Source organism: Chionomys nivalis, chromosome 7, assembly GCF_950005125.1.
Source record: "Chionomys nivalis chromosome 7, mChiNiv1.1, whole genome shotgun sequence".
Taxonomy (NCBI): Eukaryota; Metazoa; Chordata; class Mammalia; order Rodentia; family Cricetidae; genus Chionomys; species Chionomys nivalis.
The window spans coordinates 54,755,553-54,827,641 of NC_080092.1; the positions used below are offsets into that span (position 1 = coordinate 54,755,553).

At 38.1% G+C, this 72,089-nt stretch overlaps 6 protein-coding genes across 6 annotated transcripts in view; all 6 read right to left on the minus strand.

The window, feature by feature from the left end:
- The window catches only part of LOC130877253 (olfactory receptor 1468-like), a 939-nt gene extending 772 nt beyond the window's left edge, over positions 1-167 (minus strand). The window contains exon 1 of the mRNA XM_057774356.1: positions 1-167. This exon is cut by the window's left edge and continues 772 nt beyond it. Coding sequence (XP_057630339.1) covers positions 1-167 — 167 coding nt within the window.
- An 11,416-nt stretch (positions 168-11,583) lies between these two features.
- On the minus strand, positions 11,584-12,522 carry LOC130877247 (olfactory receptor 1468-like). The gene has a single exon (XM_057774348.1). The coding sequence runs from the start codon at positions 12,520-12,522 to the stop codon at positions 11,584-11,586; it is 939 nt and encodes a 312-aa protein (XP_057630331.1).
- A 13,357-nt stretch (positions 12,523-25,879) lies between these two features.
- LOC130877024 (olfactory receptor 1468-like) lies at positions 25,880-26,827 on the minus strand. The gene has a single exon (XM_057773941.1). The coding sequence runs from the start codon at positions 26,825-26,827 to the stop codon at positions 25,880-25,882; it is 948 nt and encodes a 315-aa protein (XP_057629924.1).
- Positions 26,828-36,750: 9,923 nt separating this feature from the next.
- Positions 36,751-38,973, minus strand: LOC130877283 (olfactory receptor 1468-like). The gene is made up of 2 exons (XM_057774424.1): positions 38,948-38,973; positions 36,751-37,681 (listed from the first exon to the last, which is right to left on the minus strand). Exons 1-2 carry the CDS (start codon positions 38,971-38,973, stop codon positions 36,751-36,753), a joined length of 957 nt encoding a protein of 318 aa, XP_057630407.1.
- Positions 38,974-49,204: 10,231 nt separating this feature from the next.
- LOC130877290 (olfactory receptor 1468-like) lies at positions 49,205-50,152 on the minus strand. The gene has a single exon (XM_057774431.1). It carries the CDS (start codon positions 50,150-50,152, stop codon positions 49,205-49,207), a length of 948 nt encoding a protein of 315 aa, XP_057630414.1.
- Positions 50,153-70,778: 20,626 nt separating this feature from the next.
- On the minus strand, positions 70,779-71,717 carry LOC130877209 (olfactory receptor 1468-like). Its single transcript, XM_057774268.1, has one exon. The coding sequence runs from the start codon at positions 71,715-71,717 to the stop codon at positions 70,779-70,781; it is 939 nt and encodes a 312-aa protein (XP_057630251.1).
- Positions 71,718-72,089: the final 372 nt, after the last annotated feature.

Consider the following 72,089-nt stretch of genomic DNA (forward strand, 5'->3'; position numbering starts at 1 on the left):
TGCAGATGGGAGTCCAGGTGAATGAGGATGATGATGATGAGGTTCCCCAGGACAGTGGTGAGGTACATGGCCAGAAACAGAACATAGAATGGGTGCTGATATTCTGTGGGGATGAGCAGGCCTTGGAGGAAGAACTGGGAGATGACAGTTTGGTTGTTCATTGTCATCATTCTTCATCTCCAATATCCGAATGAGAAATATCAGGAGCCCTTAAAATTCTAAGTAAAAATAAACATATATTTAGGCTATATATTCTACCACAATGACTATGACAGTCATCATAGTATCTATAATCTCAAACTCCAAATGTCTAAAATAATTAAACCATCGATGATTTTTCTCAACTTTTCTAAACAGGTTTCTATCTCCCATTCTTTCCTAGACAACTGATGCTATTTGTACTGAGATACAAACTAGGTTAATGATTCTCTCTTCTGCTGCCTGCTCAACTCTAGTTTGTTCATTGGTAATTGGCTCTATATTATTTTGTATATTGTTGTTCTTGAACAGTACATAAATTTTTTTATTTTATTCTTTTTTAATTAAAATTTTCGCCTCCTCCCCGTTTCCCACATATTGCTCCCTCCCCCCACTTCCCTCCCCCTATCCCCACTCCTCTTCTCCTCCCCTCACTCCATTCCCCCTCCCTCTCAATATTGAAGAGCAGTCCAAATTCCCTGCCCTGCGGGAAGACCAAGGTCCTCCCACTTCTATCTAGGTCCAGGAAGGTGAGCATCCAAACAGGCTAAGCTCCCACAAAGCCAGTTCATGTATTAGGATCGAAACCTAGTGCCATTGTCCTTGGCTCTCATCAGCCTTCATTGTCCGCCATGTTCAGAGAGTTCGGTTTCAACCCATGCTTATTCAGTCCCAGTCCAGCTGGCCTTGGTGGTTGAACAGTATATAAATTTTAAGAAAAATGCACATACTCCTATACCTTTGATTATTATTACAAACACAGACATTCATGTCCCTGTAACATATAGATTTCTGCTTCAGGGTTCACTAATCATCTTCCCTTCATTGGACATGTGATAGGTATCTGAAGCTCAAAATCCCCAAGTAAAATTTTTGTCTTCCCTCTGTTGTCTCTCAAAGAGTTCCTCAATCTCCTATCACCCAATGTCCCATAGAATTACAAAAGATGCTAAGTCAAGAGACAGAACTCTATGAATTTTGATCCATTCATTTTTACTTACCTTGATCTTCTTTCATACATTATACAGAGTCTCCCCTTTATACTCTTCCTATTCCAGCAATTCTTTCCTATTAGATTATATCTATATATGAGGATCACATCTTTACTGGGATACAAAAGCTGACTTGGTTCATTTCTATGTTCTCATGTCTCCTGACCCCTCTTTTCTCCCTTAACCTACTTCATGGCATTCTCACAGAGGATTTCTATCATCTGTTGCCAGATTTATTCTTCATATTATCACTGTTTCTGTGAGGATAGTGACACAGATCCTATCAGGCACACAAATGCTGTTTCATTATCTCACAGTGGCCAATAGTATACCCCCATAAGGTCTTATGCTTTTATCTCTTCATCAGTGTTGGGGTTAAAGCTCTTCTTCCTCATTTCAGAGTTTCTCCTCTACTTCCCTATCACTTCCTCCCATTGCTTCTCTTTCACCTGCCTCATCCTCACTCAGACGTAAGGGATATTATTTATCACATACACAGCTAAATTTACTCTATCTCTCCAAATGTAAACCTTCAGCCATGTTCCATGGTTTCCTATATGTGTCCCATGTACTTTATACTTTGATCACTGCTTTAAGAGAACTCACCATCAATTGTAAGCTATATGCATGAAAGGTATCATATGTCTTCTTTCTGTTTTAATATTTATAATCATCCATTTATTTATTTATTTTTACTTAAAAATTTCCACCTCCTCCCCTCCTCCCATTTCCCTTCCCCTCCCGCCATTCCCCTCCTCCTTCCTCTCCAGTCCAAAGAGCAGTCAGGGTTTCCTGCCCTGTGGGAAGTTCAAGGTCCTCCTTCCTCCATCCAGGTCTAGGAAGGTGAGCATCCCTCAAAGACTAGGCTCCCATAAAGCCAGTAAATGCAGTAGGATCAAAACCCAGTGCCATTGTCCTTGGCTTCTCAGTCAGCCCTCCTTGTCTGATACGTTCAGAGAGTCTTTATAATCATTCTTAATCTCCAACTAGTACTAGTACCTGTTATGTTGCATGAATTTGACCAGTGAAGTTTTGTTACCTGCTGCTCTAACTAATGCAAATTTATTGAGGTTCAACTGTAGAAAAATCCCCATTTAAACAGGAAAACTTGACCAATTAGCACTAATTTTTACATTTCATAATGAGTGTCAAAGATCTAATATTGCATTTCTGCGGTGTTATGTTAGTAATACTGATGACTATAAATTATATCCATATGCTTTAATCCACAAAATGCCATTGATACTGTTGCGGAAATCAGGATATTTTTTTTTTTAAATAAGAAGCAACAATTTAGTTTGGAATCTTCACTTGAGTTATTCCACAGATGTCTATATTATGTGTATTGGCTAATTTATATATCAAGTATTTGAAGCCTGATACCAGTTTTGGACAAATACTGCTTGCTATAAGGTATTTATTTTTTCAAAACTGGGTTTTTCCAGTGTAATTATGAAGATATTCTATAAAAGTCATTTAATTTATAGACTTTGAGTAATATAACTAACATTTTATGACATGCAATCACATGAATTAGAGGAAATGGACAGTTCACAAAAGAAAAATTTTGCATTATTTTGCCAAAGATACAACCTTGTAACCTACACTCTTTTCATTTTTGTCAATATTCCTAAAAGTTCTTCAAATGTTATCCTTATCAGTCTTGCACACTGGGTACTCCATATCTTAAGTCACAAGCATAGATGCCCATGCCACATATGTCATTTTTTAAAATTCTGTACAAAACTGGTGAATGAATCTATCACATAACTCAAAGCTGACAACAGAGTAAAAACATTAATAGATTTATCTAACTTTCTCTGATTTGTACACCGATGTTCAACTGATTGTATCTTCTCAGACTAAAAGTGTTCAAAGCAGCTCATTTGAGAGTTTTGTATGTAGACCCGGAGGTTAGTATTACAGAGGGAAAACCACATAGGAAAAAGAAATCATGCACCATTTCAAAATATGTTCTCCTACTGTATTCAAGATTGGCCTCAATTATACAGTGCTACTGCCTCTGCTTCCCAAGCACTGGCATTATAGGCGTGTGCCACCATTCACAGTTTCTTCTTCTCCTCAAAATGTACAATATCTTTGTGTTAGGTAGGCATGTATGAAAAGATTAGAAGCCAGAGAAATCACCATCAACTGTTTTCACTGATGGGCCAATGTACTATATACTGTTTTTAGATATTCAGCCCACTAATCTCAAATTAAACAACACATAAAAATCTCAAGTGACATGTTTCTCACATTTGGTACAACTTCCTATATCATCTTGTACTCTGTAGACGCAGTGAGTTTAAATGAGTAGCTCTTGTACTTTTACATGAACACCTGCATGATATTAATGTCCTCTTTGATGGACTTCACTTTGGAGCAGTCACAGATGTTACCACTAAAATACAGATTTGTGAACTTGTACAGACAAAATTAATCATCATCTTTGGCAGAACCCACAGGGCAAAGCATAGTAAAGACCCATTCAGCACTACAGCAGTGAACTCCATCTCACAGCATTGCTCTCATGTGAAATGGTGTGATGCTGAGAGAAAATTACTTAATGAGTAATTGTAATGAGACCATCCATATGAACTTAGTTATCTAATGATGATGGAACAAACACTTTTCCAGTGTGGTGAAGACTTAGACAGAGAAAAGAAGAATGATATTATACCTGGAATACTGTACTGCATCACACTGGAATTTCATGTGGCTTGTTATCAAGATGTGAGCTATTTTCCTGACTGTAACCAACTCTGCTAAAGCTGATTTAAATGTCTGGTTCAAGATCATTCTCACCTTTATTTTATTTGCAGGCAATATTTATTATTGGCCTCTGAACTCACCTATCTGTTCCATCCCTACGCTCATCCCTCTGTGGCCATCCCAAGGCCTTAGGGACTCTGCATCCCATAGGAATCCAGATCCTGTATAACTCATTAAAGACATAGTAAATACCCAGTACCTTTCTAGGACAAATTCACCCCAGGGATCTCTAGGGATACCAATTATTATCATCTATCACTCATTCCAACACTTAGGGGAAGTTAAAATTATACAACAGCAATAAAAAAAAATCACCTAAACAAATAGCAGCAACAAGAAAGCCCCAAAAGCTTAGAGTGATGTAAACTTCTTGACTCTTTTTTTTTTTTTTTTTTTTTTTTTTTAGTTTTTTCGAGACAGGGTTTCTCTGTGACTTTGGAGCCTGTCCTGGAACTAGCTCTTGTAGACCAGGCTGTTCTCGAACTCACAGAGATCCGCCTGCCTCTGCCTCCCGAGTGCTGGGATTAAAGGCGTGCACCACCACTGCCCGGCTAACTTCTTGACTCTTAAAGAAATGTACAGTGGTTTTGCTTGACTGGAGCTCACTTTCTTAGGGGGAAAAGTGAAGAAGGGTGAATTGAAAATCACTCCAAATCATCAGGCATTGTTCTGGTTGATAATGATTTAAAGAATCTTACATAACAAAATTTACATAAGAAACTATCTGTAGTTTTGTTTGTTTTTTTTTTTTTCATAGGTGCAGTTGGTTGTAAGCCTCGCCTTTAATGGCTGAGACTTCTCTCCAGCCTACCTAACAGTAGCTTTTAAGCTGAGAGAGAAAGTAGAAAACCACACACATGAGAAGGCTCTCTAGGACAACATCCAAACAAATATACAACCTTATGAAAAATTTTAAACTTTATTAACCAACTTTCTATGTGTACCAATATGTGGAAAGTCAGAAATATTGCAAGCAGATGGCATGTTTAATGATTCCTTAAGTCAATAGAAAAGCAGTTCACATTCCTATGCATGTTCACTTATTTTGTCTTCTTATCTCTCTATGGAAACCTTAATTGTACCTGTTATGACCAGTGCCCTGTCCCCCCTCTTTATACGATGGAGGTGGGTCTTGTATTTATCTGTTGCTTTCATTGGTTAATTAATAAAGAAAACTGCTAGGCCCATTTGATAGGCCAACCCTTAGGTGGGTGGAGTAAAGAGAACAGAATGCTGGAAGAAAGAAGCCAAGTCAGTGAGTCGCCATGATTCTCTCACTCCAGACAGACGCAGGTTAAGATCTTTCCTGGTAAGCCAGCTCGTGGTGCTAAACAGAATATTAGAAATGGGTTAGATCAATATGTAAGAGCTAGCCAATAAGAGGCTGGAACTAATGGGCCAGGCAGTGCTTAAAGAATACAGTTTCCATGTAATTATTTCGGGTATAAAGCTAGCCGGGTGGCAGGACGCAGCCCACAGCTCAATACAACAGAATGGCGCCCAAGCTAGCTGGGTGGCAGGAAGCAGCCCGCTGCTCATAATACAACATTTATATGTGAGATTACTTTCTATTTTCATGTTCTACGAGTTCAACTATTGAGCATGAGTCTATAGGTAATATTAATAATTCCTTTCTTCATGATAATTTTTGAATGAACTGACAGTCATCAGTTGGATGAAGTTCCATCTGTGATAATAAAATATAAAAATTTAATCCCAGGGAATCCTGATCCTTATAGGTTTAACCTTTACTGCAGTCTTAGAGATGATTAATGATTGTGTTTGAATGTGGAAATAGAAATTGAAATCTAAGGATTTATTCAGGGTTTTAGACATTGTTCTGCAAGTTCTGGTTGCATGGAACAACCACATTCTACTTGCTAACTAATTGGTTTCAATTACTGCAAGAATTATGATTCATCTACTTTCTGTGCTTTGGTTGACCCAAGAAGCAATAGAGTTTGTATGGTAGGCTCCAATACCAGTTCAATCTTCCCTAAGTACTGTGATGTTCACTTACATAAATATAACTAAACAGCCTTAGCAATTGTAGTGTCATTCAAAGCAATTTATGATGCATTTTAGAACCCATAATCCCCCAAAGATGTCCTGTGCCAATTCACACTTACACTCATCTCTAACCAACCATGTGCAATTCAATTTACTTTATGTTTGTACAGACTTTGTATTCTTTATATTTCATGTGAATATAACTCTTCATTGCTAACTTCTTTCTATCAGCATGGTTTCTAGGTATGTTTGTGTAGTTCTATGTGCTAATAGCTGATTTTCTTATTGCCAAATAATATGTCATTGCATAAATATGCATTGGCTATTCATTTAATCATTGGTTAATTTATTTTTCCACTGAGGGATAATTATTAGTACAACTTCTGTGAATGTTGATGTACAGTCATTTATTTGAAATAATTATTGTAGGTTATGTGTCTAGTCATATGATAATTCTACATTAAAACATTATTTCCCTTTTAAAATTTTAATGTTATAAATTAAATATTGTCATATTTAAAATATCCTGCAAAGTAGTTTTCTACCTTATGGCATTTTCATTATGCTTAATTTTGTTCATCATCTGCTCAAAATGTGTTTTCTACCCAATTTATCTATTCACATCTCTGCCCTAATCCTGTTGTTCTCTTCCACTTTCATATTACATGTATTTGGTATATGTATGATTGGTTATTTACTTAATCATTGGTTGATTTTTTTTCTTCTTAGGGAACATGATAAGGACAACTGTGAATGTTAATGTACAGTCATTTGTTTGACTCAATCATTATAGGTATCTAACAAGTCATCTCATAATTCTACATTAAAAGGTTATTTTTTAATATATTGTAAATTAAAAACTATCCTTATTTAAAGTAGAATACAAGGTAGTTAGTTTACTCATGGCATTTTTATTATACTTAATTTCATTCATCATCTTCTCAATGATTTTTTTATCCCTTATTTTTTATCCTCAACTCTGCCTTAATCCTGATGAAATTCAGTATTCTCTCTTCTACTTTGATATTACATGTATTCTGTTGTCCTTCTACATAAAGGCCTCTATTTACCCCTATCATAAGTAATTTTAGCAGTCTGCTCTCTAGACATAATCCCACATAAATATATATAACAATTTTTAATGTTTCTGGAGTAATAGCTCAGCAGTTAAGAGTACTTCCTGCTCCAGTAATGGATATATTCCATTCCCAGAAACAATGGGGCAGCTCACAATCATTTGTAATTCCAAAGAAATGTTAAAAACTGAATATTGCTCTTTCCAGATTATTTCTAACATTTTAGGTACATAAATTTTAAGTGGCTGCTGGCTAATAATTTCAGGAAAAGAAAAATGGCACAAAAATAATACCAATATTCAAGGGGATCACAAGCATTTTTTATTGTCAAGACATGTCAGAAAAGACAACACAGAAATAAAAGAAGCTGGGTAGTCATGGAACACACCATTAATCTCAGCAACAACATTGTGAGTTCAAGGATAGCTTAGACTACAAAAGTCATCCAGGTCTACATTGAGAAATCCTGCCTCAAAAAGTTAGAAAATGAAGAGAAAAAAAGAAGAGTTAAGAGGAGGTTATGAGAAAAATGTATAATAAATTATTATAAGAAGAATAGGTGAAGACATTAGAAAAAGTTTGTGCTTGGAATATTTGGATGATATGGAGCATCATAGGATCATGATACATCATTTATTTATATTTAAAAGTTAAAGTGCAGTCAACATAGAAATTTGTATAATATAATAAAATCTTGGGAAAATTGGGAATCAATCTATTTCAAGGATCCAGCAGGCTTTGGAAAGTGAAGCCTGGACATAAACCCAACTACTGAACACTCCATCTGTCCTGCCTGTAAGGTGTGCTGTCAGTGGTGGTCCAGAACTTGTGGGAGTTAAGCCAATCAAACTTTGGTTTAACTTGAGGCCCACTCCACAACACAAAACTCATGCCCTGCACTGCCCAGATGGCAAGAAACCAGGGACTAAATAGCCCAGAACACTAAGATCGAACCAAGCACCACTAGCTAAACATTATTTATGTTTAGTATGATTCCTAATGATACTTCACTATACCTATAGATCAATACCATGTCTAATTGTCATTAGAGAGGGTTTATTGGAAAGCAGATTGGAACACTTGCAGAAACTGAAAGCCAGACATTCTGTAGAGAGAGCCTAAATTGGAGGTCTCAATCAATTTTCTCTCCTTGGGCATGAAGGAACCTTATGTGGGGGTGAGTGGAGGAAAGATCGGAGGAGTCAAAAGGATAGGCAATGCCAGAAGACCTTGACTCACTGAATCAACTAAGCAGGGCTCACAGAGATTGAAATGGCAAACACAGAGCTTGCATGGGTTTGTACTTCCCCAGCACAAATATTAGGACTGTTGCTTTGGTGGTTTTGTGGTACTCCAAACAGAAACAAGTAGGTTTATCTCTGACTCTTTTCCTACTCATGGATATCTTTCCTTCTATTGGGATTGCCATGTTCAGCCTTGATCTGAGGGTTCTCACCTTCTCTTACTGTACCTGTTTTTGTCACATTTTAGTGTTGTCTCTTGGAGACCCGCATCCTTCTGAGTAAAAAATGAGGAAGTGAATCTGTGGAGGAATGGGTAAAGTAAGAGTAGTGAAGGAAAGGAATCTGTGGTTGGGATGTGTCTTATGAGAAAGTCTATTTATTAATTTAATTTATTCTTTCACATATTAAATCCTAAGCATAGTTTCTCCTCCCTCTTCTCCACCCAGTCCCTTCCCCCTCTCCACTCCCCACTCTCTCTTATTTTCCCTTCAGAAAATGGTAGGCCTCCCACAGATGTCAACCAAATATGACATATGAAGTCTCAATAAGATTAGGCAACTCCCTTCAAATTAAGGCTGGATGAGACAACCCAGTAGAGGATGAGGGTTCCAAAGCAGTCAAAAACATCAGAAACAACAGCCTCCACTTCCTCTGCTAGAGGTTCCATAGAACACGAAGTTATACCATTATCGCATATATGCAGAGGGCCTAGGTTAGATCCATGTAGACTCCCTGCTTGTCATTCAGCTGCACTATGGCCCAGGTTAGTTGATTCTGTGGGTTTTCTTCTTGTGTCTTTGACCCTTATGGCTCCCCCAATTCCTCCTTCCCTTCTTCCACTGGATTCACACCTCAGACAAAGAGTGTTTAAGAAAAATGGGACATTTACACAATGGAGTATTACTTAGCAGTAATAAAATAACATGAAATTTGTAGGCAACTATTGCACAAATTCTAATTGGTCTTAATATTAAAAGCCATGAGTCAGATATCAGGGTAAATCCTGAAAGATCAGAGAAGTAAAGAAACCAGCAACTTGAGAGACTTTTTACCTCTATGGAATCTTCAGACCAAAATAGGCAAGATCCTGTCTCCATAAATCCTCAGAGTGTATGCAGTTCACTCCTTTCTCCTGCCTATTATTTCTTTCTCTGTCCAGCCATATCCTTTCCTGTCTCCACCTCCTAGTGCTGGAATTAAAGGCCTGTGACTCCGACATACTGGCTTTAAAGGAGTGAGTTACCACCACCTGAATCTGTTTCTCTTTGAGATTGGATCAATCAATTGAAGCTCATGGTGACCTTGATCTCACAGAGATCTATCTGCCTCTGCCTCCCAAGTGCTGGCACTAAGTATGCTAGATACCACTGCTTGGTATTTATGGCTAACTATTGGCTTAGCTCAGCACTCTGATATTCTGTCACGCTTTTGTTTTTGTTGTTAGATCACAAGCAAAATATCACCACAGCAAATGAATGAAACTAGAAAAGACTAATTTGGGCAAGGTAACTCAGGCCCAGAAAGACAAACATGGTATGTACTCATTTTTAAGTGGATATTAATTTGCCCTAGTTAGTTTTTCTATTGCTGTGAATAAACAGCATGACCGCAGAAACTCTTATAAAGGAAAACACTTAATTGAGGTAGCTCACACTTTCAGAGATTTAGTCCATTATCCTCATGTTGGGACATGGTAGCTTGCAGGCAGATATCTCAAGAGGTGAGATATCTACATCTTGATCAGCTGGCACCAGGATGTGAACTGTAACTGGGCATAGCCTGAGAACAGGAGACCCAAGAGTAACACATTTCCCCCAACAAGGCCGCAACTATTCTAACAAGTTCATACAGTCTAATAGTGCCACTCCCTCTGGGGGCCATTTTCTTTCAAACCTGTGCAAACTGTCAAATAAAGGACAATCATGCTTCAATCCACAGATAGAGAGGGTCCAAATTAGAAGGACGCCTTTAGGGGGAGATGCAAGTATCTTTCTTGAATAAAGAAATAAAATAGATATTGAGGATGGACTGGGTACAAATAGGGGTGGAAACAGGAAGGATTAGGTGGGGGGAGTAAAAAGGGAAAGAGAACTGGGAGAAACAACTGGAACCAGGGGTAATTTAGTGGCAGGCAAGAAACATAGTGTAATGGAAACTCCCTGGAATCAATTATGGTGATGTTAGCCGAGACCCTAGAAATAGAGGATATGGAAACTGAACATGCCGTGTCCTAGAACCAGACAAGTTTTCTAGTGGAGGGATTGGGACATTAAAACAACTACAAAATATCTGATCTACACTTTGTCCTGACAGCAAGATTTGCCATGGTAAAAGTGGCACAGAAAATATGGGAGTGAGCAAACAATAACTGATTCAGCTTGAGACCCATGTTGCGAGTGAGAGTATACACCCCTGACATTGCCTGGAGGAAGAGAAACCAGAAGATAGATGGGCTAGAGATTCATGATAGACCCAAACAGGTCAGAAAGAAGTAAATGCAATGATCCCCTATATATCAGTTACGCTCCATAAAATCACCCATGAAAATAGAGGCAGAGACCCACCACCAAATATTAGGCAGAATTAAGTGACAAACGTAGTTTCAATAAAAAAGGAATATAAAGATTGAAAATCTGATACAACAGAAGATCTTATCTAATGCTTTTCTAGAATCACACTTGCAAAGCAGTGGATGACATCAGTAAGTGAGAAAGTTCTACTTCCTAACTGAACTACTTTACAAAACTCCCTTTTTTCAAATAAAATTATTATGGAGTATGTTCTGTGGTGTGGGTCCAATTTTGGGGATACATCCTGTAATATTAGTATCAATGTATTAATTATACATTAATATATTAATTAATAGATGAATTTAATTAAAAATCACAGTTTTGCCATTATAAACTGATTATCTCCTTGCAATAGACTCTTAGCAGGGACTCTTTTAGATCTCTGTTCCTTGAACTCTACATGAAAGGGTTCAGCATGGGACTTAATAGTGTGATTAACATAGAAATTTGTGTAATATCATAATATTTTAAGAAGGAATAAAAATCAGCCAAAACAGTAACTTGTAAGTAAACTTTTTGAGAGTCACACATGCAAGGCAGAGGAAGGCATCACTAAGTCAACAAAGTCTGGTTCCATACCTAAACTACTTTGCAAAACTGCCTTTTGCAAATGGAAATGTAAATTCTTGAATGCTGATTCCATTGTAGGACTACATTTTGTAATATTAGCATCAATATATTTATTAGGTAAATTTAAGTAAAAGTCTCAGTGCTGCAATTATAGGCAGATTTTCTTCTTGCAAAGGACTCTTAGCAGGGCCTCTTTTATGTCTCTGTTCCTCAGGCTGTAGATGAAAGGGTTCAGCATGGGAGTCACTACAGTGTACATCATGGCTATCACAGTCTCTTTTACAGTAGAGTTGTTAGCTGAAGGACATAGGTAGACACCAATAATTGTCCCATAGAACAGTGAGACCACAGACAGGTGGGAGCCACAGGTAGAGAAGACCTTGTGGATAACCCGAGCAGATGAAACCTTTAGGGTGGAGCAGACAATTTGCACATAGGACACAAGGATGAGTAAGAATGGGATGACAATAATGGGCCCTCCCAAGACAAATATCATTAGTTCATTAATAAAAATGTCAGAGCAGGACAACTTGATCAGGGCAGATAAGTCACAGAAAAACTGGGGGATCATGTTGTCCTCACAGAAAGACAATCTAGCCAAGAGAAGGGTGTGCAGCATGGCATACAATATATTAAATACCCAGGACATTGTTACCACACACATACAGAGCTTTAGGCTCATGATGCTGGTGTAATGAAGGGGAAAGCAGATGGCCACATAGCGGTCATAGGCCATGACCATAAGAAGGAAGTTTTCCATGTTTCCAAAAACTATGTAAAAGTACATTTGTGTCAGACAACCTACATACGGGATGGATGGAACTTTGATCTGCATGTTCTTCAATAACTTTGGCGTTGTGACAGAGGCAAAACAGAAGTCAGAAAAGGACAAATTACTGAGGAAGAAGTACATGGGTGTGTGGAGATGGGAGTCCAGTATAATGAGGATGATGATGATGAGGTTCCCCATGATGGTGGTGAGGTACATGGCCAGGAGCAGGGCATAGAACAGCGGCTGATGCTCTGGGAGGATGGGCAGACCCCGGAGGATGAAGGAAGAGATGACAGTTTGGTTTGTCATTATCATACGTATCCAGTATCCTAAGGAGAAAATATTAGGATCCTTTCAAATTAAAAAAAAATAAACATATATTTTGGAAATATTTGTGTAAGAAGAAATCTGACAATGATCACAGTGACTATATTCTCAAACTCCAAATTGTAATCATTACAATCAACAATAATTTTTTCCCAACTTTTTCCTAACCTGATTCTATCTCCCATCCTTTCAACGGAGATATGCATTTTCTACTGGATGTCAGATGTATTAATTCTTCTCTCTTACGCAGCTTGCTCAACTGTTGTTTATCCATTTGTAATTTGTTCACTTATTTTGTATGCTGATGTTATTTATAAATTTGATAAACTATGTCCTTATAATTTTATGCAAGTTTCTAGAAAAACACACATACTCTAGTGCCTTAGATTACCGTTTCAAACTCAGATTGTAACACACAGATGTCTGCTTTGCTATACACTAACAATCTTCTTGCCAGTGCATGTATAACAGATAAGGGGCCCAAAAGCCACAAGAGAAATTCATGTCTTCACTCTGTTGTTTTCCAAAGCATTCCTCAATCTCCTACCTCTCCAGGCACTCATTGGATAGCAAAAGAAATTCATGTTTGTGTCAGAAATCTCTGAGTTGGACCCAGTTTTCCCTTACCTTGAACTACTGTCACATATTATACCGAGTTCCCTTTCCAGCTTTCTCCTATTTATTCCATTCTCTTCTGTGTGATTATATCAATATATCAGAATCACCTTTTTTCTTTACTGGAACACAGAAGTAGATTCAGTTCATATCCATGTTCTTAATTCTCTTGAGCCTGTTCTTCTCCTTCAACGTGCTTCATTTACACATTCTAACAGAGGAGTTCAGTCCTTTGTTGTCGTATTAATTCTGCACATTTCCACGGTTGCTCTGAGGATAAGGACAAAGCTCCTATCAGGGACACAAACACTGTTTAATTTTCTCACCTATGCCCGTGGTGTACCCCACTATGGTCACAGCGATACTTGTATTTCTTTCTTCATCAATGCTGGGCCTAAAAATTTTTCCCTCTCAGTCAGACTGCTGTGGTGCATGCCTTTAGTCCCAGAACTTGCGAGGCAGAGGCAGGTGTTTCTCTGTGAGTTTGAGGCCTGTCTTGTCTACAAGAGCTAGTTTCAGGACAGGCTCCAAAGTTATAGAGAAATCCTGTGTCGGGGGAAAACAAGGAAAAAAGTCTTATCTCTACCATTTGAGAGTGGCTCATATACTTCACTATCACTCCCTTCATTCATTTGGGAGAGCCCTTCATTTGGTTCATACTCCTTCATATGTAAATGTATTGTTTATCATGTACACAGTTAAATTTACCAGTGCCCCATACTAAGTAAGATTTTATCCATGTCTCATAGAATTCTATATGTATCCATTGCATTTATATTTTTTAATCACTGCAGTAATCTACCTTCACATGAATTGTAATCTACATGCATTTTAGGTCTTAAATGACTCCATTCTGTTTGGTTATTTACAAATTTTCTTTTTTTTTATTTTTTTAATTTTATTTTTATTCTTTTTTAATTAAAATTTCCACCTGCTCCCCGTTTCCCATTTCCCTCCTCTCCTCCCAAATATTGCCCCCTCCCCCCACTCCCCTCCCCCTATCCCCACTCTTCTTCTCCTCCCCCCACACCATTCCCCCTCCCTCTCGATACTGAAGAGCAGTCCAAATTCCCTGCCCTGCGGGAAGACGAAGGTCTTCTATCTACATCCAGGAAGGTGAGCGTCTAAAGAAGCTAAGCTCCCACAAAGCCAGTTCATGTATTAGGATCAAAACCTAGTGCCATTGTCCTTGGCTTCTCATCAGCCTTCATTGTCCGCCATGCTTAGAGAGTCCAGTTTCAACCCATGCTTATTCAGTCCCAGACCAGCTGGCCTTGGTGGGCTCCCAATAAATCAGTTCCACTGTCACAGTGGGTGGGTGCACCCCTCGTGGTCCTGATTTCCTTGCTTATGTTCTCCCTCCTTCTGCTCCTCATTTGGACCTTAATCTCTAACTAGCATTAGTACCTGTCATGATATATAACTTTGTCCAGTGAAATATTTTTGCCTGGTGATTAAACTGATATTACAACATCAATGGTAGAAAATTCCCCCATTTCAATTAAAAAACTTGATGAGTTAGCATTAAATTTTACACTCTATGATGAGCACCAGAGATCTAATGTGATATATGTGCAGTGGTAGAGCTCATCATTTGCATCACTGTTCCATAATACTGATAACTCCAAGTCATAAACATATGCTTTAATCCACAAAATGTGATTTGCTGAAAAAATAGGATGAAAAAATGTATAATTATAAAATAGAAGGAACAAAGCTATTTTGGAATTTTCACTTAACTTATTCCTCAATTGACAATACTCTCTGTGATGGTTGATTTATACATCAAAAGGGTTAAGCCCAATGCCAAGTTTGGACATATTATAGTTGGTAATACTATATTCTATAAATGTCATTAAAATCAGCAGATTTTGCGTAAAACAACTAACACTTCATGACATGATCTTTATTCGCACAGATGAAAGAAACAAGGGAAGAACACAATACACTATAGAAAAAATTTACATTTTTGCTTTAGATAAAAGTCTATAACCTCTACTCCCAGAGGCCCCAATATTCTAATAGCTTTCAAATGATCACCTTTTCAGTTGCTAATCTATACAATCGGTATCCTAAGTCACATGCATGTACACACACACACACACACACACACACACAAGACTGGCCTCAAACACGCAACACCACTACACTTTCCTAAACTCTAGGATTACGGTATGTGCTAACATCACGATCCAGAGAAATCACCATCATCGCTTGCCAATGATGGGCTAAGGGAGTAAATGCCTTATTTAGATGTTAAGTCCACCATTCTCAAATTAAACAGCACCTAGAAATACCAAGGGATATATTTCTAACAGTTGGTACACCTGCATATCATCTTTGACTATGTAGAAAAACTGGTTTTGATTATAGGGATATCATTTTATATGAGCACCTAGATGATATTATGTCTTCCTCGATGGGCTGCTCTTAGGAGTAACTACAGATGCAACCTCTAAAGTGCAAATTTGTGAACTTGTACAGATAAAATGGATCATCATCTTTGGAAGGACACTCTTCAGACATTGCTAAGACCCCACAGTGGAAAGCATAATAAATCATAGAGCACTGGGGCAGTGAACTCCATTTCACAGCACTGCTCTTGGATCGAAATGGTTTGTTATTGAGAAAATTACATAATGAGTAATTGTAATGAAGCCATAAATATGAAAGTTGTTATATGATGATCATGAAAGATTCACTGTGATAAATTCTTGGAAGACAGTAAAAAGAAGAATCCTACTGTACCTGGAAAACTGTTCTGCATGGCACTTGAAATCTATGTAGATTGACAGCAAGACAGTAGCTTATTTTTCTGAATGAACCCAGATCTGCTGATGCTGAGACAAAGTTTCATGTTCAGGATCCTGCCTGCCTTTAGTTTATTTACACACACAGGGACTAGTAGCCCCTGTACTCATTACCTATCTGCCCATCCCTACTCACATCCTCCTGTGGACAGTTCTGGGCCTTAGGCACCCTGCATCTCTCAGGAGTCCACATGCTGTGTAACTCATTAAAGACATAGTCATTATCCAGTTCCTTCCTAGGACCAATTTACCTCAGGGATCTCTAGTGGAGACTAATTATAGTCACTGATCACTCTTTCCTACACTAACAGGAAAGTAGATTTAAAGAATAACAACATACAAACAAAAATAAACACATGTGTGATGCAGTTTTCCCATTTGTATGCTGTGAATATGTCCTATTACTATTTGTTAGTAAAGAATCTGCTTTGGTTTATGACAGGACACAATATACGTAGGTTAGAAAACTAAAAAGGAGAAAGAAGGTAGGGTCAGGCAGATGCCATATAGCTGCTGAAGGAGAAAGATACCTTACCAGGAAGCCAAAGCCTCGTGCTGAAACACAGGTTAATAGTAATAGGTTAATTTTTAATGTAAGAGCTAGCTAGAAACATGCCTGAGCCATTGGTGAAACAGTGTTGCAATTAATATAGTTATGTGTGATTATTTGGGTCTGGGCAGCCAAGAAACAACAGTACAGTCTCCATTCACATGTGCAGTTCCAAGAAAACTAAAAAATAAAAGTGGAAAGATGCATACTCATTGACTGGTCAAGTAATGAGCATGCTTCTGCTTGATGGAGCCCATATTTTATTTATTTATTTATTTATTTATTTATTTATTTATTTATTTATTTATTTGATTTTCGAGACAGGGTTTCTCTGTAGCTTTTTGGTTCCTGGAACTAGCTCTTGTAGACCAGGCTGGCCTCAAACTCACAGAGATCCGCCTGCCTCTGCCTCCCGAGTGCTGGGATTAAAGGCATGCGCCACCACTGCCCGGCTGGAGCCCACATTTTAGAGGGAGAAATGAAGCAGTTGACTAGAAAACCAGCCCATGTTATTTTCATTGGTAATGACTTAAAGTGTCTAACACAACAAAAATTTACACAAGAAGCCACAGACAGTTTTAAAAGTTTTGGCTGTGATCCTTGCTTTTAATGGAAGTTCAAACTCTCCAGACCATTCTACAGTAGTTTTTAAGTGCAAGTGGAATGAAACTGTAGAAAATCACACACACTGGGACAGCTTCCAAATATAGCATCTCAATCCAACATGATTGTCTACCTGCTAAAGTAAAGGGCTTCGGGCATAGACACAATCTTCTAGTAAAATTTAAACTTCATCTATCAACTAACTATGTGTGCCAAGGAGAAGGGCAGGAATATGGTGGTGGTGTTTGTTTTCTTTACTCCTTTTGTTTCCTGCCACCCAGCTACCAGATAAATCACACATGGAGGCTTATTCTTAATTATAAATTCTGGTTTATGCCAGCTTGTCTTAACCTAAATTATTCCATCTAATTTTTGCCTCTGGGTTTTTCCCTTTTCTTTTCCTGCATACCTTTTTTTTTCCTTTTTACTGTGTCTGGCTGTGTAGCTTGGTGGCTGGCCTCTGAATTCCTCTTCCTTCCTCTTCCTTCCTCTCTTGTTCCTTGATCCCTCTTTGTGCTCCTCCAAGATTTCTCCTTCTATTTATTCTCTCTGCCTGCCAGTCTCACCTGTTCTTTCTGTTGCTTCACTATTGGCTGTTCAACTCTTTATTAGACCATCAGGTGTTTTAGACAGGCACAGTTACACAGCTTCACAGAGTTCAACAAATGCAACATAAACAAAGGTAACACAATTTAAAATAATATTCTATGACAATATGGCAAGTAGATGGAATATTTAATGCTTCCTTAAGCCAAAAGAAAAGCAGTACATGTTTTTATGTTTTTATGCCTGGTCATTCATTTGATATTCTTACCTATGAATACCATGATAGTACCTTCTAGTACCATTACCTCAACTCCTCTAAATATATGTGAGATGACTTCCTAATGCCCTGTTCTATGAGTTCATCATTGATCATGATGCCATTGGTGGCATTTCTAATTCCTTCCTTCATTGTAGTTCTGAGCTTGGTGGTCATCTAATGAAGTTCCGTGCATGATTATGAAACACAAATTTTCATCTCCAGGAAATCTCGATCCTTATTGGTCTAATGCTATTTGAGCTCCTAGAGAAGAGTAACATTTATTGGTGAATGTGAAAATGCTAAGTGAGATCTAAGGATGTATCCAGTATTTTAGAGAGAGTACTGTCTGCTCTGGTTGTGAAAAACAGCCATATTTTGCTTGCTAATGTAATGGTTTCAGTTACTCCAGAAGAATGATTCAAAATACGCTCTCTATTTTGGTTAAGATGAGAAGCAAAGGTGGTTTTATGGTAGGTTTAAGTTCCACTCAATCATCTCAAAGGATTGTGATATTCACTTATATAAGGATAATTAAATAGGTTTAGTATTTTCATTGTCTTTGGCTACAGGAGAAATTCATGTTCATCCTTGTTTACTGAAGCTTTATTCACAATTACTAGAAATGAAACAATATAGATATGTTCAACTGATTGATAATAAAAATATGGTACATTCATGCTACAAGATTTTATTCAGTTAGAGTGCTAATTTTTAAAATTAAGTTGTTTGCTTTCTTAATTAGTTTTAGTTTTTGTATATTCTAAGTATGAATTGCCTGTCACATGTATAGCTGGCAAATTTTATCTCCCAATCTATACTCTACTTCTAGTAGATTTTCTGTTTCCTTTACTGTACAGAAAATATTAATTATGACTCATCAATTTTTTTGTGAGTTATTACTTTTATTATTTTTTTAATTTATTAATTTATTTACTTATTAAAGATTTCTGCCTTCTCCCCGCCACCACCTCCCATTTCCCTCCCCCTCCCCCATCAAGTCCCCCTCCTTCATCATCCCTAAGAGTAATCCGACTCATCAATTTAATTAGCATCTAACACATATTGTAATGCCCTTACCTATTCCTATATCTTGTAGAATATTCCCTATTTTTTCCAAAGAAGTTTAAGAGTTCCATGATGAAGTCCTAGACCCAATAGTCACTGATTTTTCTTTTCTTTTCATTCTTTTTTCCTTTTCTGTTTTTCTTTAATTGAAAAACTCCATACAATTTATTTTGATCATTCTTACTCCTTCTCCAACTCCTCCAAGATTCTACATACTTCTCTATGAAACCCACTCATGCCTTTTCACTTTTTTTAGAAATTAAACCAAACACTAGAAACACACACACACACACACACACACACACACACACACACGAATTCCTCAAAACCACAAAATAGATACCTAATAATAAAAGGAAAAACTCCATAAGACAAAATTGACCCCAAAACATATAGAGAACAAAACTTTACAAAAATAGTGAGTCCATTTAGTGTTGGCCAACTACTTATAAGCATAAGACTTACACTGAAAGATGGTTGATATACCTGTGAGTTTTACTAGGGAAATTTTTTCTTTGTCAGCAGGCCTTAATTTCTTATATCTTCTCTCTCTTTCATTCTCTGTGTTCAATAATTTTTTTAAAAAATTATTTCCCTATTTATTTACTTATTCTTTTCTCATATATTACATAATGGCCACATTTTCCCTCCCCTCCTGTCATCCCTGTCCCTCCTACCTTCCTTATACCCAAGATCCATTCCTCCTCCATTTCTCTTAAGAAAGAGCAGAACTCCCAAGGATATCATAGCCTAGGTACTGATTCTCTGTCACATACATATCAGGCAAATATTTTATCCAGATCCATAGGCTGCTTCCAATTCATTGTCTGTTAAATTTGCTGTACAGAAACCTTTTTTGTTCCTTATGTGTTGTTTTTTAATTTATTTTATTAATTAAATAAGCTATTTTTTCATTATATCCCAATTCCATTTTTCACTCCTCCCTCCTCCCATTCCCTCCTCCTGCCCTGCACCACAACAGCCCCCATCCACTCCTCAGAGAGGGTAAGGCACATTGCTTTGAGGACGGTCCAAGGCCCTCTCTACTATAACTAGGCTAAACAAGTTATCTATCCAAAGAGAATAGGATCTGAAAAAAAACATGCAAGCAATAGGGAAAAATCTTGATGCCACTGCATATGGCCCGGCAGTCTGTCCCAGCCATACAACTGTCACCCACTTTCAGAGGGAGTAAAGTGAATCTATGCTGGTTCCTTCCCTGTCCGGTTGGAGTTGGTGAGCTCCCATTAGCTCAGGTAAACTGTTTCAGTGGGTGCACCCATCATGGTCTTGACCTATTTGCTCATATTCTCATTCTTCCCACTCTTCAACTGAACTTTGGGAGCTCAGCCCAGTGCTCCACTGTGGGTCTTTGGCTCTGTTTCCATCAGTTGCTGGAAGAAGGTTCTATGGTGACATCTGTGCACCATTTTTTCTAATAGACAGAACCTGGAAACAACCGAGATGCCCCTTAACCAAAGAATGGATAAAGGAAATGTGGCACATTTACACATTAGATTACTACTCAGTGGGAAAAAAAATGACATCTTGAAAGTTGCATTCAAATGGATGGAACTACAAAAAACCATCCTGAGTGAGGTAATCCAGGTACAGAAACATTTCAGTTTCATTTGTCAATTAAATGAACTTCCAGCACCCCATTTACAATGCTTGCACCTATGCCTATATCTTGAGGTGTATTTCCTATTTTTTGGAGAGTCATGTAAGCATTTCATGTTGAAGTCCTTGATCCAAAAGGCGTATTTCTTTCTTTGTTCTTTAATTGGAATAACAATTTGTACAATACATTTTAATCATGCTCTCTTCTCTTTCATCTTCTGCCAGACCCTCCCTACCTCTCTCTACCAACTCACTCTCTACCTTTTATCTCTTTCCTTAAAAATGAAAAAAGCCAGAATACACACATACACACATATCACAAAACTACAAAAATGGATTCGTAAACAGAAAAGCAAAAGACCAATAAGACAAAAATTCCCACCAAATCAAGATGTGGCAAACGTCTACAAAAATACTGATTCCAGTTGGTGTTGGCCTACTTCTCATGAGGATAGGGCCTCTACTGAAATATGGTTAATATACCCAGTTAGGCTCCACTGAAGAAAACTGGTTTTTCTTTTTCTATCAGGTATCAATGATGGGGAAGTCAATGGAGTCTAGAATGGAAGAACATATTTTACACCATAGTGTACAGGGACAATTAAGGGAATGAATGAATCAAGGTAAGAGACCTAGTTCATGACACAATAGAGCATTTAATCATTCATGTAACATGAACGTGGTTGAACAGCATTTTTTACATACTGTAAAATATCTACATAAGAAATTTTGCAGGCAAAATAAAAAGAAAATTAAAGTAATGATAAATAATGAACATTGTTCTGTTTCCAGCTTCTTTTTATCATTTTGGGTAGGTAACTTTTAAATGGCTGGTGGCTAATAATTTCAGGGAAAGAAAAATGGCATCATCAAATTTGCATACAAATGGTAACAACAAGAAAAATTTATCTTGAATGAAGTAACCCAGATTCAGAAATCAAATATGGTATATATTCACTTATAAGTGGATATTAACTGTTTAGTAAATGATAATCAAGTCACAATACACAGATCCAGGGAGATTATGGAAAGATGAACGCTACAGAGGCAAAACTAGGATCTTTCTGGGAAGGGAAAATGCAATAGATTGTGGGGGTAGACTGGGGATCAGGTGTGGGAGGAGGGATAGAGAGAGACAGTGCAGGGATAGAGAGTTGGAAATTGCATGCAGTTAGAAGACAATGTGGAATCCTAGTGCAGTGGAAACTTCCGGGAATCTGTGAAAACTAGAACTCCCAGTAATGGGGAATTCAGAGTCTGCACTGGCCACTTTTTCTAGTCAGGCAATGTTCCCCAAGGTAGGATTTTATTACATTTGGTTGAGTTATTAGCCTAAGAATCTCCATAGCAATCTGCAAACAACTCAGGCTGAGGCTACAACAGACTTAGCTCTCTGGTGTCTGACAGCGGGGCCCAATTGCAGGAGACAATAGTTAATTAAATATAGAGAGGTTGAGCTAGTAGGGCTTGGAGCCTTCACCCCTACATTCCAATCTCTTCGGAAAAGGAAGGTACTCTGAAGGCTTTGGAAAGTGAAGCCTGGATACCAACCCAACCACAAAACCCTCACCTACAATCTATTCTGCCTGTAAGGTGTGCTAGCAATGGTGATCAAGAACTTGTGGGAGTTTAGGCCAATGAAAATTTGGTTTAAGTTGAGGTCAACTCCACAACAGAAACTCAATGACCTGCACTGTCTGTATGGCCAGAAACCAGGGACTAAATAGCCCAGAAAACTAGGTTAGAAACAAAAACACCTAGATAAATATCAATTAAATGATTCCTAATGATACTGTACTATACTTATAGATAAATGTCATGTCCACTTGTCATTAGAGAGGTTTTATTGTGCAGCAGATTGGAGCAGTTGTAGAAATCAAATGCCCGACATTCTGTAGAGAGTCTAAATTGGAGATCTCTGAGGTGCAATTAATAAAAACTCAGGGTCAGAAACTGGGGTTCAACCTTAAAACCCAAAACACAAAAACAGCCAGCCACTGGCTCTTACCTTGAACTCAGTCTATAATGGTGATCCTGCTTCCAGGAATCTCAGAATGATACTGTCTATTAGAGCTACTTCCCCCCCCCCCCCTTATATTATTATCTAGGACTGGGATTAAAGTCATACACCACTGGGATTCAAGGCATTCACCACCCTATTTCTACGGCAAGTAGTGTGGCTACCTGGATTAAAGTTGCATGTCGCTGTGGCTACAGAAATTAAAGGTGTGTGTTACCATAATCCGCTCTGTAAGGCTGACTGGAAGGACTTTTTAACTCTAAGATCTTCAGGCAGTCTTTACTTATTAAAATACAATTGAAATGCCACTACAGGTCTCCATCAGTTTTCTCTCTTTTGGATATCAGGGAACCCTGTGTGGGATGGGGTGGAGGAAAGACTGGAGGGGTCAAAGGGGATGGTGGATACTAGAAGAAGAGGACACACTAAATCAACTAAGAAGGGCTCAAAGAGACGGAAATAGCAAGCACAGGGCCTGCATGTGTGTGTACCAGGTCCTCTGCACGTATATTAGGGTTGTTGGTTTGATATTTTTGTGGGACTACAATGGCGAGAGCTGGTGGCTTGTGGATGACTTTCCTTCTATTGGGATTGCCCTGTCCAGCCTTGATCTGAGGACTTTCACCTTGTCTTTCTGTATCTTCTTCTGTTACATCTGGTTGCTGTCTCTTGAAGACCTGCACCTTTCTGGAGAGGAAATGAAAGGGGGTGCATTGTGTGTGGAATGGGTGAGCTAAGGGTGGTAGAAGGAAGGAAACTGTGGTTAGAGGTATCTTAGGAGAAAAATCTATTTTCATTTCTTTTTAATTTTTTATTAATCTATTCTTTAATATATTAAATCCTGACAATAGTTTTTCCTCCTTCATCCCCACCCAGACTCTTCTCCCTCCCCAATCTCAATCTATCTCTCTTATTTTTCCTTCATAAAATTGTAGGCCTTCCACAGATACAAACCAAACATAACATATCATGTTTCAATAAGACTAGAAAACTACTCTCAAAAGGCTAAATGAGGCAAGACTATAGGAGGATAATGGTTCCAAAGTAGTCAAAAGTACCAGAAACAATGGCCCCTTCTCCCTCCGCTAGGAGGCCCATAAAACACAAAGTTATACCACTATAACATATATGTAGAGGGCCTAGTTAGGCCCATGCAGCCTCCCTGGTTGTCAATTAGTTACAGTGAGACACTATGGGCCCATGTTGATTCTGTGGGTTTCCTTGTATTTTTGACCCTTATGACTCCAACAATTTCTCCTCCTCTTCTTCCACAGGATACAATCCTTAGCAAAATAATGAATTAAAAAAGTGGGACATTTACATAATGGAGTATTACTTAGCAGTAAAAAATTGTTATTATGAAATTTATAGGCAGATATCTCCAGGATTATAATGGGTCTTAATAATAAAAACTCAGAGTCTGATGTCAGGGTAAATGCTGAAAGATTGGATAAGTAAAGGAGCCAACCACTAGAGAGAACCTTTACCTTAACCAAATCCTCAGACCAATGTAGGAAAGATACTGTCTCCACAATCCTCAGACTGAATGCAATGCACTCCTGTCTCCTCCTGCCCCATATTCCTCTCTCTGCCCAGCTGTATCCCCTCCTTCTTGCTGGAATTAAAAGAATGTGACTCCCAAGTATTGGGATCAAAGTTGTGAGCCACCTGACTCTGTTTCTTTTTAGACTGGATCAATCAAGTGAAGCTCAGGGTAACCAACTCTCAAAGATCCATCTGCCTCTGTCTCATAAGTAACGGGATTAAATATGCTTGCCATCACTGCCTGGCCTCTATGGCTAGCTAGTAGTTTAGCTTGCACTCTGATCTTATGGCAAGCTTTATTTGTTAGATTACAAACAAAATATCACCACAGAAAAATGGGTGTAACTAGAAAAAAATCAATTTGGGCAAGGTAACCAAGACCCAGAAAGACAAACATGGTAGTACTCACTTGTAAGTAGATATTAACTGTGTCTTAGTGTTTCTATTGCTGTGATGAAACAGCATGACCACAGCAACCATTATAAAGAAAACATTTAATTGGAGTAGCTTACACTTTCAGAGTTTTAGTCCATTAAGCTCATGGTGGGACACGGCAGCTCACAGGCAGCCATGCTGCTGGAGAAGGAGGTGAGATATCTATATCTTAATGAGCAGGCATCAGGATGTGAACTGTAACATTGGGCACAGCTTGAAAACAGGAGACCCAACAGTGCCACACTTCTTCCAACGTGGCCACACCTACTCCAACAAGCCCATACACCCTAATAGTGCCACTCCCACTAGGGCTCATTTTCTTTCAAACCAGCACAAAGTGTCAAGTAATGAACAATCATGCTACAACCCACAGATCCAGGGAGGCCAAGTGACAAGGATGTTTCAAGGGTAGGTGCATGAATCCCCCTAGGAAGGAGAAATATAATAGATATTGAGGATGAACTGAGTGCAGGTGGGGATGGGAAAACGTGAGAGGAGTGTGGAGGGAGATTGTACTGGGAGGAACAATTGGAACTAGGGACACTTCGATGGCATGGTAGAAACACAGTGCAATGGAAATTCCCCGGAGTCAATTAGGGTGATGCTAGCTAAGATTCCAATTAATAGAGGATATGAAGTCTGAACCAGCCATCTCCTAAGACTTAGAGTTGAAGGATTAGAACACTAAACTCACTACAAAATTTTTGACCTATAATTTTTTTCTGCCAACAAGATGTGCCACGGTAATTTGGCACAGAATAAATGGGAATGACTAACAGTAAGTGGTCCAGTCTAAGACACATGTTATGAAAGGAACCATACTGTTGACATTCAGAAAAAAAAGAAACCAGAAGCCAAATGACCTATGAGAGAACCAAGCAGGTCAGAAAAAAGTAAATAAAACAACGTCTAATGTGTCAGTTAGACTCCATCAAACAACTGATGAAAACAGATGCAGAGACCCACAGATAAGCTTTAGGGAAAATGCAGATGAAAATCTGTTTTCAATTAAAAAAGGAATCTAAGGGAAGAAATATTGATATAACAGTGACTCTTATCCAATGCTTTCTAGAATCACACTTGGAAGACAGTGGATGATATCAGTGAGTGACAAAGGTCCACTTCCCTAACTGAACTACTTTGCAAAACTCCCTTTTGCGAATAAAATTATTATGGAGTATGGTCTATGATGTGGGTTCAATTGTAGGGACACATATTGCAATATTAGTATCAATATATTTTCTGGGTGAAATTAAGTAAAACTCACAGTATTGCCATTATGAAAAGATTTTCTTCTTGCAAAGGACACTTATCAGGGCCTTTTTCATATCTCTGTTCCTCAGGCTGTAGATAAAGGGGTTCAGCATAGGAGTCACCACTGTGTACATCAAGGCTATCACAGTCTCTTTCACAGTAGAATTATTAGCTGATGGGCATAAGTAGACGCCAATGACTGTCCCATAGAACAGTGAGACCACAGACAGGTGGGAGCCACAGGTGGAGAAGACCTTGTGGATAACCCGAGTAGATGAAACCTTTAGGATGGAGCAGATAATTTGTATGTAGGACACAGTTATGAGTGAGAATGGGATGACAATAAAGGGCCCTGCCAAGACAAATATCATTAGTTCATTAATAAAAATGTCAGAGCAGGCCAACTTGAGCAGAGCAGATATGTCACAGAAAAAGTGGGGGATTATGTTGTCCTCACAGAATGACAATCTAGCCAGGAGTAATGTGTGCAACATGGAATGCAGCATGTTAAATACACAGGACATCACTACCAGACACACACAGAGCTTGGGGCTCATGATGCTGGTGTAATGAAGGGGGAAGCAGATGGCCACATAGCGGTCATAGGCCATGGCCACAAGAAGAAAGTTTTCCATGTTTGCAAAAAACATGAAAAAGTACATTTGTGTCAGACAATTCACATAGGAGATGGATGGAACTTGGCTCTGCATATTCTCCAGCAACTTTGGCATTGTGACAGAGGTAAAACAGAGGTCAGAGAAGGACAAATTGCTGAGAAAGAAGTACATAGGTGTGTGGAGATGGGAGTCCAGTAGAATGAGGATGATGATGATGAGGTTCCCCGTGACAGTGGTGAGGTACATGGCCAGGAACAGGGCATAGAACAAATGTTGATGCTCTGGGGATATGGGCAGGCCCCGGAGGATAAAAGAAGAGATGATAGTTTGGTTTTTCATTATCATTATTATCATCCAGTATCCTAAGCAGAAAATATTAGGACCCTTTCAAATTTTAAAAATTATGAATATATGGATATATTTCTAAAAAACAGATCTGACAATGATTATAGTGACTATATCCTCAAACTTCAAATGTCTGTAATCATTACAATCATCAATATTTTTTTCTCAACTTTTTCTGAACCTGATTCTATCTCTCAACTTTTCCAATAAAAATCTATGCATTTTCTACCAAGAGTCAGATGTACTAATGTTTCTCTCTCCTTCTATATGCTCAACAGTTGTTCATTTGTAATTTGCTGTGTGTTGTTTTGTATATTGATGCTATTGAAAATCTGATAAATTTTGTCATCATAATTTTATATAAGTTTCAACAAAAACACACATACTCCAGTGTGTTAGATTATCATTTCAAACTCAGATGTCTATTCATCAACAATCTTCTTTCTTATGCATGTGTGACAGGTATCAGGAATTCAAAAGCTACAAGAGAAATTCATGTCTTTCTCTTCTTGTCTTCCAAAGAATTCTTCATTCTCCTACCTCTCCAGTCTCTAATTGGATAGTAAAATAAATTCCAGTTTATGTCAGAAATTTCCGAATTTAACCCCTTTATTTTTCCTTACCTTGAACTACAGTCACACGTTATACAGAGTCCCCCCTTCATTCTCCTGCTATTTTATCCACTCCTTTCTGTGAGATTATATCCATCTATTAAGATCACATCTTGTCTTTTCTGGAACACATAAGTAGATTTAATTCATGTCCATATTCTTATGTCTCTTGATCCTTCTCTTCTCCTTCAACATGCTTCATTTATACATTTAACAGAGTCATCTCTTGTCTGATTAATTCTTCACATTATCATTGTTGCTCTGAGGATGAGAAAAAAGCTCCTATCAGGGACAAAAACATTGTTTAATTATCTCAAATATGCCAGTGGTACATCCCCCCTAGGGTCTTACAGTGACACTTGAATTTCTCTTTTCATCAATGCTGGGGTTAAAATTCTTCTCTCCCCCAATTTAGAGATGCTCATCTAGTATATTATCACTTCCTTCCATGTTCTTCCCCTTCATTTTTATCAGCATTCATATGTAAAAGGTATCAGTTATCACATACATGACTAAATTTATCTCTCCATGCTAGGTAGGACATTCATCTTTGCCCCGAGCATTCTCTATGTATCCAATGCTCTTATTGTTTTAATCACTGCCTCAAGCTACCTTTATATCAATTGTAGTCTACACACACTAGAGGTCTTATATGGCTTCATACTATTTGTTTATTTAAAAATCTTTCATAATCTCTAACTAATGCCAGTACCTGTCATGATGTATGACTTTGACTAGTGAAATTTTTTGTCTGGAGCTCAAACTGATGTATATTTCTTCAACTTCAGTGGTCGAAAATTCCCATTTCAATTGGAAAATTGACAAGTATGCATTAAATTTTACGTGCTATGATGAATATCAGAGATTTAATGTGGTATATGTGCAGCATTAGGTCTAATCATTTGCATTACTCTTCTATAATACTGACAACTACAAGTCATATACATATGCTTTAATCCACAAATGTCATTGACCTTGGCGAACAAAAAAAAATAAGATGAAAAATTTTATCAATTATAGAAAAGAAGAAACAAAGTTACTTTGAAATCCTCACCTAAGTTATTCCTCAGTTGACTAGTTTCTATGTGATGGTTAATTTACACATCGAGTGTGTTAAGCCCAATATCAATTTTGGATATATGATTGTTGGTAATAATATATTCTATAAATGTCATTAAAATCTACAGATCTTGTGTAAAAAACTAACATTTCATAGCATGAGCTTCTTTCAATCAGATGACTGAATTAGGGGAAGAGGACAATACACTACAGAAAATTTTTGCATTTTTACCTTAGATAGAAGTCTATAACCTCTACTCTTCTCAGAGTCCCCAAAATTCTAGACAGTTTTCAAATGTCACCTGATCAGTCATTAATCTATGCAGTCAGTATCCTAAGTAACATATATTGGCACACACATACACAGACAGACACACACATACATAAGACTTGCCTCAAACATGCAACACCCCTGACTCTTTCCCAATCACCAGGATTACAGGTATGTGTCAACAACTCCATTTTCTGTTTCTCCTAGAAGTTGATAGTACCTTTGTGTTATGGAGGCTTGTGTACATAGATCACAATCCAGAGAATCACCATCAGCTGTTACCAATGATGGGCTAATGAAGTACATATCTTACTTAGATTTTAAGCCCACCATCCTCAAGTTAAACAGCACCTAGAAATAACAAAGATTATATTTCTAATAGTTGGTACAGCTGAAGATGATTTTGAACTATGTAGAAGAAATGGTTTTCATTATAGAGATATCATTTTACATGAGCACCTAGATATATTATGTCTTCTTTGATAGACTGCACTTAGGAATGATCACAGATGTAACCACTAAAGCACAGATTTGTGAACTTGTGCAGATAGAATGGATAATCATCTTGGGTATGACACTGTTTAGAGTTTGCTAAGACCCCACAGTGAAAAGTATAGTAAAGCATTCAGCAGTAGAGCAGTGAACTCCGTCTCCCAGTGCTGCTTTTAGATTGAAGTGTTAAGGTTTTGAGAGAAAATTACATAATGAGTAATTGTAATGAAGCCATCAATACTAAAGCTGTTATATGATGATCATGAAAAATGAACAGTGTGATAATTCTTGGGAGACAGTGAAAAGAAGAATGCTACTGTACCTGGAAAACTGTCCTGCATGGCACTTGAAATTCATGTGGATTGGCAGCAAGACAACAGTCTATTTCTCTGAATGTACCCAACTACGCTGATGCTGAGTCAAAGCTTCAGGTTCAGGATCCTGATCACCTTTATTTTATTTGCATTCACAGGGACTAGTAGCCTCTCTACTCATCACCTATCTGCTAATCCCTTCTCACATCCCTCAGTGACCATCCCTGGGCCTTGGGGGCCCTGCACCCCTTAGGAGTCCAGATACTGTATAACTCATTAAAGATGTAGTAATTACCCACTTCCTTCCTAGGACAAATTTACCTCAGAGATCTCTAGTAGTGACCAGTTATAGTTACTGATCACTCCTTCCTACACTAAGGGAGAGGTAGAATGTAAAGAACAACAACAAATAAATAAACATATGCATGATGTGGGTTTCCCCTCTGTATGCTGTGAATATGTCTTATTGCCATCGGTTAATAAAGAAGCTACTTTAACCTATGACAGAACACAATTTAGGTAGGCAAGAAGAAAACCTGAATGCAGGCATGAAAAAGGCAGAGTCAGGCAGACGCCATATAACTACTGAAGGAGAAAGACACCAGAAACTTACCAGCAAGTCACAGCCTCATGGCAATGCACAGGTTACCATTAATGTGTTAATTTAAGATTCAAGAGCTAGCTAGAAATATGCCTGAGCTATTGGTGAGACAGTGTTGTAATTAATATAGTTTCTATGTGATTATTTGGGTCTGGGCAGCCAGGAAACAAGAAGCCATGGATAGTTTGGAAAGTTTTGGCTGTGATCCTAACCTTTAATGGCAGTGCCATCTCCCCAGCTCATCCTACAGTAGGTTTTAGTGGGATAAAACTGTAGAAAATCACACACTATGATGGCTTCCAAATACAGCATGCCAACTCAACATAACTGAATACATGCAAAAGAATTTAGAACATACATACAGTATTCTGGGAAAATTTAAACTTCATCAGCCAACATTCTGTGTGTGTCAAGGAAAAAAGCAGTAATATGGTGGTTTTTGTTTTCTTTACTGTTTTGGGGTCCAGCCACACAGATCCTAAATACTCACACATAGAAGTTTATTCTTAATTATAAATGCCCAGACTTAGCTTGTTTATGCCATCTTATCTTAACCTAAATTATTCCATCAACCGTTTGCCTCAGGGATTTTACTTTTTCTATTCCTATATACATTTTCTTTCCTTCTAGTTCTGTGTCTGGCTGTGACCCTGAAGTCTTCTTCTTCCATCCCCTTTCCTTGATCTAGCTGCTTCCTGCTCCTCTCAGATTTCTCCTTCTATTTATTCTCTCTGCACGTCAGCCTTGCCAATTCTTTCTGTTGCCTCACTATTGGCTCCTGAGTTCTTTATTAGACCATCAAGTCTTTTATACAAGCACAGTAACACATATTCACAGAGTTAAACAAATGTAGCATAAAGTAACACACCTTAAAATAATATTCTCCAGCAATATGAACATGGCAAGCAGGTGGTATGTTTAATGCTGCTTCAATTCAATAGAAAAGCAGTCCATGTTCTTATGCCTGTTTACTCATTTGGTCTTGTTACCTATGAAAACCATAATAGTACCTGTTATCACCATTACCTCAAACCCTCTCTATATATGTGAGATCTCTTCCTAATGCCCTTTTCTATTTGATCATCATTCATCATCAAGTCATTGGTGGCATTTTTAATTCCTTCATTTATTGTACTCCTGAACTTGGCAGCCATTTGTTTGATGATCTTCTGTACATGATTTTGATTTTTTTTTTTTTTTGGTTTTTCGAGACAGGGTTTCTCTGTGGTTTTGGAGCCTGTCCTGGAACTAGCTCTTGTAGACCAGGCTGGTCTCGAACTCACAGAGATCCGCCTGCCTCTGCCTCCCAAGTGCTGGGATTAAAGGCGTGCGCCACCACCGCCCGGCTGTACATGATTTTGAAACACAAATTTTCAACTCCAGGGAATATTTGTCCTTATTGGTCTAACGTTATTGGGCTCCTAGAGATGAGTAACTTTTGTTTTTGAATGTGACAATAGTAAGTGGGATCTAATAATGTATCCAGTATTTTAGACAGAGTGTTGCCTGCTCTAGTTGTGCAAAATATCCATGTTTTGCTTGCCAATCTATTGGTTTCAGTTACTCCAAGAACAATGATGTGTCTACTCTCTGTATTTTGATAAGTATGAGAAGCAAAAGTGGTTTTATGGTAGGGTCAAGTTCTATTCAATCATTCCTAGGGAATGTGATATTCACTTGTATATGGATAATTACAAAAGTTTAGCATTTTCAGTGTATTTAGCTGACTGGAGGGAATCACATTTATCTTTTTTTTTTAATTGATGTTCTATTCACAATATCTAGAAAGAGAAACAGTACAGATATTTTCAACTGATAGATAATGAAAATATGATACATGTATGCTATGGAATTTTATTCAGTTCTACAGTGGCAATTTTTTAAAATTAAGTTGTTTGTTTACTTGATTTTTAAATTTTTGTATATTCTAAATTTTAATCACCTGTCACATGTATAGCTGGCAATTATTTTTTTCCCAGTCAATATACTACTTCCAGTTGATCTTCAGTTTTTTATTGCACAGAAACACATTAACTTCATTTATTATGACTCTTCAATTTAATTTGCCTCCAACACCATATTTATAATGCCCTTAACTCTTCCTACATCTTACTCTGTATTCTCTATTTATTCCAAAGATGTTTAAGAGTCTCATGATGAAGTCCTTAATCTATTAGTCATTGATTTTTCTTTTTTCTTCTTTCTTTTTTCATTTCCTGCTTTTCTTTAATTGAAAAACTCTATACAGTTTATTTTGATCATTCTTACTCCTCTTCCAACTTCTCCCAGATCCTCCATACCTCTCTACCAAATTTATTCCATGTCTTTTCATTAGTGGATACTAGCTATAAACAAAGGAAATTAAGCCTATATTTCATGATCCTAGAAAAGTTAAAGAATAAGATGAACCCTAAGAAAAACATATATAGATCCACCTGGAAAGTCGAAACAGACAAGATCAATTGACAAAACTGGGAGAATTGCAGTGAGGGGAGAAGTGAGGGTGGAAGGGGAAGAAGAGGGGAGAAGGGGAGGGGTAAGGAGAACTTGAGAGAATGGGATGGTCGAGATGGAGGAAGGACCGAGATGAGAGCAAAGAAAGAGAGATATCTTGATTGAGGGAGCCATTATAGGGTTAGCAAGAAACTTGGCACTAGTGAAATTCCCAGGAATCTACAAGAATAACCTCAGCTAAGACCACAAGCAATAAAGGATATGGGGCCTGATCTTGATTTGCCCTATAGTCTATTTGGTTTTCATGTACCTTTATAGGCATATCCTTCTTTAGGTTGTGATAAAGTTTTCTTCTATAATTTTTTGAATATACTTTCTGTGCCTTGGAGTTGGACTTTTTCTCCTTCTTCTATCATATCATTCTTAGGTTTGATATTTTCATTTTGTTCCAGATTTTCTGGAATTTGTTGGATTTACCATTATCATTGGCAAATGAATCTATTTCCTCTATCATATCTTCAAATCCTGTGAATCTCTTTGCCAACTTTTATAATCTCTTGGTTATGCTTGCATTTGTAGTTCCTGTTTATTTACCCAGATTTTCTATTTCTAGAATTCCCTCAGTTTGTGTTTTCTTTATTGTTTCTATTTCAGTTTTCGTGTATTGAATTATTTCAATGTTTTTTTCCCTGTTTGATTTTTTCCCTTGGGATTCTTTAATAGATTTGTTGATTTCTTTTTTGTTCGGTTTTTTTTCCCCACCATTTTGCTAAGGGATTTTTTTATTTCCTCTTTAGGAGTCTCTATCATCTTCATAAAGTCATATTAAAGATATTTTTTTCTGCTTTTTCTAGGTTAAGATGTTCAGGTCTTCCTGTTGTAGGACCATTAGGTTCTGGTGGTGCTATATTGGTCTTTAGGTTGTTGAATATTTTTTATACTGAAATCTGCCCATCCTTTCCTCTAGAGAGTTCAGGTGGGACCTTTGCTTCAGGGGATCCCTCTTCCTCCAATAGGTGATGATGGGGCCTCTCAGTTAGGTGGTCACTCTTCTTCCAGATGCAGGTGCGTCTGTGCCTCTAGTGTATACTGATACGGCTCTGGAGCACATACAATCTGTCCTGCCTGTGTGGTGTGCTGTCAGTTGTGGTTCAGAACTGGTGGGAGTTAAGCCAACCAAAGTTTGGTTTAACTTGAAGCCACTCCATCATAGAAAGCCCATTCCCTGCACTGCTTGGATGGCCAGAAAACAAGAACTGAGTAACCAGAACACTAAGATTAAACCAACCACCACTAGCTAAACATTAATTAAATGATTCTTACACTATACCTATAGACCAATATCATGTTCTAGATTCTATCAGAGAGAGTTCATTGGGCAGCAGACTGGAACAGTTGCAAAGACTAAATTGGAGGTCTCCATCAGTTTTCTCTTCTTGGATATCGGAGAACACTATGTGGGGGGGGGGCAGCAAAGATTGGAGGAGTCAAAGGGGATGGACAATGCCAGAAGACATTGGCCCACTGAATCAACTAAGCAGTGCTCACAGAGACTGAAATTGCAAGCACAGGGCCTGCATGGGTCTGTACTAAGTCTTATGCACATTTATTAGGTCTGCTTGTTTGATGTTTTTTGTGGTACTTGAAGCAGTGACAGCTGGTTTATCTGTAACTATTTTGCCTGCTCATGAACTGCTTTCCTTCTGCTGGGTTGCCTTGTCCAGACTCAATATGAAGGTTTTCAACTTCTCTTACTGTATTTTCTTTGTCATATCTGGTTTTTGTCTCTTGGAGACCTACACCTTTCTAAAGAGAAAATTATGGAGGAGTGCATCTGGGGAGGAATGGGTGTGTTAAGGGTAGTGGAAGGAAAGAAACTGTTGTTTGGATGTGTCTTATGAGAAAATCTATTTTCATTTCTTATTAATTTACTCTTTCATAAATTAAATACCGACAATAGTTTTCCCTCCCTCCTCTCCACACAGACCCTTTTTGCACCCCAATCTACATTTCTCTCTCCTATTTTCCTTCAGAAAAGTATAGGCCTCCCACAAATATCAACTAAACATGACATATCAGTAAGGATAGACAATGGCTCTCAAATTAAGACTGGAACATAAGTGTTCTAAAGTAGTCAAAAGCATCTGAAAAACCAGCACCAGTCCCTCTGTTAGAAATACCATAAAAAGTTGTACAACTATAACATATATGGAGAGGGCCTAGATTTGACACACAGACTTCCTGGTTGTCATGTAGTTGCAGTGAGACAATATGGGCCCAGGTGATTGTGTTGGTGTGGGACAATTCTGTGTTCTGTCAATTATATTTTAAATAAATGCTCATTGGCCAGTAGCCAGGCAAGAAGTATAGGTGGGACAACCAGATATGAAGTAGAGGTGGGGCAATGAGAACAGGAGTATTCTGGGAAGAAGGAAGTTTTTCCTGCAGTCCTGTCCAGACAGTGAAGAAACAGGATGTGACCTACCCTACTGAAACAGGTACCAAGTCATGTGGCTAACATAGATAAGAATAATGGGTTAATATAAGTTATAAGAGCTAATACAAAACCTGAGCTAATGGGCCAGTTTATAATTTATGGAGACTTCTGTGTGATTTCCTTTGGGACTTGCCAGCTGTAGGAACTGGGCAGGACAGAAACCCCAACAAGCAGGCCTTCATGTTACATTGTGTCTTTGATCATTATGTGTTCCATAATTTCTCTTCCCTTTCTTCAGAGGAGTCAGCACTCATCCAAAGAATGAATAAATAAAACGTGGGGCATTTATACAACAGAGTATTACTTAGAAATAAAAAAATATGAAACTTATAAACAGATATTGCAAGGATTCTAATTGGTCTTAATAATAAAAGCCCAGAGTCAGATATCAGGGTAAATGCTGAAAGATCAGAGAAGTAAAGGAGCCACTTAGAAAACTTTTATCTTTACCTATTCCTCAGACCAAAGTAGGCAAGATACTGTCTTCATAAATTCTCAGACTGAGTGAAATGCACTCTTGTCTACTCCAGCCTTATACTCCTCACTCTGCCCAGCCCTATCTGTTCCTGTCTCCACCTCCTTATTGCTGCAATTAAAGTTATGCAACTCCAAAATATTAGAATTAAAGGTGTGAACCACCTGACTCTGTTTCTGTTTGAGACTGGATCACTAATGTGAAGCCCAGAGTTGCCTTGAATTCACAGAGATCCATCTGCCTCTGCCTCCTGAGTGCTGGAACTAAAGGTGCAAGCTACCACTGCCTGGTCGCTATGACTAGCTTGTAGTTTAGCTCAGTACTCTGATCTTCTGGAAAGCTTTGTTAAATCACAAATAAAATATCACCACAGAGAGATGGGTGGAACTAGAAAAAATATCAACTTGGTCAAGGTAACCCAGACTCTGAGAGACAAACATGGTACATTAACTTTTAAGAAGGCCACACCTACTCTAACAAGTACATACACCCTAATAGTGCCACTCCCTCTAGGGTTCACTTTCTTTCAAACTAGCACAAATTCTCAAGAAATGGACAATCATGCTATAATCCATAGATCTATAGAGGCTAATTTACAAAGATTGCTGAAAAGGTGATGCATGTATCTTCCTTGGAAGGGGAAATATAACAGATATTGAGAATGAACTGGGTGCAGGTGTGGATAAAAGGCAGGATAAGGGAGATGGAGTATGGAGGGAGAGATTAATGGGAGGAACTATGTCTGAAGACCTATGATAGAACCAAACAGGTCAAAAAAATGATGCCTAATGCATCAGTTAGATGCCATCAAACACTGATGAAAATAGATGCAGAGTCCCACATAAAAACTTTAGGAAGAACTCAGTAAAGTACCAGTTTTCAATTAAAAAAGGAATCTGAAGAGTGACAATCTGATATAACATTGGCTCTTATCTAATGCTTTTCTTGAATCACACTTGCAAAGCCGTGGATGACATCACTAAGTCAGCAAGGTCTACTTCCCTACTTAACTACATTGCAAAATACCCATTTGCAAATGAAATTATTACAAAGTATGGTCTTTTGTGGGGGCACAAATGAATTTATTGTACTATATTTTGTAATGTTAGCATCAATATATTTACTAGATGAAATTAAGTAAAACTTTCAGTGTTGCCATTATAAAGAGATTTTCTTCTTACAAAGGACTCTTAGCAGGGCCTCTTTCATATCTTTGTTCCTTAGGCTGTAAATGAAGGGATTCAGCATGGGAGTCACCACAGTGTACATCATGGCTATCACAGTCTCTTTTACAGTAGAGTTGTTAGCTGAAGGACATAGATAGACACCAATAATTGTCCCATAGAACAGTGAGACCACAGACAGGTGGGAGCCACAGGTAGAGAAGACCTTGTGGATAACCCGAGCAGATGAAACCTTTAGGATGGAGCAGACAATTTTTACATAGGACACAGTGATGAATAAAAATGGAATGACCATAAAGGGCCCTGCCAAGACAAATATCATTAGTTCATTAATAAAAATATCAGAGCAGGCCAACTTAAGAAGGGCAGATATGTCACAGAAAAACTGAGGGATCACGTTGTCTTCACAGAATGACACTCTAGCCAGGAGCAGGGTGTGCAACATGGAATGCAGAATGGTAATTACCCATGACAGCAGTGCCAGACACACACAGAGCTTGGGGCTCATGATGCTGGTGTAATGAAGGGGGAAGCAGATGGCCACATAGCGGTCATAGGCCATGACCACAAGAAGGAAGTTTTCCATGTTTCCAAAAACCATGAAAAAGTACATTTGTGTCAGGCAACCCACATAGGAGATGGATGGAACTTGGCTCTGCATGTTCTTCAGCAACTTTGGCATTGTGACAAAGGAGAAAAAGAGGTCAGAGAAGGACAAATTACTGAGAAAGAAGTACATGGGTGTGTGGAGATGGGAGTCCAATAGAATGAGGATGATGATGATGAGGTTCCCCATGACAGTGGTGAGGAACATGGCCAGGAACAGGACATAGAAAAGTGGCTGATCCTCTGGGGGTATGGGCAGGTCACGAAAGATGAAGGAAGAGATGATAGTTTGGTTTTTCATTTTCATTCTTATTACCCAGTATCCTAATGAGAAAATATTAAGATCATTTTAAAAAGTGAACATATATTTTGGATATATTTGTACAAAAAAAGAGGTTTGACAATGATTATAGTGACTATACACCGAAAATCCAAATCTTGGTAATCAATATAATCATCAATAATTTTTGTCAACTTTTTCTTAAGCTCATTCTATTTCCCCTCCTTTTCAACATAGATCTATGCATTTCCTACCTAAAGTCAGATGTACTAATGTTTCTCTCTCTTGCTGCTGGCCCAACAGTTATTTGTTCATTTGTACTTTGTTGTATTTTATTTTGTATATTTATGTTATTAAAATTTTGATAATTTTTGTCCTTATAATTTTTTATAAGTTTCAAAACACCCATACTCTAATGCCTTAGATTAATAATTCAAACTCAGGTGCGTATGTCTCTGTGCACAGATGTCTGCTCCACTATTAGCTAACAATCTTATCACTGCATGTGTTGCAGGCATCAGGATCTAAAAAGCCACAAGAGAAATCCATATCTTCACTCTGTTTTCTTCCAAAGCATTTCTGAATATCCACCTCTTCAATATCTCATTGGATAGTAAAAGAAATTCAAGTTTGTGTCAGAAATCTCTGAATTTAACCCATTTATTTTTCCTTACCTTGAACTACGTCACATATTATACAGTCTTCTCTTCATTCTCCTCCTATTTCATCCATTCCTTTCTGAGATATTATATTCATATATCAGGATCACCTCTTGTCTTTATCAGAAAACAGAAGTAGATTCAATTAATATCCATGTTCTTATATCTTGAATCCTTTTCTTCTCTTTCAACATGCTTTGATTACACATTCTAACAGAAGAGTTACAACATCTCTTTTCTGATTTATTCTTCACATTATCACTTTTGCTCTGAGGAGAAGGACAAAGCTCCTATTATGAACAAAACACTGTTTAATTTTCTCACATATACAAGTGGCATTTTCCTCTACGGTCTCACAGTGACACTTGCATATTTATTTTCATCAATGCTGGGGTGAAAATTTTTCCGTCACAGTCATGCTGTGGTGGTGTAGGCCTTTAATTCCAGCTCTGGGAAGGCAGATCCAGGCTGATCTATGAGTTTGAGGCTAGCCTGGTCTACAAGATCTAGTTCCAGGACAGGCTCCCCAGGCTATAGAGAATACCTGTGTTAGGAAAAGAAATGGAACAAAGTTCTTCCGTCTCCCTTTTTAGAGGTGATAATTTATTTTTCTATCACTCATTTCATCCTTCTCCCCCTTCATTTGGTTCATCCTCATTTATGTGTAAATGGTATTAGTTATTACATACACAGTTAAGTTTACCAACTCCTCATACTAAGTAAGACCTTTATATCTCATAGCATTCTATATGTATCCAGTGCTTTAAGATACCTTCACACCTGTTGTATTCTATGTGTATTAGAGGTCTTCTATGACATCATGCTATTTGGTTATTTACCAATTTTATTAATGTCTAACTAGGGTTATGACTTGTCATGATGACTTTGCCCAGTGAATATTTTTTGTTTGGTGTTCAAACTGATATATAGTTCTTCAACTTCAATGGTAGAAAATTCCCAATTTCAAGTGAAAAACTTGACTGGTCAGCATTACATTTTACAATCTATAATGAGCATCAAAGATCTAATGTGGTATGTTTGCAATGTTAGGGCTCATCATTTGCATCACTGTTCCATAATACTGACAACTCCAAGTCATAAACATATGCTTTAAACCACAAAATGTCATTTGTAGAAAGCAAATAGGATAAAAAATTATGAATTTGGCCATTTGAATTTCTTCTGTTGAGAATTCTCTGTTCAGATCAGTGCCCCATTTTTTTATTGGGTTCATTAGCATTTTAAAGTTTAGTTTCTTGAGTTCTTTATATATTTTGGTGATCAGACCTTTGTCTGTTGCAGGGTTGGTGAAGATCTTCTCCCAGTCAGTGGGTTGCCTTTTTGTCTTAGTGACAGTGTCCTTTGCTTTACAGAAGCTACTCAGTTTCAGGAGGTCCCATTTATTCAATGTTGCCCTTAATGTCTGTGCTGCTGGGGATAAACGTAGGAAGTGATCTCCTGTACCCATATGTTGTAGAGTACTTCCAACTTTTTCTTCTATCAGGTTCAGTGTGTTCAGACTAATATTGAGGTCTTTAATCCATTTGGACTTGAGTTTTGTGCATGGTGATAGATATGGATCTATTTTCATTCTTCTACACGTTGACAACCAGTTCTGCCAGCACCATTTGTTGAAGATGCTCTCTTTTTTCCATTGAATACTTTTAGCTCAACCTCCTTAGCGATAAGGGAAATGCAAATTAAAACAACTTTGAGATACCATCTTACACCTGTCAGAATGGCTAAAATCAAGAACACCAATGATAGCCTTTGCTGGAGAGGTTGTGGAGAACGAGGCACACTCATTCATTGCTGGTGGGAATGCAAACTTGTGCAACCACTTTGGAAATCAGTGTGGCGATTTCTCAGGAAATTTGGGATCAACCTACCCCAAGATCCAGTAATACCACTATTGGGAATATACCCAAGAGATGCCACATCAAATGACAAAAGTATCTGTTCAACTATGTTCATAGCAGCATTGTTTGTAATAGCCAAAACCTGGAAACAACCTAGATGCCCTTCAATGGAGGAATGGATAAAGAAAGTGTGGAATATATACATATTAGAGTACTACTCAGCAGTAAAAAACAATGACTTCTCGAATTTTGCGTGCAAATGGATGGAAATAGAAAACACTATCCTGAGTGAGGTATCCCAGACCCAAAAAGAGGAACATGGGATGTACTCACTCATAATCGGTTTCTAGCCATAAATAAAAGACATTAAGCATATAATGTGTGATCCTATAGAAGTTAAATAAGAAAGTGAACCCAAAGAAAATCATATAGTCATCCGCATGGAGAGGGGGAAGTAGACAAGATTGCAGGGCAAAAACTGGGAACTTGCGGGTGAGGTGGCATGGGGCAAAGGGGAAATGGGATGAGAAATATGAGAAGGGGAGGATGGGAGGAGCTCGGGGGATTGGGATGGTTGGGATATAGGAAGGATGGATACGGGAGCAGCGAAGTATATATCCTATCTAAGGGAGCCATCTTAGGGCTGGCAAGAGACTTGACTCTAGAGGGGTTCGCAGGTGTCCAGGAATATGTCCCCAGCTGGTACCTTGGGCAACTAAGGAGAGGGAACCTGAAATGACCCTATCCTATACTGATGAATTTCTTGCATATCACCTTAGAACCTTCATCTGGCGATGGATCGAGGTAGAGACAGATTCTCAATTTGGAGCAACGGTCTGAGCTCTTAAGGTCCAAATGAGGAGCAGAAGGAGGGAGAACAAGAGCAAAAAATCAGGACCACGAGGGATGCACCCACCCACTGTGACAGTGGAACTGATTTATTAGGAGCCCACCAAGGCCAGCTGGTCTGGGACTGAATAAGCATGGGTTGATTCCGGACTCTCTGAGCATGGCGGTCAATGAAGACTGATGAGAAGCCAAGGACAATGGCACTAGGTTTCAATCCTAATACATGAACTGGCTTTGTGGGAGCTTAGCCTGTTTAGAAGCTCACCTTCCTGGACGTAGATAGAAGACCTTCGTCTTCCCGCAGGGCAGAGAATTTGGACTGCTCTTCAGTATCGAGAGGGAGGGGGAATGGTGTGGGGGGAGGAGAAGAGGAGTGGGGATAGGGGGAGGGGAGTGGGGGGAGGGGGCAATATTTGGGAGGAGGGGAGGGAAATGGGAAACGGGGAGCAGGTGGAAATTTTAATTAAAAAAGAATAAAAAAATAAATAAAAGAAAAAAAAAAAATTATGAATTATAAAAAATAAGGTACAAATTTACTTTGGAAACTTCACTAAATTTATTCCTCAGTTGATTATTCTCTCTGTGATGGTTGATTTACACATCAAATGGATTAAGTCCAATACCAATTATGGATATTTGGTGGTAATAATATATCCTATAAATATCATTAAAATGAACAGATTTTGCCTTATAAAACTAACACTTCATAACATGAACTTCATTCAGTCAGATGAAAGAAATAGGGGAAGAGGATAAAACACTATAGAAAAAATTTGCATTTTTGCCTTAGATATAAGTCTATAACCTCCACTCTTCTCAGAGACCCTAATATTTAGATAGTTTTCAAATTTTCTCATTTTCTCATTACCAGTCACTAATCTATACAGTTGGTATTTTAAGTCACATGCTTGTGCACACACACACACAAACACACACACACACAATGTTGACCTCTAACATGCAACAGTCCTGACTCTTTCCTGAACATTAGATTTACTGGTATGTACCACCATTCCCAGTTTCCGCCTCTTCTATAAATGAATAGTACCTTTGTGTTATGTAGGAATGTGTACACAGATCCCAATCCAGAGAAATCACCACCAACTGTCACTAATGATGGGATCATGGAGTAAAAGCGTTATTTACATGTTAAACCCACCATTTTCAAATTAAACAGTACCAAGGAATACCAAAGGATATGTTTCTAAGCATTGGTATACCTAAAAATTATCTTAGATTATGTAGAAGAACTGGTTTTGATTATAGGAATATCATTTTATATTAGCACCTAAATGATATTATGTCCTGATTGATGGGCTGAACTTAGAAGCAATCACAGATATAAACACTAAAGCACAGATTTGTGAACTTGAACAGATAAAATGAATCATCATCTTCGGTAGGACACTCTTCAGAGTTTGCTAAAATCCCACAATGAAAATTATTGTAAACCATTCAGCACTAGAACAGTAAACTCTATCTCACAGTACTACTCTTGCATTTAAGTAGTATGGTATTGAGAGAAAACTACATACTGAGTAATTGTAATAATGCCATCAATATGGAAGCTGTTATATGATGGCCATGAAATATTCACAGTGTGATAAATTTTTGGGAGACAATGAAAAGAAGAAAGCTACTGTACCTGGAAAACTGCCCTGCATGGCACTCGAAATTCATGTGGATTGACAGCAAGACACACTCTTATTTTTCTGCATGTACCCAGCTCTGCTGAGGCTGAGTCAAAGTTTTAGGTTCAGGATCCCACTCACCTTTATTCGCAGACACAGCGGCTAGTGGCTTCTCTACTCATTACCTATCTGCCCATCTCTACTCACATCCTCCTGTAGCCATTCCTGGGCCTTAGGGTCCCTGTATCCCTTAGGAATCCAGATACAATATAACTAATTAAACACATAGTAATTGCCCAGTTTCTTCCTAGGACCAATTTACCTTAGTGATCTCTAGTGGAGACCAATTATTGCGCTGAACATTCCTTCCTACAACAAGGAGAAGGTAGAATTTAAAGAATAAGAGCAAACAAAAGAAATAAACATATGCATGATGTGGGTTTCCCCTATGTATGCTATGAATATATATTAATACTATTTGTTAGTAAAGAAGCTGCTTTGCCCTATGGCAGAACATAATATAGGTAGGAAAGAAAACTAAATTGAGTTCAAGGAGAATGAAGGTGGAGCCATACAGATGCCATATAGCTGCTGAAGGGAATCTGCTGAGGACACCAGAATCTTACCAGTAAGGTACAGCCTCGTGGCGATACACAGATTAATAGTAATGGGTTAATTTAAGAAGCAATAGATGGAGGTTCTATGGTGATATTCAAGATATTCATCAGTGTGACTACGGGACAAGGCCAATTCAGGCACCCTCTCCTCTGCTGCCCAAGGACTTAGCTGAGCACATCCCCGTGGACACCTGGGATCCCCTCTAGAGCCAAGTCTCTTGTCAACCCTAAAATGGCTCCCTTAATTAAGATATCTTCTTCCCTGCTCCTATATCTGCCCTTCCACCATCTCAATTCTTCCACTCTCCCAAGCTCTCCCCAATCCTTCCCTTCTCCCTCTCTCTCCCCCCTCCCCTTCCTCCCACCCCACCCTGACCCCCATGTTTCCAACTTATGCCCGGTGATCTTATCTGATTTCCAGAAGGATCTATATATGGGTTTTTTTGTTGTTGTTCACCTTATTATTTGGATTCTCTAGGCTTGTGAACTACAGACAGAAGCAAACAGCATTCATAGTAGCCCGTGACCTTATAAGCCTTGCTCATCTAGATTCCTCCATCAGAGAGTTACTCATTTGGTGGCTTGGCCTTATGAATATCAGTAGTCATCTGCTACATATTCTTATGGATCTCAATTCAGGCACTTTTCTGACACTTGCCTTTTCTTAGCAACATTCCTTACTCACAGAGGAATATACCATAGCTTATCTTCTCCCCTTCACTCTACAGCCAGAACCACATGCCTGAAGCTGCCAAGTTCTGTTACCGGTTGTTCAAATACACCTTCACTAGCTTTCTCTTTTCAAAGGTATTTTTCATAGCCTAAACTTGGCTGTCCTTGAACTTATTCTGTAGACCAGGCTGACCTCAAACTCAGAGATCTGCCAGTTTCTACCTTAAGAGTGCTAGGATTAAAGTTGTGCACCATCACACCCAGCTGTAAGTTTTTCTTTAAATTCCTTTTCACAGGTTGGAAACTTATCTGGGTGGGATCTTGCCCTAAGGTCACCACACTATTCATTCAATTTAATATCAGGTTTTTTTTTTTATCCGTTTTCTCCTAGAACATACAATTTAATCCCACTTCCTGATGCTCCATTCTTCCTCAAACTGTGAATTTTGTATTTTCATTTTCTCACCCTCCTTCTTTTCATTATAAATATTTATTAAAGTTAACAACAATAACCACATAACAGAGTCAGTCCTGTGCAGTTTAAGCTTTCCTCTGCCAATGCAATTAATCGAAATCTCTTCACTTTACCCTTAGGCAACTTTTTCAGAAAAAGAAAAAACAAATAGCCACGTTCTTCACCAAACTATCATAGAACCAGTCTTTTTTTTTTTTTTTTTTTTTTTTTGATTTTCGAGACAGGGTTTCTCTGTAGTTTTTGGTGCCTGTCCTGGAACTAGCTCTTGTAGACCAGGCTGTCCTCGAACTCACAGAGATCTGCCTCTGCCTCCCCAGTGCTGGGATTAAAGGCGTGCGCCACCACCGCCCGGCTAGAACCAGTCTTTAACACATACTAACATTGTTCTCCTCCAAAATCTCTTAATCCAGCCTCAACAGTTCAAATAGCCCTCAGCACCACTGCCTTCTACGCTCATAGGATGGCCCATTTAGATCCACTTAAATTGTCCCACTACTTTTTAAATCCATGCTCCCACAGACCATATTCCTCTAAACAAAATCATTCTCAGTCCAATCACAGAAATACCTCAATCCCTGGTACTAACTTCTGTCTTAGGATTTCTATTGCTGTGAAGAGACCCTATGACCATGGGAACTCTTATAAAGGACAACATTTAATTGGGGTTGGCTTACATTCAAAGGGATAGTTCATAATCACCATGGATGGTGACATGTAGGCACACATGGTGTTGGAAAAGCTGCTCAGAGTTATACGTCTTGATTTGCAAGCAGTAGAACCAGTCTGTACCATATTGGTGTAGCTTGAGGATAGGAAACCTTGGAGTCCAACCCAAAGGGACAAACTTCCTCCCACAAGGCCACACCACCTACAGGAAATCCACATCTCCTAGTAGTGCCACTCCCTATAGGGAAATTTTCTTTCAAACCACTATAGGCAACCATCCACACTGTCTTCCCACCCAGTGATGTGGGATTCTCCTCTGTATTCAGTGAAATGTCATTGCTTAATAAAATGTCTGATTTGGGCCTATTGCAGCATGTAGTAGGGCGAGGTAGGAATTTTAAGCAGATAGAGTAAGAAAGAAGGCAGAGTCAGCGAGATGCCATGTAGCTGCCAAAGGAGAAAGTTGAACCAGGAAACTTACCAGTGAACCACAAGAAGATTGATTTTTAATATGATTGCCATTTTTACTATGTTAATCCTACCTATCCAAGAGCATGGGAGATCTTTCCATTTTCTAATGTCTTCTTCAGTTTCTTTCTTCAATAACTTAAAAAGTTCTTGTCAGCTAGGTCTTTCACTTCTTTGGTTAGCTTTACCCCAAAATATTTTATATTATCTGTGTTTATTATAAATTGTGATGTTTCTCTGATTAATACCATGTCTAGTTTTCATTAGAGAGGGCTCATTGGGCAGCAGATTGAAACAGTTGACGAGACTAAAAGCCAGAGATTTTGTAGAGAGAGTCTAAATTGGAGGTCTCCATCAGTTTTCTCTCCTTGGATATCAGGGACACTTATGCAGGGGTGAGGGGAGAAATTACTGGAGGAGTCAAAGGGGATGGATGATGCCAGAAGACCTTGACACACTGAATCAATTAAGCAAGGCTCACAGAGACTGACACTTGCAAGCACAGGTCCTGCATGGGTCTGTACCAGGTCCTCTGCACATATATTAGGGCTGTAGGTCTGATGTTTTTATGGTACTTGAAACAGTGAGAGCTGATTTATGTCTAACATTTTTACTTGCTCACAGACTTCTTTCCTTTTATTGGGTTGCCTTGTCCAGCCTCAGTATGAGGGACTTCACCTTCTCTTACTGTACCTTCTTTTATCACAGTTGGTTTTTGTCTCTTGGAAACCTGCACCTTTCTGAAGTAGAAATCTGGGGTGAATGGGATGAATGGGTAAATTAAGGATATTGAAAGGAGAGAAACTGTGATTTGGATGTGTCTTATGAGAAAATCTATTTTCACTTCTTTTTAATTTTTATTAATTTATTCTTTCATAAATTAAATCCTGACAATAGTTTTTCCTCCCTCCTTTCCACAAAGACTCTTCTCCCACCCCACTCTCCATCTCTTTCTTCAATATTCCCTTCAGAAAAGTGTAGGCCTCCCATGATATCAACCAAACATGAAATATCAAGTTTCAATAAGACTAGACAATGCCTCTCAAATTAAGGCTGGGTGAGGCAACCCAGTAGGAGGAAAAGGGTTCCAATACAGTCAAAAGCATCAGAAACAACAGCCCTACCCCCTGTATTAGGAGTCCCATAAAACACCAAGTTGTACAACTATAACATATATGCAGAGGGCTTGGGTTAGACACACAGACTTCCTGGTTGCCATTTAGTTGCAATGAGACAGTATGAGCCCAGGCTAGTTGATTATGTAGGTTTCCTTATTGTGTCTTTGTCCCTTAATATTCCACAATTCCTCCTCCTCTTTTTCCATAGGATTCATCCCTCAGGCAAAGAATAAATAAAAAATAGGCATTTATACAATGGAGTATTACTTAGAAATAAAAAAATAACATTATGAAATTTGTAGGCAGATATTGCATAGATTCTAGTTGGTCTTAATAGAAAAAAACTGTAGTCAGATATCAAGGTAAATATTAAATCTCAGAGAAGTAAAGGAGCCACTAGAGAGAACTTTGATCTTTATCTAATCTTCAGACCAAAGTAGGCAAGATACTATCTCAATAAATCCTCAAACTGAATGCAATGCACTCCTATCTACTACTGTTTTATATTCCTTACTCTGCCCAGTCATATCCCTTCCTGTCTCCACCTCCTTATTGCTGGAATTAAAGTTATGTGACTCCAAAATATTAGGATTAAAGGTGTGAGACACCTGACTTTGTTTCTTTTTGATACTGGATCAGTAAAGTGAAGCCCAGAGTTGCCTTGAACTCACAGAGATCCATATGCCCCTGTCTCCTGAGTGCTGGACTTAAGGTGCATGCCACCACTGCCTGGTCTTTATGGCTAGCTAGTATTTTAGCTAGTAGTTAAGTTTAGCTCTTTACTCTGATCTTCTGGAAAGCATTATTTTTTAGATTATGAACAAAATAGCACCACAGGAAGATGGGTGGAACTAGAAAAAAATCAAATTGTGCAAGGTAATCCAGACCCAGAAAGACAAACATGCTATTTACTCCCTTGAAGGTAAATATTAATATTGTCTTCATGTTTATATTGCTAGAAGAAACACCATGACCACAGGAACTTTTTATAAAAGACAACGTTTAATTGGGGTAGCTTACATTTTCAGAGTTTTAGTCCATTAAACTCATGATGGGACATGGATGTTTACATGCAGAGATAATGCTGGAGAAGGAGGTGAGGTATCTACATCTTGATGAACAGGTGTCAGGATGTAAACTGTAATATTGGGCACAGCTTGAAAATAGGTAATCCAACAGAGCCACACTTCTTTGAACATGGCCACAACTACTTTAGCATGTCCATATACCCTAATAGTGCCACTACCTCTAGGGTTCATTTTCTTTCCCACTAGCACAAACTCTCAAGTAAAGAACAATCATGCTACTATCCACAGATCCAGGGAGGCCAAGTTACAAGGATAGCTCAATGGAAGATGCATGACTCTCCCTTGGAAGGGGAAATATAATAGATATTGAGGATTAACTGGGTGCAGGTGGGGATGGGAAAAGGCTGGATGGAGGGAGAAAGTACTTGGAAGGACAACTGGAAATAGGGACATTCGGTGGCAGGGTAAAAACTTAATAAAATGGAAACTCTCAGGAATCAATTAGGGTGATGCAACCTAAGACTCCTAGGATATGGAGCCTGAACCAGCCATCTCCTATAATCAGGCAAGATCTATAGTAGAGAGATTGGGAAACTAACCCAACCACAAAATTTCTTATCTGTATTTTTTTTTCTGACAACAAGATGTACTGATATAAAAGTGGCACAGAATAAACAGAAGTAGCCAACCAACTGGTCCAGTCTGAGACCCATGCCATGAGAGAAGCATACCCCTTTAATTGCCTGGAGAAAGAAAAGCCAGAAGCCTAATGGACTAAAGGAATATGAATGAACCAAACAGACCAGAAAAATGTAAATAAAATGATTCCTAATGAATTGGTTAGTCTACATTAAACAACTGATGAAAATAGATATAGAAACCCACAGCTAAACATTAAGGAAAACTCGGTGAAAATCTTTTTTCAACTAAAAAACAGAATCTAAGGAATAAAAGTCTAATGCAACAGTGGCTCTTATCTAATGATTTTCCAGATGCACACTTGCAAGGCAGTGGGTTATGTCACTGTGATGGATGGATTTGACTTTATTGATATAAATTTAAGGTCAATCTTGTTATATGTATTTGTATTTCTGACCTTGACTAAGGTATTGTGATTGTGTAGTTCATGTAAAAATGTAATGTATATAGGTTGTTAATGGATAATCATTAATAATAGTCAAGTTTGTAGTCATGTTTGTTAGATTTTCTAGATGTACATAGATATATTTTAGATAGACACTTTTCATATCTTTCACAGACTACAGAATATGGCATTTTTAAACGTTTTAATAACTTAGGACTTTTCATGACAATGAGACACTCTGCTCCTGGCAGCACCAATCTACTTCAAGAGGAAGATGGGCATCGAAGAGGATCCTTATGGAGTTTGATAGCCATTTGGACAAGAAACTGCTCTTGCCTGGACATTTTTACTCCACTTTGTAATATTAGCATCAATATATTGACTAGATGAAATTAAGTAAAACTCCAATGTTGCCATTATAAAGAGATTTTCTTCTTGCAAAGGATGCTTATCAGTGCCTCTTTAATATCGCTGTTCCTCAGGCTGTAGATGAACGGGTTAAGCATTGGAGTCACCACTGTGTACATCAATGCCATGACAGTCTCATTGACAGTAGAATAATTGGCTGATGGACATAGGTAGAGACCTATAATTGTCCCATAGAACAGTGAGACCACAGACAGGTGGGAGCCACAGGTGGAGAAGACCTTGTGGATAACCCGAGCAGATGAAACCTTCAGGATGGCACAGACAATTTTTACATAGGACACAATGATGAGTAAGAATGGTATAACAACAATGGGTCCTACCAAGACAAATATCATTAGTTCATTAATAAAAATGTCAGAGCAGGCCAACTTGAGCAGGGCAGATATTTCACAGAAAAAATGAGGTATCACATTGTCCTCACAGAATGGCAATCTAGCAAGAAGTAGGGTGTGCAGCATGGAATGCAGCATGGTAATCACCCAGCACAGCACTACCAGACCCACACAGAGCTTGGGGCTCATGATGCTGGTGTAATGAAGGGGGAAGCAGATGGCCACATAACGGTCATAGGCCATGATCATAAGAAGGAAGTTTTCCATGTTTCCAAAAACTATGAAAAAGTACATTTGTGTAAGGCAACCTACATAAGGGATAGATGGAACCTGGCTCTGCATATTCTCCAGCATCTTCGGCATTGTGACAGAGGAAAAGCAGAAGTCAGAAAAAGACAAATTACTAAGAAAGAAGTACATGGGTGTGTGGAGATGGGAGTCCAGTAGAATGAGGATGATGATGATGAGATTCCCCATGAGAGTGGTGAGGTACATGGCTAAGAACAAGGTATAGAACAGTGGCTGATGCTCTGGGGGGATGGGCAGGCCCCAGAGGATAAAGTGAGAGGTGACAGTTTGGTTTTTCATTATTATTCTTATCATCCAGTATCCTAAGGGGAAAATATTAGGATCCTTTTAAATTAAAATAAAATTAACATGTATTTTGGATATGTTTGTACAAAAAGAGATCTAACAATATTTGTAGTGACTATATCCTCAATCTCCAAATGTCTGTAATCATTTTAATTATCAATGATTTTTTCAACTTCTTATTATACTGATTCCATTTCCCAACCTTTTCAACAGATATCTGTGTATGTTTTACTGCAAGTCAGATATGCTAATGTTTTTCTCTCCTGATGCCTGCTCAACAGTTGTTTGTTCATTTATAATTTGCTGTATGTTATTTTGATAATCTTTCTCCTCAAAATTTTATACAAGTTTCAAGAAAAACACACACATACCAATGCCATAGATTACCACTCTATAATGAACATCAGCAATATAATGTAGTATATTTGCAGTGCCAGGGCTATTTATTTGCATCATGGTTCCACAATAATGACAACTCCAAGTCATATACATATACTTTAATCCACAATATGTCATTTGCGGAAAACAAATAGTATGAAAAATTTTATGTATTTATAAAGAAGGAAAAAGGTTACTTTGGAACCTTCACTTAAGTTACTCCTCAGATGACTATCCTCTCTGTGACAGTGGATTTACACATTCAGTGGGCTAAGTCCAATACCAATTTTAAACATATTATTGTTGGTAATGATAAATTCTATAAATGTCATTAAAATATGCATATTTTATGTAAAACAACTAACATTTCATAGCATGAGCTTCATTCAATCAGATGAAAGAATTAGGGGAGGAGGATAAAACACTATAGAAAAATTTTGCATTTTTGCCTTAGATAGAAGTCTATTACCTCTACTCTTCTCAGAGACCCCAATATTCTACACCATTTTCAAATGTTCATATTATCAGCTGCTAATTTATGCAGTCATTATCTAAGTCACATTCATGTGCACACACACACATACACACAGAAGACTGGCCTCAAACATGAAACACCCCTCACTCCTTCCTGAACACTAGGATTACAGGTATGTACCACCATCCCCAGTTTCTCATTCTCCTATAGATGAACAGCACCTTTGTTTTATGGAAGCAAGTGTACATAGATCACAATCCAGAGAAATCTCCACCTACTGTTACCAATGATGGTCTAATGGAATACATAACTTATTTATATGTTAAGTCCATCATTCTCAAATTAAACAGTACCCTGAAACACCAAGGAATATGTTTCTAAGAGCTAATACTTCTACATATCTTCTTGGATTATGTAGAATGACTGGTTTTGATTATAGGGATAACATTTTACATTAGCACCTAAATGATATTATGTCTCGTTGGTGGATTTCACTTAGGCACAATCACAGATGTAACCATTAAAACATAGATTTGTAAGCTTGTACATATAAAATGGATCATCATCTTGGGTATGACACTCTCCAAACTTTACTAAGAAAGAACAGCAGAAAGTAAAGTAAACCATTCAGCACTAGGGCAGTGAACTCCAACTCAAAGTATGTTTTTTTTTAATTTAAATGGTATGGTATTGAGAGAAAATTACATAATGAGTAAATGTAATGAAGCCATCAATGTGAATACTGTTATATGATCACCATGAAACATTCAAAGTGTGATAAATTCTTGAAAGACAGTGAAAAGAAGAATGCTACTGTACCTGGGAGAATGTCCTTCATGGCACTCAAAATACATGTGGTTTGATAACAAGAAACATACTTATTTTTTTCTCAATGTACCCAGCTATACTGAGGCTGAGTCAAAGCTTCAAGTTCAGAATCCTGCTCACCTTCATTTTATTATGCAGACGCAGGACTAGTAACCTGTGTACTCATTACCTATCTTATCTACTCATTCCTTCTAACATTCCCCTGTGGCCATTTCTGGGCCATAAGGGCCCTCCATCCCTCAGGAGTCCAGATACTGTATAACTCATTAACAATATAGTAATTACCCAGTTCCTTCCTAGGATCAATTAACCTCAGGGATCTCTAGTGGAGATCAATTATAGACACTGATCACTCCTTCCTTCACTAATGAGAAAGTAGAATTAAAGAATAACAACAAAAAAGAAATAAACATCTGTATGGTTGACTTTCCCATATGTATGTTGTGAATATGTCTTATTACTATTTGTTAATAAAGAAAATGCTGTGGCCTATGGTAGAACATAATATATGTAGGAGAGAAAACTAAACTGAATGCAGTGAGAATGAAGGCAGAGTCAGGCAGATGCCATATAGCTGCAGAAGGAGAAAGATACCAGAAGCTTACCAGTAAACCACAGCTTCGTGGTGATACACAGATTAATAGCTATGGGTTAATTTAAGATGTAAGAGCTAGCTAGAAATATGCCTGAGCCATTGGTGAAACAGTATTGTAATTAATATAGCTTCTCTGTGATTATTTGGGTCTGCGTAGATGGTAACAAATGTACAGTCTCCAGTTACTTATGCGATCCCAAGAAACCTAAAAAAGTTGGAAATATGCATACTCATTGACTTTTAAAGTAATGTGATGTGGGAGGGTCTTCTGTTTTGTGTTGATTTCATTGGTTAATAAAGAAACTGCCTTGGCCATTTGGTAGGCCAGCCCTTAGGTGGGTGGAGTAGACAGAACAGAATGCTGGGAGGAAGAAGGGAAGTGAGGTCAATCGCCATGCCTCTCCTCTCTGGGCCAGATGCCATGGATCCAGCCACCAGGTCAGGCATGCTGAATCTTTCCCAGTAAGCCACCTCCTCATGGTGCTACACACATTAATAGAAATAGGTTAATCAAGATATGAGAATTATTTTTATTATTATTTTTTTATTAATTAATTTATTTAATTATTAAAGATTTCTGCCTCTTCCCTGCCACCACCTCCCATTCCCTCCCCCTCCCCCAATCAAGTCTTCCTTCCTCCTCAGCCCAAAGAGCAAGCAGGTTTCTCTGCCCTGTGGGAGGTCCAAGGACCACCCACCTCCATCCAGGTCTATTAAGGTGAGCATCCAAACTACCTGGGCTCCCACAAAGCCATTACGTGCAATAGGATCAAGAACCCATTGCCATTGTTCTTCAGTTCTCAGTAGTCCTCATTGTCCATTATGTTCAGCGAGACCGGTTTTGTCCTATGCTTTTTCAGACCCCGGCCAGCTGGCCTTGGTGAGTTCCCGATAGAACATCCCCATTGCCTCAGTGTGTGGGTGCACCCCTCGCAGTCCTGAGTTCCTTGCTCGTGCTCACTCTCCTTCTGCTCCTCCTTTGGATCGTGAGACTTCAGTCCAGTGCTCCAATGTTGGTCTCTGTCTCTGTCTTCTTTCATCGCCTGATGAAAAGAGATGGAAGAGAGACTCTCAGGCATTGAAGAGACAACAGAGGAAATAGGTTCATTGGTCAAAAAAATATTAAAGCCAGCAAAGTCATAGCACAAAACATCCAGGAAATCTGGGACACCATGAAAAGACTGAACCAAAGAATGATAGGGACAGAAGAACAAGAATTCCAGGTCAAAGACACACAAAATATATTCCTCTATTGTCTCTTCAATGCCTGCTCGTGTACATCAGAAACTTTAAAGATCCAGCCTCTAAGGTTTCCTCTCAGAGCTCTAAAGAAGGGCTCCATAATAAGTGAAAGGCACTAAAATCTGATGGCTTAGAAGTCATAATATATTCTTTCCATCCAAAAAAAAAAAAAGATATGAGAATTAGCCAAGAAAAGGCTAGAACTAATGGGCCAGGCAGTGTTTAAAAGAATACAATTTGTGTGTTGTTATTTCCGGGGCAAAGGTAGCTGTGCGGGAGCTGTGCAGGACAAAAAGCAGGCCTGCCTGCAGCTCCTTCTACAGTAATAAACAGGCTCCTGCTTGACTGGAACCTACCTTTTTAGAGGTAGAAATGAAGTAGATGACTAGGAAAGCACCCCAAGTAACCAGGCATTATTTTCATTGCTAATGGCTTAAACGGTCTCACACAAGAAAAAATTACATAAGAAGCCATGGATAGTTTGAAAATTTTGGCCTTGATTCTTGCCTTTATCCTCTAAGCCAACTCTCCAGACCATCCTACAGTAGTTTTTAAGTACAAATGGGATGAAACTGTAGAAAATCACACACACTGGCATGGCTTCCAAATACAACATCTCAATACAACTTGATTGCCTACTTGCTAAAGGATTTCCAACTTATACTCAATCTTCTGGAAAAATTTAATCTTCATCAATCAACTGTCTATGTGTGCCAATGAAAAGAGCAGGAATATGGTGGTGGTGTTTGTTTTCTTTACTCTTTCGAGGTCCTGCCAGCCAGGTCCCAAATAAATCACACGTGGAAGCTTATTCTTAATTATAATGCACAGGCTTAGCTTGGCTTGTTTATGCCATCTTACCTTAACTTAAATTATCCCATCTAATTTTTGCTTCTGGGTTTTTTTCCTTTTTTATTCTAGCATACCTTTTCTTTCCTTTTTACTGTTTCTGACTCTGTAGTGGGGTGGCAGACTCCTTTATTCCTCTTCCTTCCTCTCTCTTTCCATGATCTATCTTTATGATCCTCTCATATTTCTCCTTCTATTTATTCTCTCTTCCTGCCAGCCCTGCCTATTCTTTCTGCTGCCTTATTATTGGCTATTCAGTTCTTTATTATACCATCTGGTTTTGCAGGCAGGCAGAGTAACATGGCTTCACATAGTTAAACAAATACAACATAAACAAAGACAATACAACTTAAAATAATATTCTACAATAATATGGCAAGCAGATACCTGGCTCAATGCTTCCTTCAGCCAAAAGAAAAGTAATCCATGTTCCTCCGCCTGTTCATTCACTTGGTCTTCTTACCTATAAAAACCATGATGGTACCTTCTACCCCCCTTACCTCAACCTCTCTGCATATATGTGACTTGCAAATTCCCTGTTCTATGAGTTTATCATTAATCATGAGGCCATTGGTGACATTTCTAATTCCTTCCTTTATTGTAGTCCTGAGCTTGGTAGTCAACTGTGACAAAGTTCTGTACATGATTATGAAACACAAATTTTCAACTCCAAGAATCTTGATCCTTATTTATTTAATGTTATTGAGTTCCTACAGATGAGTAACTTTTGTTTATGAATGTGAAAATAGTAAGTGGGATCTACTAATGTATCAAATATTTTAGGCAGAGTGCTGCCTGCTCTAGTTGTGTAAAAGATCCATATTTTGCTTGCTAACCTAATGGTTTCAGTTACTCCAAGAAGAATAATGTGTCTAATCTGTATTTTGATTAACATGAAAAGCAAAAGTGATTTTATGGTGGTTTAAGTTTCATTCAATGATATATAAGGATTGTGAAGTTCACTTATATAAGGATATTATATAGTTTTATTATTTTTCAGTGTCTTTGGGTTATTGTAGAGGTTCAAGTTTATCCTTGTTTATTGATGCTCTATTCACAATAGTTAGAAACAAAAACAATACAGATATCTTCAACTGATGGGTAATAAAAATATGGTGCATATATGCTATGGGATTTTATTCAATTGTACAATACCATTTTTGGATTTAGGTTGTTTGCTTTCTTGATTATTTTTAGTTTTTGTATATTCTAAATATTAATTGCCAGTCACATGTATAGTTCGCAATTATTTTCTCCCAACCTATATGCAACTTCCAGTATATTTCTGGTGTGGGAAGTCCATCTGTTTGTGTGTTGATTTTCTTGATTAATGAATAGAGAAACTGCTTTGAGCCTATAGCACAGTAGAAAACTAAACTGAACACTGGTAAAAAGAAAGCAGAGTCAGTAAGAAGCCATGTAGACCCACCAGACACAGATGCCAGATGGAAACCTTGCTGATAAGCCACCACCATTTGGTGAAGCACAGATTAATAGAAATGGTTAAATTAAGATGTAAGAGCTAGCCAATAAAAAGATAGAGCCAATAGGCCAAGAAGTGATTTAATTAGGACAGTTTTTGTGTGGTTACTTTGGGGCTGAGCAGCCAGGGAAAAAAAAGCAGCTCCATACAACAAATTGGCATGCCAATGTGTGTTAGCTAAATCCACATCAAACCTGAGAGGTCTTTAAAAAAATTCTAGACAGTAAAAAACAAAGTTTATCCATATTTTTTTTTTTTCAAAAGGGCACTTCTCGCTGGCAGCATGCTGGAGCTTTTTTATTTATTTATTTATTTATTTATTTTGAGTGGGAAATGGATTTTTTTTATTTTTATTAAAAATTTCCACCTTCTCCCCTCCTCCCATTTCCCTCCCCCTCCCTCTTCCCCCATCCCCCTCCCCCTCCCTCTCCAGTCCAAAGAGCAGTCAGGGTTCGCCGCCCTGTGGGAAGTCCAAGGTCCTCCTCCCTCCATCCAGGTCTAGGAAGGTGAGCATACAAACAGACTAGGCTCCCAAAAAGCCAGTACATGCAGTAGAATCAAAACCCAGTGCCGTTGTCCTTGGTTTCTCAGTTAGCCCTCATTGTCAGCCACATTCAGAGAGTCCGGTTTGATCACATGCTCCATCAGTCCGGGCCAGCTGGCCTTGGTGAGCTCCCATTAGATCAGCCCCACCATCTCAGTGGGTGGGTGCACTTGTCCTGGTCCTGACTTCCTTGCTCATCTTCTCTCTCCTTCTGCTCCTTATTTGGACCTTGGGAGCTCAGTCCAGTGCTCCAATGTGGGTCTGAAAGGGGATTTTTTTTTTAAAAAAAACAGCATACAAAGAAAATTTATAAACTTATACTTACAGTACAAAGAAAAGAGCCTGCCTAACCTGGGGTGCAACTGATCTGATAAAAAAAAAATTAGCCTAACCTGAAAGATACAATGTTGAGGTTATTGGCTTTCATTCTGTTTGGATACCATCTGGTTTAACCTGATACAATCATGCAGGAGGCATGCCTCTATATAAAAATTTCTGAAGGACGTTTTCTGTTTAATTGATTTTATTGAGCTCTTCATTTTTCTCTTCTCCCCTCCCTGCCTTTCCCCTCCCCTTCAGCCCTCTCCCAAGGTTCCCATGCTCCCAATTTACTCAGGAGATCTTGTCTTTTTCTACTTCCCATGTAGATTAGATCCATGTATGTCTGTCTTAGGGTCCTCATTATTGTCTAGGTTCTCTGGGATTGTGATTTGTGGGCTGTTTTTTTTTTATGTTTAAAAACCACTTATGAGTGAGTACATATGATATTTGTCTTTCTGGGTCTGGGTTACCTCACTTAATATGATGTTTTCTAGCTCCAACCCTTTGCCTGCAAATTGCAAGATGTCATTATTTTTCTGAAGGACTTCTTAAACTTAGGACTTAAAGTAAATGATAAAATAATTCTACCTGCACCTTAAAATTCCTCTTGAGTAAGTTTATCCATATTTTTTTTTCAAAAGGGCACTTCTCGCTGGCAGCATGCTGGAGCTTTTTTAAAAGAGGTCTTCTTGATCAGCAGTACCAAAAAAAGTGTGTTTTCAAAACAGTGGCTTCCTGGTTCACCAGCACAAACAGCTCTGAGTCTTTTGGGAGGTCTTGCTATCGAGAATTTAAATGGAGTCTGTGAGAACAGAGTGTTACAACTCGCTTAATGGCAACATAGATCCATTGTGTGTCTGAAAATGGAGCAATGTACATTGCTCTCAGAAGCAGAGAACATGCTTCCACCATGTTAGACTGGGTGGATCAAGCAGACAGGGCTGTTGACCCTAGCCACACCCAGCTATCATTAAAAATAAGGCACTTCTGGTCAAAAAAATAATTGTAGATACACAATAAAGACAGATTCAGATAAAAAGACCTCTAAATGGGTCACAGTGTTAGATAAATATAGGTAGGCTTGGGAGAAGGAAGAAAAAGAGTATAGAGAGTTAGAAAAGAAGTAAATTGTTTTTTAAAAATAAAACAAAGTCCCAAATATCCTGAGAAACCTCCACATTGCTTTCCAAAGTGGTTGCACAAGTTTGCATTCCCACCAGCAATGGATGAGTGTACCCCTTTCTCCACAACCTCTCCAGCAAAGGCTATCATTGATGTTTTTTATTTTAGCCATTCTGACAGGTGTAAGATGGTATCTCAAAGTTGTCTTGATTTGCATTTCCCTGATCGCTAAGGAAGTTGAGCATGAGCTTAAGTGTCTTTTGGCCATTTGAACTTCTTCTGTTGAGAATTCTCTGTTCATCTCAGTGCCCCATTTTATAATTTGGTTGATTAGCCTTTTACTGTCTAGTTTCTTGAGTTCTTTATATATTTTGGAGATCAGACCTTTGTCAGTTGCAGGGTTGGTGAAGATCTTCTCCCAGTCAGTGGGTTCCCTTTTTGTCTTAGTGACAGTGTCCTTTGCTTTACAGAAGCTTCTCAATCTCAGAAGGTCCCATTTATTCTATGATGTCCTTAATGTCTGTGCTGCTGGGGTTATATGTAGGAAGTGGTCTCCTGTGCCCATGTGTTGTAGACTACTTCCCACTTTCTCTTCTATCAGGTTCAGTGTGTTAGGACTGATATTGAGGTCTTTAATCCATTTGGACTTGAGTTTTGTGCATGGTGATAGATATGGATCTATTTTCATTCTTCTACAGATTGACATCCAGTTTTGCCAGCACAATTTGTTGAAGATGCACTCTTTTTTCCATTGTATACGTTTAGCTCCTTTATCGAAAATCAGGTGTTTGAAGGTTTGTGGGTTAAAGTCCGGGTCTTCTATTCAATTCCATTGGTCGACTTCTCTGTTTTTATGCCAATACCAAGCTGGCCTGGGTCTGAAAAAGCATGAGATAAAACCGGACTCGCTGAACATAGCGGACAATGAGGACTACAGAGAACTCAAGAACAATGGCAATGGGTTTTTGATCCTACTGCACGTATTGGCTTTGTGGGAGCCTAGGCAGTTTGGATGCTCACCTTACTAGACCAGGATGGAGGTGGGTGGTCCTTGGACTTCCCATAGGGCAGGGAACCCTGATTGCTCTTTGGGCTGACGAGGGAGGGGGACTTAACTCGGGGAGGGGGAGGGAAATGGGAGGTGGTGGCGGGGAGGAGGCAGAAGTCTTTAATAAATAAATAAATAAATAAATAAATAAATAAATAAATAAAAATAAAACAAAGTCTTTAAAGAGACATAGTACAGATAGTCATAGATTAAAAGGAGTAAAGAAAAATAAGCTATGTAAAGATGGAAAATACACAGAGAGTCTGTTGCTTTGGAAAAGAGATTTGTGTTTTGTTTCCACAAATTTTTAGACCCAAATTTGGAAATCAAGATACCTCTAAAACATATATGTTGGTTTACCTTAGCAACCCATAGAATGAAATGTCTCTCTGTACTTAACTCTTGCATAGTCAAAAAGTTCAATGAAAAAACAGTAGTATACATAATATAGACTCTCTGTGTATTCCTTCCAGACTAATGTAATGTGCTGTATGTACCAAACCCCCCAAAAGGTCTCCATGAACACCCCCCAAAATACTTGGCCCAACAAAAACAGGAAGCAGTTTGTAAAGAACTGTGCCCAAATTCCCAAATAATATTTATAAATGTTTCTTTAAATCTAAATGGAGTTATGTTATAGAGATGAAAGCTTTGCATTAGCATGGATTTTGTTTTATTGATACAAATTTAAGGTCAAAGTTGTTTTGATTTGCATTTCCCTGATAGCTAAGAAAACTGAACATGTCCTTAAGTATCTTTTGGCCATTTGAAATTCTTCTGTTGAGAATCCTCTGTTCAGTTCAGTACCCCATTTTAAATGGGTTATTTAGAATTTTAATGTCTAGTTTCTTGAGTTTTTTTTTTATATATTTTGGAGATTAGATTTTTGTCTGATATGGGGTTGGTGAAGATCTTCTCCCATTCAGTAGGTTGCCTTTTTGTCTTAAAGAATGTGTCCCTTACTTTAAAGAAGCTTCTCGGTTTCAGGAGGTCCCATTTATTCATTTTTGCTCTTATTGTCTGTGCTACTGGGGTTATATGCAGGAAGTGGTCTCCTGTGCCCAGGTATTACTTCCCACTTTCTCTTCTATCAAGTTCAGTGTAGTTGAATTTATATTGAGGTCTTTAATCCATTTTGACTTAAGATTTGTGTATAGTGATAGATATGGATCTATTTTCATTCTTCTACAAGTTGGCATCCACTTATGCCCACACCATTTGTTAAAGATGCTTTCTTTCTTTCATTGTATAATTTTAGCATCTTTGTCAAAAATCAGGTGTTACATTAGAGTACTACTCTGCGGTAAAAAACAATGACTTTTCGAATTTTTCATGCAAATGGATGGAAATAGAAAATACTATCCTGAGTGAGGTAAACCAGACCCACAAAGAAGATCATGGGATGTACTCACTCATAATTGGTTTCTAGCCATGGATAGGGGCCACTGAGTATAATTTGTGGTCCTAAAGAAGCTAAACAAGAGGGTAAACCCAAGGAAAAACATATAGTTATCCTCCTGGTTATGGGAAATAGACAAGATTGCCGGGCAAAAAATTGGAATCTTGGGGGTCGGGTGGGATGGGGGTAAGGGGAGATGGAGAGAGAAAAGTGTGAAGGAGAGGATGAGGGGAACTGGGGGAAACGGGATGATTGGGGATATAGGAAGGTTGGATAGGGGAGCAGGGAAACTCATATCTTAGTTAAGGGAGCCACCTAAGGGTTGGCAAGAGACTTGAACTTGGAGTGGCTACCAGATGCCCAGGGCAATGTCCCCAGTTAGTTCCTTGGGCACCTGAGGATAGGGAACCTGAAATGAACCTAACCTATAATCATACTGATGAATATCTTGCTTATCACCATAGAACCTTCATCTAGCGATGGATGGAGATAGAGACAGAGACCCACACTGGAGCACCGGACTGAGCTCCCAAGGTCCTAACGAGGAGCAGAAGGAGGGAGAACATGAATAAGAAAGTCAGGACCACGAGGGGTGCACCCACCCACTGAGACAGTGGGGCCGATCTATTGGGAGCTCACCAAGGCCAGCTGGACTGTGACTGAAAAAGCATGGGATAAAACTGGACTCTCTGAACATGGTGGACAATGAGAGCTGACGAGAGGCCAAGGACAATGGCACGGGGTGTTGATCCTACTTCATGTTCTGGCTTTGTGGGAGCCTAGACAGTTTGGATGTTCACCTTCCTAGACCTGGATGGAGGTGGGGAGGACCTTGGACTTTCCACAGGGCAGGGAACCCTGACTGCTCCTGGGACTGGAGAGTGAGGAGGAGTGGGGGGAGGGGGAGAGGGGCGGGAGGAGGGGGAGGGGAAATGGGAGGCGGGGAAGAGGTGGAAAATTTTTTTTCAATAAAAAAAATCAGGTGTTAATAGGTTTGTGGATTAATATCCGGGTCTTCAATTCTAGTTCATTGGTCACCATCTCCATTTTTATGCCAATACCAAGCTGGTTTCAGTACTATGGCTCTGTAAGACAGCTTGATGTTAGGGATGGTAATGCCTCTGGAAGTTGAAATCCCATCTTACACCTGTCAGAATGGCTAAAATAAAGAACACCAATGATGACATATGCTAGAGAGGATGTGGAGTAAGGGGAACACTCATCCATTGCTGGTGGGAATGCAAACTTGTGCAACCACTTTGGAAATCAGTGTGGTGGTTTCTCAGAAAATTGGGAATCAACCTACCTCAGGATCCAGCAATACTACTCTTGGAAATATACCCAAGAGATACCCAATCATATTACAAAAGCATTTGTTAAACTATGTTCATAGCAGCACTATTTGTAATAGCCAGAACCTGAAAACAACCTAGATGTCCTTCAATGGAAGAATGGATAAAGTGTGGCACATCTACACATTAGAGTACTACTCAGCGATAAAAAACAATGACATCTTGAATTTTGCATACAAATGGGTGGAAATAGAAAGCACTATCCTGAGTGAGATAACCCAAACCCAAAAACATAAATATGGTATGTACTCACTCAGTAGTGGATTCTAGCCATAAACATAGGACATTGAGCGTATAGTTCACCATCCTAGAGAACCTAAGTAATAAGGTGAACCCAAAGAAAAACATATAGATCCTCCTGGAAATTGGAAGCAGACAAAATCGCTGGGCAAAAGTTGGGAGCATGGGGGTAGGGGTAAAGATGGGGGAAGAAGAGAGGGGGAGAGAGAAGGGAGAATGGGAAGGTTAGGGAGAGCTTGGGGGAGTGGGATGGTTGAGATAGAGGAAGGACGGATATGGGAGTAGGGAAGAAGATATCTTAATTTAAGGAGGCATTGTTCCACCTTATATAATTCTTCTGATTTGTAACCTGCCTTACCTGATTTATTTGCATCAGTATAAAATGTATAAGCTCTAGTTATTGGAGCATCATGTATAATCCAAGAAGTTATCTTTATAAAGTAAAGTCTATTGCTTTTGGGATAATTGCTATTAATTTCTACCCCAAATTATCACAAGTTCTTTGCTATAGTTCATTGTCTTATTAAACTTTTTGTTTCTTCAGTACTGAAAGGCACTATAATCTCTGCTGGGTCTATACCTGCTAATTAACAAAGTCTCAATTTGCCATTTACAATTAATTCAGAGACTTTTTCCATATAAGTTTTTAATTTTTTACTTGGTTTATGTGGTAAAAATATTCATTCTAAGATAATATTGTTCCTCTGCATTAAAATTTATGTAGAACAAAATCTGGAAGAAAATATGACTAGAGTATAATTAAGATTTGAATTCTCCCTATCCACAGGGGCCTCCTGTAATTTCTCCTCAACAATTGTGAATTCCTTTTCTGCTTCAGCAGTTAATTCTCTGGGACTATTCAAGTGTTTATCATCATTTAAGATTTTGTTTAAATGAATTATTAGATCAGCTGTTATCCCTACAGCCGGTTATAGACTGGAAATGCCTTCTAACATTCTTTGAAAGTCATTGAGAGTCTAAGCCCAGTTTCTCCTAATTTGTGCCTTTTGTGTTCTAATTTTCTGCAAACCTATTTTATAACCTAGGTAATTGACAGAACCTCCTCTCTGTATTTTTTCAGAAGCAATTTGTAATCCCCATTTTGGCAAATATTTTCTTCCTTCTTTAAACTTTCTTTCTAAAGTATCTTTGTTTAAATAAGATAGCAAAATGTCATACTTATGATGATAATTATAGATTTAGGAATTTTTAAAGTATTATTCAAAATGGGTGACTTAAAATGTATTGGCATAGGCTGAGACTATTGAACATTCCCTGTGGAAGGATGATCTACTGGAATCTCATAGTAGGTTGAGAATTGTTATAAGTAGGCACTCTGAAGGCAAATTTTTCTCTGTCGTTTTCTCTAAAGGTATAGTGAAGAAACAATCTTTTAAATCAATAACTATAAGAGGCCACCCTTTTGGTAATAGAGAAGGCAGAGGATTTCCAGATTGTAGAGGGCCCATAGGTTGAATTACCTTATTGAGAGCTCTTAGATCTGTTACCATTCTCTGTTTACCAGATTTCTTTTTAACAAAAAATACAGGAGAATTCAAGGGCTAAGAAGCCAATATGGGTTAATCAGTGGCCTCTAACTGAAGAAAGCTGGTTTCTCAGTTAACCGTTTTAAAGGTAGTGCCATTGGTACCTCTAATGGTTTGCTAGTTTCTTTAAGTTCTTGTAAAACCTGAATAACTGGTGACCTTTGTGTATAGTACCTTGTTATATCCTTCCCAGAAATATGAGTTTTGGGGACTGCAGGAATGTTAATCTGGGTATTCCATTGCTGCAGCAGGTCACAACCTCATAAATTCACTGCAATATTAGCCATATATAACTAATCTTCTCTCTCAGACCTTCTGGCCCTATTCAGTCAACCCATCTTATGGTTTGTTTATCTTGAGATATAGTTCCTATTCCTAGCAATTGAACATCTGACTCTTAAAGATGCCAATTTGGATGCCAAGATTCTGGAGTAATGATACTCATGTCTGTACCTGTTTCAATCAAACCAACAATTTCAATGCCATTTATACACACTCTTAGATTTGCTCTTTGATCATTTATAGAAGTCTGCTAGAATATACATTTCCTATTTCCTATCAGTATTTTTGATTTATCCTCAACGTTTATTACATCATCCAGAACAGTATGGTCTTTTACAGAAAACTCTGCATTTTTAAATTTCCCTGGTGAGACAGGTTCTCTACAATGACTGGAAATGACTGGACCACTTTTGGCTTAGGAGTCTGTGAGAGGTCCCTCAAGGAGTTTTCTGATGGTATCAGGTTGCCTTGTTTGTTTTTTGTTGATCTGCATTTATTGGTCTAATATCAGCCTTTGGCATACCTTTTACATATAACTGAAGGCTGAGTCCTCTTATTCTTGCCATTACCAGAGGAAATGTTGTTCCTAGGGATCCTTTGTCTACAATCCCTTCTCAGTTGTCCTATTCTACCACAATTCAAACATTTCACATTTTGATGTCTCCTCATTCCTTTGGAAATGGCTTCTTCTACCCAAGATTTAGTATTATAGTCAAATGTCTCAATGTTCATTGTATGCAGTATCCATTCACCTATAGGTGCTGATCTAACTTTAAAGGCCCAAGTATCTTTTTGCATTCTTAGTTGGCATTTTCAAAAGCCAGGGATTCAATAAGTACTCTCCTGCATCTGGATCTGTTACTCCTATTTGTACAGCCTTAGTTAATCTTTGTAAAAGTCACTAAAGGGTTCTCCCTGGCACTGTTTAACCCTGGTATATAATTTAATTCACTTGAATTCTGTCCCAAGCATTTAAGATTGCTTTGTGGCATAGGAACAAGATTTGTTCATTATATAAAGAGCTTGAATATGTATTTACCATAAGTGTCCTCACCAAGAATTTCATCTTGGAAATCTCAAGTCCTTTTGCTTTTCCCTGGTGTTGTGAAATTTTAGCCTCTTCCCTTAAATAGCATCTAAACTTCAATTAGGGTCCATCATCCAGGACAGTTGAAACTAACTAAATAAAGTCATGTGGTGTACCCTTGATGCTGGAAGACCATGTCTTTATGATCTCCCTAACAAATGTGGAATGCAAGCCATAAGTTACAACAGCTTTCTCAATTTCTTTTAGATCATTTATTCCTATAGATACACATCTACCTTCTTTGGATTCTTTTGGGCCTTTAGAACTTGATGCTTTATCAGAGTAGATTACAGGTAGTAAGCTAAATCCCTGGGAAGGTCATCTCTGACAGCTACTGGCAATGTTGAATCCTGTCCTTGTTCCTTCTTTCCCTTCTTTTCCTTCATTCATCAGCTCCAATAATTTCCTCAATCATTTCAATTTTTTTTACAATTGTCTTTTGTTAAGCCTGAATCTCATGGTCTGTATGATGTAGGTGGGTCTTCTATCTATCTGTTGTTTCATTGATAAATTAATAAAGAAAACTGCTTGGCCTGATAGGTCAGAACATAGGTAGGTGGGGAAGACAGAACAGAATGCTGGAAAGAAGGCAATGAGGCAGATGCCATGATTCTTCAACCCGAGATGGATGTAGGCTAGAATCTTTTCTGGTAAGCCACCACCTCGTGGTGCTACACACATTATTAGAAATGGGCTAATCAAGATGTGAGAATTAGCCAATAAGAGGCTATAACTAATGGGCCAGGCAGTGTTTAAAAGAATACAGTTTTCATTCAATTATTCTGGGGCTAAGCTAGGTGTGTGGGACCTGGGTGGGACAAAAAGCAGGCCTGCTCGCCTCCTCACTACATCTGTATATATTTCTAGTGATTTCATTGAGGCACATAGCCTCTGGTCCTCATTCTACACATGTGATTCCAAGGTCTGAAGTTTCTCCTTTAAAGATAACACCTCCTTTTTGGACATTACTTTGATAGCATGCAAACTGTTATCCTAGAGAAAAGCTCTATCTACTAACCTAGCATAACTTTTTAATGAATTTTTATTTTCAAATTCAGCAGTATGAGTTCTTTCAGATAATTTCTCAGTACCCTTAGATATGGATTTAATTTTGTCTGTCAAATTATTATAACCATTTTTTAACAGTATTAACTTTTTTCAGGTAACTTTTGATTTTCCTGGCAACTAGCTGTTCATTATTAGTCTGTAAAGACTGTGTCATTCCTAAAAGTGTCATATTCTTTCTTAATTGTAACAGGAGGGGTAGGCTACTTGTTGTCCTGGCCACCCAGCTAGCTTATACCTGAAATAATCACACAGAAACTATATAAATTAAAACACTGCCTGGCCCATTAGCTCTAGTTTCTTATTGACTAATTCTTACATCATAGTTTAACCCATTTCTATTAATCTATATATCACCACAACATTGTGGCTTACCAGGAAATATTCAGCATGTCTTATCTGGCAGCTCCATGGTGTTTCTCTGTCTGCCCTTCTTCGCAGCATTCAGTTCTGTCTTCTCCTTGCCTATCTAAGTTCTGCCCTATCAAAAGGCCAAGGCAACTTTTTTTTATTCAACGAATAAAAGCAACACATAAACAGAAGGACCTCCTACACCATAATATGAAGAAAAAACTAAGTTCCAACATCCAATAAATTGAAGTATCACCATAACCATATAAGCCTCACAGAATATAGTCCATATTAATTACCTGTTATAAGATCCAGTAAATTGTTTTAAGTGTAACAATATTTATTGACCAGCAGATGTCATGGTTGTAGAGTCATGACTAGCAGCAATGCAAAGAGTGGTGACGAGAATGGACCTGAGCCACCTTAGTATCCTACATTGGTAGAGGTTAAATACTGAGAAATATGCTTTGCTTGACAAATTAAAAGCAATTAAATCAATTCCATACACAGAGAAAGAAACCCAGAACTCATGGGCAGGCAACACAAACTGGAAGCTGCACAAGTCACCATGTGGCAAGGAACCTCACCAGGGAATTGTACCAGGGAATGTGGCAGTCATGCATGTGCTTGGGAAATTTCCAATTTGTTGCACACAGTAAGCTCTGCTGTGGTGGGGTTCTACAAAAACCACTTAGGTAAAAGCAAGCCAAGTGGGCAGGGTGGGGAATCTTTCTGGGCCATTGACTGTCTATGTCTTTAGGCCATCCACCCAGTAGGTGTGGGCACCAGATGAAGAAGGACACTTAAAAGAAATCCCACACTAGCTCAGAACTGAGACTAATAGGTAAGCATTTATTTTGTGATAGACTCACAAATCAATATCCCCTGCTGGAATGGAGAATAGCAACTGAATCCCACAGCCAGGAAAAGAAGCTGGATGCATGCATTATATCAGCATAACTAGTATAAGGTGCCACGCCCGAGTTAGCAGGTAACTTAAGGACTATTGGCTATAGGATTCCCTACAGAAAAATGGCCAGAACAGTTTTGGGAAAAACTATGCCCATATTCCCAAATATTGTTTATAAATCTTTATATTTAAATGGGGATATGCTATAGAGGTTTGCATTGGTATGGATCTTGGTTTATTGATACAAATTTAAGATGAATTTTGTTATAGAGTGCATATATATTTCTGATCTTGATTAAGGTATTGTATTTGTGCAGCTCATTTAAAATGTAATGTATAATTAAGAAATATAGGTTAATAGATAATCATCTATAATAGTCAAGCATATAGTCATTTTAGTTAGATTTTCTAGATGTACAGAGAGATATTTCAGATAGATAGGCATTCTTCAAACCTTTCAAAGACTATAGAATATGTTATTTATTTTGTTTTAATAAGTTAGGACTTTTCATGATAATGAGACCCATCTGCTCCTGGCAGGATCAATTACTTCAAGAAGAAGATGGGCATCTAAGAGGCTCCTTATGGAGTTGGTTATCAATTTGGGCAAGAAACTGCTCTTTACTGGAATGCTTGATGAACTGGACATGCAGGGCCCACAGAAAAATGATTGTTGAACTTCCCTAAAGATGAGATGACCCTTTGGGGTTCCAGCTTCATGAAAGAATCTGCTAGACATTCTGAAGTATCCAGAAGAAAGTGACTGCCAAACTGCCAATATAGGCATAACTGTCTTTGAAATTTACTGCTTCATGGAAAAGTCTGCTAAATACTATGGGCCTGTAGGCTAAATTTGGATGCTCCAATGGTACAGAAGAACTTTGGGTGATGGTCCAGGCAGCAAGATGTCTCTATCAATTCTAGAGTTTTGGATATTGTTTAAAATGTACTGATTGTTTATGTAGGTAATATTATATCCTTCTGGAGTCTTCAATGGAGTTGAAAAATTTATAGTGATAGTTATAGTTTTCTATAATCTTGATAAAAAATAAAGAAGATATAAATACTGTAACTATAATTTTTGCTTGATACCTGTTTTGTTATATGTAATTTTACTATATTAAAGTTAAAACCTTCCTTTTTATTTAAATAGAAAATGGGAGGTTATGTGGGATTCCTCTCTGTATGCTGTAAATACCATTGGCTTATAAGGAACTGCCTTGGGCCTATAGCAGAGTTATAAGAGAACAGAGGTAGACAGGGGAAACTAAACTAAATGCTGGCTTCAAGAAAGGAGGAGTCAGAGAGAAACCATGTAGCCCTGTTGGAGACAGATGCCAGAACCTAGCCTGTAGGCCATGAACCTCATGGTAAAATATAAAATAATGAAGATGAATTAATTCTACTTGTAAGAGCTGGCAAGCAATATACTTAAGTAATTGTCCAAGCAGTATTTAAAATAATACAGTTTCTGTGTGATTATTTTGGGGCTGAGCAGCCAAGAACCAAACTAGTGGCCTTCCTCCAACCAAAAGTAAGATTTTAAAATTAACAGAGTAAAATTACATATAACAAAACAGGTATCAAGTAATAATTACAGTTATAAAATATTTATATCTACATTATCTTTTGTTATAACTAAGAAAAGCTATAATTATTATTATCTATTCTTTAACTTCATCAAAGACCCCAGAGAAATATAATATTACCTAAGTTAATCTTAAGTGCATTGTAAGCAACTTCTAAAACTCTAGAATTGACAGAGCCATGTTGCTACCTGGGCAGTCACCCAAAGTCCTTTAATAAGGTTGTGGTACCCATCTTCAGCCTACACACCCAAAGTATTTTGCAGACTTTTCCATGAAGCAGGAAATTTTAAAGACAATTCTGCCTATATTAGCAGTTTATCAATTACTTTCTTATGTATCCTGCAGAATGTCTGGCAGACCCTTTCATAAAGCTGGTGCCCCAAAATACTGTCTCACCTTTAGGCAAGTTCAGCAGTCATTTTTCTGTGGGTCCTGTATGTCCAGTTCATAGAGCAAAACATCAAACAGCCCAAGTAAGAACAGTTTCTGGCCCAACAATAACCAACAATATAAGGAGCCTCTTTGAATTCCATCATTATCTTGAAGTAATTGGTGTTGCCAGGAGCAAATGTGTCTCATTGTCATGAAAAGTCCTAAGTTATTAAAACATTTTAAATGCCATATTCTCTAGTCTTTGAAAGGTTTAAGGAATACCTATCTCTCTGAAATACATCTCTGTACATCTGGAAAATCTAACTTATATGACTATTAACCTATATTTCTTAATTATACATTACATTTTTAAATGGGCTGCACAAACACAATACCTTAATAAAGAGTAGAAATATACATATAACAAAATTGGCCTTAGATTTTTATCTATAATCAAAGATCGATACCACTGCAAAGCATTCATCTCTATATCCTATCATCCTTTAAATGTAAAGAAACATTTATAAACAATCATTTAAGGAATTTGGGCATAGTTCTCTCTAAATTGCCTCCGATTTTCATTGATAAAATATTTTCTTTTTAGAAGTTCATGGAGATATATTGGGGACCTTAGTGTAATAAACCACATGGGTCTGGAAGGAATTCAGAGGTTCTCCTCCTCTGTGAAGACAAAAGTAGAACCTCTTTTACAAAGTAACATATCCTTAGACCTAAATTATGAAGTCAAGATAACTTTAAATTTTATTTGCAGGTTTAGCTTAGCAGCCTGTACAATGAAATGTCTCTTTGTACTTACCTCATGCATTTCCTGTTAACTTATATAATATTATATTCTTTTGGGCTCTTCAATGGAATTGAAGAATAGACAATTATAATTATGCTTTTCCTTAGTTATGATAAAGAATAAAGTAGAAATAAAAATTTTAACTGTAATTCTTACTTGATACCTGTTTTGTTATATATAATTTTACTATGTTAAAGTTAAAGCCTTCCTTTTCATTTGTACAGAAAATGAGGAAATGGTGTTGGATTCCTTCTGTATGTGTTGCTCTTATTGGTTAACAATAAAACTATTCTGGCAAGTGGCTTAGTAGAATAGAACAAGGAAGGAATTCCAAGCAGACAGAGGAGGAAAGAAGGCAAAGTCAGTGAGATGCCAGGTAGTCACTGCTGGAGACACACACTGGATGAAAACCCAGCCTGTAGGACATGATAGGTGATACACAGATTAATAGAGATTGATTAATTTAAGATATAAGCTTAAGCTATTTGCCAAGAAATGTTTCAAATAATATAGTTTCTATATTTTTTGAAATTTTCTATATAATTATTTTGGGTCTGGAAAACCAAGAAACAAATGAGCAGCACCCGCCAACATTTTTGCCTAGCTGAATTACTTTACAAAACTCCCTTTTGCAAATGAAATTACTAAGGAGTATGTTCTTTTGTGTGGATACAATTGTAGGGATACATTTTAAAATATTATCCTCAATATATTTACTAGAGGAATTTAAGTAAAAATCTCAGTGTTACCATTATAAAGAGATTTTATTCCTGCAAAGGATTCTTATCAGGGCTTCTTTTATATCTCTGTTCCTCAAGCTGTAGATGAATGGGTTCAGCATTGGAGTCACCACTGTGTACATCATAGCCATGGCTGTTTCCTTCACAGTAGAATTATTGGATGATGGACATAAGTAGAGACCAATAATTGTCCCATAGAACAGTGAGACCACAGACAGGTGGGAGCCACAGGTAGAAAAAACCTTGTGGATAACCTGAGCAGATGAAATTTTCAGGATGGCACAGACAATTTTTACATAAGACACAAGGATGAGTAAGAATGGGATGACAACAATGGGCCCTCCCAAGATAAATATCATTAGTTCATTAATAAAAATGTCAGAGCAGGCCAACTTGAGCAGGGCAGATGTGTCACAGAAAAAGTGGGGGATTATGTTGTCCTCACAGAATGACAATCTAGCCACGAGTAGGGTGTGCAACATGGAATACAACATGGTACATACCCAGGACACTGCTACTATACACACACAGAGGTTGGTGCTTATGATGCTGGTGTAATGAAGGGGAAAGCAGATGGCCACATAGCGGTCATAGGCCATAGCCACAAGTAGAAAGTTTTCCATGTTTGCGAAAAACATGAAAAAGTACATTTGTGTAAGACAACCTACATAGGAGATGGATGGATCTTGGCTCTGCAGGTTCTGCAATAATTTGGGCATTGTGACAGAGGAAAAGCAGAAGTCAGAAAAGGACAAATTACTGAGGAAGAAGTACATGGGTGTATGAAGATGGGAGTCCAATAGAATGAAGATGATGATGCTGAGGTTCCCCAGGACGGTGGTGAGGTACATGGCCAGGAACAGGACATAGAACAGGTGGTGGTGCTCTGGGGGGATGGGCAGGCCCCGGAGGATGAAGTGAGAGATGACAGTTTGGTTTTTCATTATCATTCTTATTATTCAGTATCTGAATGAGGAAATATTAGGATCCTTTTAAATTAAAAACAAAATGAACACATATTTAAGATACATTTTGTACAAAAAGAGATCTGACAATGATTAGAGTAACTGTATCCTCAATCTCCTAATATCTTTAATTATTATAATCATCATTGAGTTTTTTCCCAAGTTCTTCTTAACATGATTCTACCTCCCATCCTTCTCAAGAATAATATATGCATTTTCTACTCCAATCCAATGGTACTAGAGCTTCTCTCTCCTACTGCCTGCTCAACTGTTGTTTGTTCATTTGTAATTTGCTGTGATTTTGTATATCGATATTACTGTAAAATTTGTTAAACTTTGATATCATATTATATATGT

Excerpts from the sequence above, each read along its gene's own strand:
- LOC130877247 (XM_057774348.1), bottom strand. The coding sequence starts at position 12,522 with ATGATAATGACAAACCAAACTGTCATCTCTTCCTTCATCCTCCGGGGT.
- LOC130877024 (XM_057773941.1), bottom strand. The coding sequence starts at position 26,827 with ATGATAATAATGATAATGAAAAACCAAACTATCATCTCTTCTTTTATC.
- LOC130877283 (XM_057774424.1), bottom strand. The coding sequence starts at position 38,973 with ATGAACCAAATGAAGGGGGAGAAGGA. Across the intron at positions 37,682-38,947 it reads CAAATGAAGGGGGAGAAGGA|GAAAAACCAAACTATCATCT; the intron begins TGAAATGAGTGA and ends AAGAATGAAAAT.
- LOC130877290 (XM_057774431.1), bottom strand. The coding sequence starts at position 50,152 with ATGATAAGAATAATAATGAAAAACCAAACTGTCACCTCTCACTTTATC.
- LOC130877209 (XM_057774268.1), bottom strand. The coding sequence starts at position 71,717 with ATGATAATGAAAAACCAAACTGTCATCTCTCACTTCATCCTCCGGGGC.